The sequence below is a fragment of the Camellia sinensis genome, unplaced genomic scaffold (genome assembly GCF_055761805.1).
Source record: "Camellia sinensis isolate YWXY unplaced genomic scaffold, ASM5576180v1 Unanchor14, whole genome shotgun sequence".
Taxonomy (NCBI): Eukaryota; Viridiplantae; Streptophyta; class Magnoliopsida; order Ericales; family Theaceae; genus Camellia; species Camellia sinensis.
The window spans coordinates 4,709,562-4,768,793 of record NW_028129020.1 but is presented as its reverse complement, the minus strand read 5'-3'; the positions used below and the strand labels follow the sequence as shown (position 1 = coordinate 4,768,793).

At 35.4% G+C, this 59,232-nt stretch overlaps 1 protein-coding gene across 1 annotated transcript; it reads left to right on the top strand.

Moving 5' to 3' along the window:
• Positions 1-25,893: 25,893 nt before the first annotated feature.
• LOC114275084 (putative protein arginine N-methyltransferase 6) lies at positions 25,894-57,846 on the top strand. Its single transcript, XM_028217070.2, has 13 exons — positions 25,894-26,344; positions 26,824-26,889; positions 27,174-27,242; positions 28,527-28,562; positions 33,592-33,657; positions 40,533-40,601; positions 40,738-40,815; positions 41,705-41,783; positions 42,320-42,414; positions 51,565-51,649; positions 55,796-56,001; positions 57,076-57,194; positions 57,296-57,846. The coding sequence occupies exons 1-13, from the start codon at positions 26,087-26,089 to the stop codon at positions 57,336-57,338; spliced, it is 1,269 nt and encodes a 422-aa protein (XP_028072871.1). The 5' UTR covers positions 25,894-26,086; the 3' UTR covers positions 57,339-57,846.
• Positions 57,847-59,232: the final 1,386 nt, after the last annotated feature.

Below are 59,232 nucleotides of genomic sequence, written 5' to 3'. Positions count from 1 at the left end.
TTGCTCTCTTGGTCTCATTTGCATGCTTATTTAGGCCTTACTTTCAACTGGAAAAAGTTTTGTATTTAAGTGTTTTTTATGTTTGTTTAAGGCCTCTTGGGTGTTGAGGGTCTTCTACCTTCTTGCATGCCTTGTTTGGCCTTGTTTTGTGCCATGGTTTAGGGCCTTTGAGCTAGTCCTTGCTTGGCCTTCTAGCCACTAAAATCTAGTGGATTTTCAATGGTAGGCATGTGGTTTTGAGGCCTTAAATCAGAGGGGGGTGATCCCCCTCTCTTCTTGTTTTGTTTTCTTGCATTTTTGGCCTATCAAAGGAGCATGCATCTTCATACTTTCAAGGCTTGGTTCAAGCACTTTTTCATGAATTTTAGGGTCTGTCTTAGCTCTGTCTATGGCTGGTTTGGCCACCTTATGTTTGCTTCTTATATGTGTTGTGTATTCCTATTTGTGGCTTATTAAAGTAGCATGTCTTTCTAGCATGTATTGGCTCCATTTCAGTAGATTTTTGGCCATCATTTGACATGTCATGACTCTGTTTTTGGCTGGTTTGGTAGCCTCTTGCATGCTCCATATGCTTGTAGTGTAAATCTTGTTTACTAGCTTTGTGTGCATAATGTTTTGGCTCATTATCCTAGCCTATTTTGACTATGCTCTAGCATAATTTTGTTCTTATTTTGGGCTGTCTTAGCTCTGTTTTGAGGCTTCTTGGTCGATTGAGGCTTGTCATGCATGCTTGTAGTGTAACAGCCTTGACTAGCTTTGAATTTCGAGGCATCTTGCATACTTAATTTGATGTATTTGCATGTTTTGGCATCGTTGAGAATGATATTTCAGAGTATGTAGGGCTGTTATACTTCCATATTTTCCACTCCTTAAGTGCTCTTGAGGGTTGTGCCTTAATGTCCCGTTTGCGAGTCATTACATGAGCCTCATTTTTCGTGCCTTTCAAGCCATCATTCCAACTCATTTTTTCTACTGTTTGGGCCTACATAAGGTCTGTTTGGGGTTAGTTTGGCCATTTGAGCATTATCTTTCATGCCTCTTTTGTAATCCACTTCAATAGCTTTGACGCTTGAGCCTTTCAACATGCATTACATAGGTTGTTGGCATGATTCTAAGTCATTTTGCATGCCATTTCAGTGATGGAACATATGCCATTGTACCCCATGTTTCATCATTTCAATGCTTTTGGAGAGTTGTGTTTTGAGCCATAAACTTGGGCCGATATGCATGCATGTTTGTATAGCATTTTGAGTTTCTATCTTAGCATGTATGGCCACTGATTTGGACATGGCTGAGGCCTATCCATTTTGGTTTAAGTCCATCATGCATTGTATATGTCATGTGGTTCATTGCGTTGTGTATGCCACGTCCATTTGCATTGTGTATGTTAGTTGTTGTTCACATTGATTGCATGCATGTGTTGCCTTGCATTGAGTATGTATGCATGTCAATTGAGCATGCCATTAGCCTTGTTAGGTTGTTCATGTTGCATTGTATGTTTTCATGCTTGTCCCTTGCATCTTGTTCACAAGCTTATTTCATTGCATTGTATGTTCGCATGCTTGAACCGCATTGTGTATGCCATGACATGTTATTTGTTGCATTGTGTTTGGAATAGAAGTTAGTCCAAACATGGGAAACGAGGGGTTTTTCATACTCGAAGTGATGAAACGTGCCTCAATTCTCGATTGCTGACACTCTTAACTATACATGATAGAGTTTTAGGCTTTATGTGTTCGTGTGTGCATTCATTTCATATTGAGTTGTGCAATTTGGCTCCTCGGCCATCATGCATCGAGATGCGTGATTGGTGACCTGAGGATCGAGAACCATACTCCATTGAGCTTACGTAATGATTGGGAGGGTGGTTGTGCATACATGTGTTGCAAATACTTTGCCATGCCCCTTTCTTACTCTCTGTTGCAGCAAACTGAAGTTTGGCAGCAGAAACTGGTCGGCCGACCAGATAAAGTGGCTGGCCGACCACTTTTTCTGGTTTTCAACACAGAAAGTGGTCGGCAGGTGGTCTCCAATGCCAACAACTAGTCGACATCCCTCCGACAGATTCCCATGATGGAGTTTCAACCTTTTGGAGCTTTTTTGCAGTGTTCTGAGACCAGTTGCAAACAGAGGCAAATCGGAGCATCGCGATGGATTTTCGCACGAGGTGACCGGGCACGCATCCTTCGTCATCCAAGGCAGTTTGGAGGTAGCCTATTTCATACAGTTTACATGCTTATTCAATTGCTAACTTAGTTAATTTGTTAATTAGTTAGAGTTGTGTAATAATTAGCTGTAGCTTTTTATTCATTCTGTTGTGTAATAACTAGTTTAATTAGATTAGCTAGTTGGTTCTGTATTATTCATTCGGACCCTCCGTCGAGAGGGCACAACTGTTGTAATGAGTGTGCATGTGTGTGATACGTGTCTTTCAACCTCCATTTCTTTCTCCCATTTATTTACCAGTTTACGATGGTTAGTTTTAGGGCATGTTTCAATTAGCATCCATATGCTCGCATGTTTGCATCCATTCATCTGTCTTGCATGCACCGGGCTCGGCGCATCACACTAACTGCATTGTATTTCAATTCCTGTTTGAATGTATGTATCAAATTGCATTTCACATGACATTTTAGATTAGCCGAGCCTATCTTAGTTGCATTTTGTATGTGTTGCATTAGGCATTCTTGACATAGCTAGGATCATGAATTGATTTCTAACATAGCTTTTGTTTTGGCTCGGAGTACTCGGTGAGTGTTTATGCTTTAGCATCCTTGCATGTGTGTGAGTGACTGCCATGATAGCATGCTTACCATGAGGCTAACTGCTTATGTGATATAACTGCCTAAATGCCAGTGGGTGAAGGTTGGATTACTTGAATTGGAACAATTCATTGATTGCGAGTTTTAAGCCCACTTGAGGGTGGCAAAATCCGCATTTTAGCCTACTTGCAAGTAGCAAACCGCTTTCAAAAACAAACATGAGATTTTTTGTTCCAACTTAGGCGACCCAGTCTATACTTGTATGCTGTGCGCATCACATAGTAATTCTAGGTTAATAACCGGAATAAGAGCACATGTGTTTTCAAAAACAAGATATCATGTTAGTAAAGGCCGATCTTTGATCGGGCGAGCGGGGGTGCTCATTGCATGACCTTCCCCTCTCGTACCCAAGTTCCCGAGTCGAGGCAACTTTGGTGATGATGGACATATGGCCTTAGGCACGAGTCAGGGTTTCTAAATTTCCCAAAAATATAATATTTAAGTGGCGACTCTGTATCTGGTGAGGCAGTCCATGTTTGGCACTTCTTTTTAAAAAATCAGTTTTTCAAAACGATTTGCCGGATTTGGACTCTTTGGTGATTTATCAATCTCGCATTGCACTTTGCAAGATCAGATTAAGAACCGTGACATTGAGTCCGAACTGTAGTGAGCCCAATGAACAAAACAGGATTTTCCCGGAACGTTCGGGCGCGTCTACACGAGACAGCTAAGCTCAACGCCACGGCTGGATCTTTCAAGGCCGACGCTTCAGAGGAGATCGACATATTTTTTATCTTTGGTTGAACAACAAAAGGAGCAACCACATCCGACTCCTCTAAGCGTGGTCGTTTATCAATGGGGTTCTCCTCAGAACCGGCCTCGTTCTCGGCGATACATTTCTCTCCCCGATCTTCTGGAATTGGCCGTTCGGCTTCCTTCATCATCTCGACCACATCAATTTGAGTCGTTTCTTCTACAATAATAGGTTCGAAAGATTCAATTGAGGCAGGTTCAGAACGGATGGCCTCGGCTCTTCGCCGGGCAGCCATACGTTCGGCGTTTTTCTTTTGTGCCATTTGCGTGAGCGTTTCCCCAGCCATACCCTCAGGACAAGCGCTGGGAAGGTCTCCCAAGTTTGTAAAAATATCTTCGAAGGAGACGTCCCTCGGCCTGATATGGATGGAGGGTCAAACGAGCTGAGTCTGGCTTCCTCAAAGCCCGAGTTAAGAGCTTCGTCTACCTCTGCTGCCAACTGGTTAGAGTCCTCGACGATTGGTTCGGCCGCTTGTTCTTCTACGTGTTCCGAATCGGATGTTTCTAAACCAATCTGTCTTAAGTTTTTTAAACTGGGGAAGAGAAGGGCTGTAAGATAATTGTCGCCTCCGAAAATTTCGTGTAAGTCGGCTCGTACCGCAGGAGAATGTAGGCCGCCCTCCCTTGTTTTTGAAGGTTTGGACAGCTGACGAACTATAGTGCGATTTTAATTTCTGCAAGTACAACATCGTCGTCTGAAACCAATACTCTCTTCAAGTCGCTGCATACATAAACAAAGCGATTAGATGTATGGAGAGCCGAATACAGATATGGTAATAACATAAACAAAACGGAGCTAATCGGCCACCTAGTTCGCCTTTTCGCCTTGGCATGGGGTTTAGGCGATCTTCACCCTCGCCGAATTCCCAATTACCACAGACAACGACCATCACGTCATCAACACGCTTGCCAGAGCTGGCAAGCATAGTCACTAAGTGATGATCGGTATCCATGGCTCTAAGAAAGTAGCGTCCTAGTCGGCCAGTAGATTTGGCTAGGACATAACAATGCCGAATGGTAGGTATACCTAGATTAATCCTAAGACGCCGGTTTAGCTCTATAATCTCCATTATGATGCGAAAAAAATTCACGTTTGGCAGGGAAGGGATTAGGACCCAGTGTCGAAGAACGGTCCTCAAAAATGGGTGAAGGGGAAAGCGGACTCCGCCCTCAGTAATTGACAGGAGAGGAAAGACAATTGTGCTCTCATCAGCCCTCTCCATATCAGTGGTGCTGTCTGCCAAAAGTGACAGATGGACGTCATTGGGGATAGAAAAATGGCGTCGAAAGCCGGAGATTCGATCCGCCGAAAGGAACTCCTTCAAATGTTTTGCCATCCTGGCCAGCCTAAGGATTATGGAAAACTAAAAGCAAACAAGGAAATGGGATTGGAAGTGAAGGAGAAGAAAACTTACAAGAGGCGAAGGGGAAAACGAGAAACAAGGAGTTACAGAAGCTGCGAAATGAAGGAGTTGCACTAGAAGGCGAACCAGATATTTTTGAGTATTCAAAACATACATTCGAAGAGACAATTTTAAATCACATTAAATTGAGGCAATGTACGAAGGGGCAGGAAATCGCTATAATGACCAAAAAACGTGTGCGTGTTCTGACACGCATTGGGAAGAGGATTAACCGCCGAATTTTTGACTTTCCAAGTTCGAAACCAAACACGCCGACTAACTGATGCTAATGGGGTGTTCGGGGGGCAATTGTGGGAGCCGAATAAAAATGGGTCAATAGGGACGAATGGACGAGTCCAGTCCGGGTCATAACCTTTATTTGGCATTGATCCTAGTCCATTGAAGAGCCAAATGAAATAATCGGCATTCTAACCAGTAAAATAAAAGCCGAGTAGAAGTACATGTAATGGATCGAGGATGGGCCTGACCCTAAGGCCCAAAGAGAATAATATAAATACAGGATCATCAGTCAGAAAAATGTATGTGAGAATTAGTACACTTAACTTAAGATACAAGGAATCAAGAGAGTATATACTGACTTATCCGTCGAAGTGCTAATTCCGACACCCCCGACCAGAGTGTTTATTCCTCTTCAGGTTGTTAGCTGAGGATCTTGAGCGTCCCAGTGGATCAAAAGAGTATTTCCAAAACCACTTCCCCATAGAAATAATGTCAAATTTTCAACATTCAACTTCCGAACCAGTAAAAATAGTTCGAACAACTACATTCGAACAATAGCATTGTTTTTGACATTGTACTTTCGAATGAAGTAAAAGTTTTTTTTTTCATTTTATATTCTAAATTCGTAAATTTCATACTAAAATTGCAGTTTCAAATAGCAAATTTGTCTTTATAATGCCATTTCAAATTTGTAATATTATACAAAACTTGCAGGAATATGTCTCAACTCAAGGAAATGAGGTTTGCTCAGATAGTGTATTGGATTACACTGCTCAATTCACAACTGACCAGGTTCACTCTACGAAATTATAATGATTATGTTTTGAATTGCTCAAGAAATGTCAATGTTTGATAATATTTATTTGAGTTTGTAGGTGTTCAAAAGTAAGAATGAATTGTTCAACTGGGTACGTGAAGTTGGAAAGAGAAATGGTTTGGTTATTGTAATCAAAATATCACACTATGGTGGAGGGAAAAAAAAGACCCAGGATGTATCTTGCTTGTGAGAGGAGTGGCCAATATAGAGCAACAAAGAAGTTAAAACATGAGGGCAACAATGCGTCAAGAATAATCGGTACGAAGAAGTGTGGTTGTCCTTTTGATATGAGGGCTCACAGGTTGACCACAAATAATGAATGGACATTGACCGTAGTATACAGATTGCATAACCATCCACATATGGAGCACCTTGAGGGACATTCATATACGGGAAGGCTGTCAAAGGATGAGAAATCATTATTAATGGATACGTCAAATAACATGGTTAGGCCAAAAAAGATCCTAGTAACCTTGAAACAGAGAGATGCCCTCAATGTAAGCACACTTTAAACCATTTACAATGTACGCCATCGAAACAGGGTGGTAGAGAGAACTGGAAGATCACAAATGCAACACTTATTGGGTGAATTGGCCAAGTATAAGTACATTGAGCATCATCGATGTGAAGAGTCCATGATGACTATGACAAACTTGTTTTGGGCACATCTTGCCAGTTTGGACTTATTTCGGTCTTTCCCACGTATATTGATTGTGGATTGCATATATAAACTAACAGATATCGTCTTCCTCTTATTGAAATTGTGGGAGTGACATCAACTAAAATGAATTACTCGGTAGCTTTCGCATACTTACAATCTGAGAGGGCTGATAACTATGCATGGGTGTTAGCTACATTGCGTGATGTCATGGATGGTTTTGTTTTGCTGGCGATTATTGTCATTGACAGAGAGCTAGCCTTGATGAATGCCATACAGAAGATATTCCCGAGTGCCAAACATTTATTATGCCATTGGCATATCAGTAAGAATATATTGACCAAATACAAGAAACTGTTTGAAACAAAGTAGAAATGAGAGAAGTTCAACCATGAGTTGAACTCTTTAGTGTATTCATCTTTTGAAATTCAATACGATGAGCGTCTTTAATCATTACTTAAGGAATTTAGTAGTTATCCCGATGCAGTCAACTACATCATGGATACTTGGTTGGTTCCTTACAAGGAGAAATTGTGGTGGCATAGACAGACACGTGTATGCATTGTGGCAATGCTACAACTAACCGGTAAGATTACTTTTGTTCAATAAGGTATTAATAAGTGCCATGTACTTGATTTTGATTTCACTTACATTGAATTGAACAGGGCTGAGAGTGCACATGCAAAACTGAAAAGACAACAGGGTTCATGTCAGGTCTCATTTGAGAAAATACACAGTCTGCTTGAGTTGCAACACACTGATATCAAGGCTTCATTTGGGAAAAGTCTAACTGTTGTGCAACATCAATTTAAGCCTTCTCGATTTAGGGAGCTACGGGGTAATGTGTCTATTTTTGCATTAGAGTATTTGCTTGTAGAAAGTAAGATAGCCAATTCCATTGGTATTGATGTTGAAACGCCACACTCATAGTTTACCTTGTGCCCATGAGATTGCTGACTACATCAGACAAGATCGTTATATACCACTTGCTACCATACACTCACACTAGAGGCAACTTTATATCTCCATATGCAACAAAGAAGAGGAAATGAAGATGACTTGTCATGCAGAAGTAGAGTTGATTGTGAAAAAGTTCAATGAATATGATGGAACCATGCAGTTGGAGATTTTAAAGAAGTTAAAAAAGATTGTATGTTTGGGAAGTACTTTTCTTGTTGAGCCGGAAGTAAAGCCTAATATACGTCCTCGTGGTCATAAGAAGATCAATGTTTTTACCCGTCGTGGACCCTATGCATTTGAGTTTGTGCAATCTGGACATGATTGCTTCTCACCTAGGGACACTCAAATCACAACATTAGTTTTTACTCAAGAAACCAAGAAGAAGTGACTTGTTAAGGAAAAGGAGAAGGTGAATGCGAAGAGGAAGGTGTATATTACCAGAACAGTAAAACCTAGTGCATATGTTGATGCTTTCCTTTCTGGGTTGAAACAGTACATTAAGTTTGCCAAGGATGTAGCTGCAGATGGGAATTGTGGTCTCAGGGCTATAACTACTTCAATTGGTCATACAAAAAATGATTGGGCTTAGGTTAGGCATGATCTTTTGGGTGAGTTGCAAACCTATAAAGAGGAATACATTACACTTTATGGGTCTTACAAAAGGTTTGAAGAATTGACAAGCATATTCTCATACTTTGAAGACAGTCCTGGCTACTCACATTGGATGACTATGCCAGACATGGGGCATCTTGTTGCATCGTGCTGCAATCTTGTGTTACACCACTTGTCATTTCAACAATGTCTCACCTTTTTACCTCTGAGAACAGTGCCAGTACCTCAACTTGATAGACATGAGACTGTCATTGGATTTGTTAACAAAAATCATTTCGTGCAAGTATAAGAAAAACTTATCATTTCGTGCATGTACAGGAAGTTATAAGGTATGACCACCGACTGAAGTGAATTTTGGTGCAGGTTTTTTTGGTATCCAGGCAATCCAGTTCCTCCTATGGCCACTAATTGGCAAAAATACCGTCACTCTTGCGCTGTCAACTGAAATGATGCATATGTGCTATGCATTCAACATTTCAAGGACATCATTCATGATACTGTAGCTACTCGAGAGACATTTGACGTTGTTAATGTCGATTGGCACATGTATGCATTTAACAATGTTAGAACTATGGAAGAAATTAATGGATGCGTTTTTTGATGTTGATGTGTTCTCTGGCATGGATTGAATGTTATTGACCATTGTTACCATTACATTCTAATAAAAAAATATCATTTACAATGTTATCGACCATTGTTACCATTCCATTCTAATAAGAAAATATCTTTTATAATGTCAGTGAAAGATGTCTACAGCAATGCCAGCTTATAAAAACACCACAAAAAATTCATCAACTGTCAAATAACATGTCACGAATCATCTGTATGCCTACGACTAGGCCTACGACTGTATGTCAATGTCCGAGATGAAAAATGACCTCCAGTAGAACTAGGTCCAGTAGAAGTAGATCCAACCGAAGTAGGTCCAACTTCGTCAATGCGCTGACCTTGAAGGACATGCGTCATAGCCTCAATAGCCTGGTAAAGTCGATGAGGATGTCGAATCCTGCCCTCATAACCAGCCTGAATGATAGGATGTGCAATCCTTAGTGCATGTGCAATACACTGTATTTTAAAAGAAGACCACATTTTAGGGTACATATCAGAAAACAGAAGTACGTCACAAATGCATAAAAGAGGATAATATAATACATCAGCATGTTAGTTGAAATCCTGATGTTCATGCACACGTGGTCTATCAGTGCGCTCAACATATAGGTGCGTGATATTCTTATACCAATCCATGTGACCTGGTACGCATTCCCAAAGCTGATGAATTGGCGTGCTCCTCTGCTGCACAGATAACATGTTATCCCAAGCCTCCCAGATCCTATCCAAGTATCTATATGTGACTGTATATTGTGCAGATATGTTGCCTCAAGTACCACTAGTGGGAGCCAGCGGTGCATCTAGGATGGTTTTAACCGTGTCAAACTGCCTTATAACTCTATTTGGATAATAGGGTTTGACCACGTCTAAACTTCAAGCATCTATGGTAGAACGTAACCGGGTTACATGGATGCTGGTTTCTACAACTTTGGTATGGATCCCAAATAACCTGTAAACATAAAGTATTTTTGAATTAAAGTATATAAAGGGTAAGATAAATGGAAAGTGTTAAAATTATCTCAGGACGAGTATAAATGAAAAGTGTTAAAATTATAAATGAAAAGTATAACTAACTTTCGAAAGTTGTATGTCGAATGAATTAAATAAATTCAGAAGTTGAATGTCGAACTAAATAAAAAAATTCAGAATTCTAATGTCGAATAACATGTTAATTTTTAGACTTCTACTTCCAAACAAATATGTTATTTTCAAAGAACCAGTTCTGAATGAGGAACAGAGTGCTCAATCACGATGGGCTATGCGTTCGTATCAAAAATGGTAAAAACAAACCCTACATTACAAATGAAATAGGAATGAGGATTAATATAAGTAAACTAACCTAAGATCTCCAAATGTAAAGATTTCCTTCAATGATTCATGTCATTTTGTTCAATGCTCTTCAATGCCAATGCTTGACGTCTTTAATGGATGGATGAAGCTTTTGCGGGACGAACGGTAGAGTGTGAGAGATGGGTGTGTATGTGAGAGAGAGAGACGGGTCTGTTTGAGAGGTTTGTGTGTTCTCTAATAGGGTGTGTGTATGAGGGTAGATGTGGAATAAAAGGTGTGTGGAGTGAGCAAAATAAATTGGGATTAATTTTTTAAGTGTGTGTATTGAGAAGGATGTGCATAGAGAGAAATGGATGTGTGTAAATAGAAGCTCGCTCTTCGTTTTTATGTTGCCACACTTAAACATAAGCTAAATTACAAACACCTCCTTTGGACATCTTACAATTACATTACATTTTAACCCACCCCTCTTCTTTTTTCCTTTATTTGTTTGTAAAATGTATGCTACATTGCTAAGAAGCACGGGTATGGGTACGAGTGCGGATACAATACATGTACGTCGATGCGGTAAATTTTTTTAAAAAGTAAGGTACGAGTACGGTTAGGGTATTTATTTTTTAAAAATTCATCGCTAAATGTCCGATATACAAATTAAAATTCAATAACATAATTAAAAAAACAAAGTTTAAAAATGAGTTATATCTTGGATTCAAAGAATATGCGAGACAATAAATTGGTGTATTGCTTTTTGTCCATCTCTCCACTAGTATTTGGTGCACCACAAGGTGGGTCATTTTAGACTTGCAAGTTGCATGAAATTCCAGTGGATGTTTATAACTTGGATTCAAAGAATATGCGAGACAATGAATTGGTGTATTGTTTTTTGTCCATCTCTCCACTAGTATTTGGTGCACCACAAGGTGGGTCATTCTAGACTTGCAAGTTGCATGAAATTCCAGTGGTTGTGGGGAAAAAATGTACAAATATATATATATATATATATATCAGGGGAAAAAAATAAAGGAGAGTTCAAGAAAGAGGAAGAAGAATTGAATTAAATTAAGAGACAATCAAAGGGGAGAATCGAATCAAAAAAATGAAGGGAAAAAAGAGAGGATAGACTCGTTTGCTGCAAAGTAAGAAAAAAAAAATCTTAAAAAATGAAGAAAAGAGGAAAAAGAATCGAAGAAAAATGAACCAAAAAAACAAAGGATCAACAGTTCGTTTGTTGCGAAGAAAGGCAAAAAAAAATCTAAAAAAAAATGAAATAAAGAGGAAGAAGAATTGAAGCAGAAGATGAGGAAGAATCGAAGAGAAACTCATTGGATTGTATTCTTCGAAGGAGTTTCAGAGTCGCCGATCGTTTTCTTTCTTCTTGGAGCCGACTGTATTTCTTTGAAGGAGGAGATGATCAAATAGAACAAGTAACCCTAATTTCATTTGTTTCATGTTTTAGTTATTACAAAAGAATTCCAAATTTAAAAAATAAAATAAATTAAATGGACCAAAAAAATTGCTCCGGTACCCTTAAAATTGCAAAAAACTATGTTTTTTACCTTGGCATCCCCAAAAAACATACCCATCACATACCAAGATTATACAGACCGTATAAAATGTACCCAGTGCATTTTTACCGTACCTAGTATGCGTGCAGTTGTACTGGTATGCGTACCCACACCCGGTATTTGTACGGCAATATTTTTGGAGTACTCGTGCTTCAAAGCTACATTGTGAATTGAATTACAACCAAACTACTATACAAAATTCTCACAATTTTTTTATCATTATTATAAATTGATATGTGAATGAAATTCTAAAATTTTAAATATGTCACTTTAATGATATATCAAGTGTCACATAAGTAAATAAATTTTTATAAGACTTGTTAGTTTATATAATATTACCGTATAATTGAATTGGGTTAGTTATAGTTATGTGATATTCTAAGTCAAATTATTCAAATAATGAAATGGTATTGACTAGTCTTTTAACAATTGACATCTCTATTAAGCTTCTTCATAGCCTACTCTCACATTTTTTTTTAATTAAAAAAGAAATTTAATTCATAATATGTGGAAGGCTTTGATTTTAGCTCCCTAATTCTTATATAGTACACATTATCATCTAAATAAATTTTGTGTGCACTTTATGAAAGTTATCTAAAAAGTTCAATCTGTTGTCTAAATTTATCTTAAATATAAATTATTCGAGTTAAATTTGAACCATATTTTTTATAGTAAATTTCTGAGCAATAAGCAACGTTATGTAATAGCGTCATAGTGAGTTATGTTTACAAATCTATAATCAATTACATACTTGCTCTTACTTTTGAATACTTTATATATATATATATATATATGATCATTTTACAAGTGGAAAGTATTGTATAAACAAAAAAAATGGATTACAAACAATGGATTGTGAGTGAAAATAAGCTTTCGAAACATAGTTATGGCTTGCATCGGATATTTGCCTCACTTTATTTCATCATATGGATTCCTGCATTTAGAAGTAGACCATATGTAATGGGGGGTCTCTTAAGAGTTTTGAACAATGTGAAAGGACTACCAAATAAATTATCATGGCGATCTATAAACTTAATTGCCATATACCAGTAGTTTCAAAGTATTATATGACAATACTTATATGGTGTTCAAAGCCATAACCACCACCTACATGCATTTCAAAAATCTCTTCAAAAGGATTTTCTTTGATTATTAAAGGAAGAAACGAAAGTAGGCAAATAAATAAATTTTTAAAAATTAAAAAACCCAAAATCGATCTAGCATTGATGTAGGCAATATGCATACAAAGATGATCCTCATCAAACTATATAATGATATTAAATGCAATATTTCATCCTTGATTTCTGTTGCTTGCTGCAAAAATAAAAGTCAAAAACAGAAAAAGGCAAAAATAATTTTTTTAACGCTGATTAAATCCAATTCAAAGGATAAATGTGACGATTATCACTTTCAATCTCTTGAGGACGCTATCAAACTATGATGTATCGAATGCCCAATTGTTTTTGGGCTCATCTAATACTTGTTGTAATTTAAAAAAATTGTGTCTTAGGTACCTATTGAACTATCAAACTACTCTATATGTCATGAACACCTCTTCTTTAAGAAATGAAAAACTCATCCCATAACAAGTTTACCCTTATTAGCTCCTTGATTCAAAAGACACTTGAATTTTTTTAAAAAAATAAATAAATTATATTCTAGGAAACAAAATAGGGCATGAATGTGATGGTGTCTCTTAAGAGCTTTGAACAATGTAAAAAGACTACCAAACAAATTATCATGGCAATCTATAAGCTTTACTGTCATATATCAATGGGTAATTATTTAGTAGTTTCAAAATATTACGTGACAATACGTACATGGTGCTCTAAACTAATTAATTAGAGAAAAAATTGATGGGTAAGACATTAGTAATTAAAAGACAAATGATGATTTATTTAGCGTGCACTTAAATTTTTTCATTTGTCAAAAGTACAATGGAATGCATTATAATTTTTAGTAATACTATGAACTCAAACTTAACTATCCAAAAATTACTCATAAATATTGTAAAGTCCCAAGTTTTATTACTTCAATATTATTATTCAATCTTTGATTCTGGTGCATTTCCATAGAATAATTGCTAAAGCAAAATAATAAATCAATAAATAATAATGTTATAATTACAACAAGTGCCCTTAGGCTTACATTGAAAAATTTACAATAATACAAAATAACAGATGATTGCACACTTGGTTTCTCACCTACAATCATAAAATCTCCATGATTAACTATAAAGTAAATTTCTTGATTCTTGGACAAATCTCCTAACTTTACACCTGAAAAATGGTTTAATAACTGGAATGAACAAATATGTCCAGTAGGGATTTACGATGAATCTAAACAATAACATACAATGGATATATACGATCACGATGCTCAAGTCATAAGTACATAGGTTGTGTGCTTTTGATATATCAAAAAAAAATACATAGGTATACACTTTCTAAAAGAATACCTCTTTAACATTTAAGAAGAATGATTTCTCGTTTGTCCACCCAAGTCTAAATATTACATTTTACTTCATTTCATTGGTACTTAACATCTACACTCAAACAACCAATTCATTTATTTAACATGCAACAAACTTTGAGAATATCCATAACTACCATCGAAACTAATATCCCTTAAGTCGTATAACCAAACATAAATCCCACCAAGGCGCAATACAAGTTTAGATATGTATATTTTATCCATATTAATATCATTAAATCTATCCAATTAGGCTACTACCATAATAACATCACTTCTCCCACCTTTATCGGCTTTAGCATGAAAGGGCTATTGGGCACCTTTCAATTTACAACAAGATCAACTACAAGGAGTCATTAATTCCACAACACGATTTACCAAGTGCTAACTATAAGGAATCGTAACCTATTTTAACACACCACGCTTTATCGGTGGCTAACCGGAAGGAAAGTAGAACCTCCTTACAACCACAACAGTTCACATGCTTTACCGGGCACAAGCTAGAAGGTAAGCTTACTCTATATCCATGCATCACGCTTTACCGATTGTTATTTGGAAAGAATGCGGAACCTCCACATGATTTACTGAGCGCAAGCTGGGAAAAATCATAACCTATCTTAAGGCACCACGCTTTACTATTCATAAGCCGAAAAGAAACGAACGCTTCGCATCGTTTAATAATTTTCACAACATTTTGAATTAAGTAATTAATCAACAACACATAGTACGTATAGCCTATTCTACAACAATCAATGTCATCCTCTACCAATAACCAAGGACAAAACCTCTAAACATTTAATAATACATATCAATACAATCTCATAATATCCTTATAACTTCCAATATCATCAACTTATCCTATCCGAAACAACAGTCATAATATTATATAGTTTCAAGAACTAATTCCAATCATTAACAATTTCAACATACACAAAATTATACAAATACTTGATTTTCTTTATCTTCTCCATTTCATGTGTTCCTCTTTACGATGTTAAATATGACTCCATAATTCTTTATCATCAATGGTGTACATATTTCATAAATAAAAAGGGGTGCAGTTGGCACCTACTTAAATTCTTTGGACCTCCAATTTCTTTGAGCCCCCTATCCTAAACCCTAAATTTTAATAAGATTTTTTTGAACACCCTACCTAATACCAAATTTACCCCTATTCATAATATTATCACGCCCAAGGCACACCTATCTAATTTTACACACGATCTCTCATTCTTCTTTTAATGACTGTCCATCTCCTATTGAAAAGAACGTCGACAGTTCTTGCATCAATAAACACCATTGCCTTAATGAAGAGCATTGCATCGATGGTCCATCATTGAAATTTCTGTCGACTCTCAACTAAAAAAGGAATCGACTTGACGATGTCCAAAGAATATTATCGGAAAACTTTTCGAAAATTCTTGTCCACCATTGTAGAAAACTCATCAAAAATTGCCCTCAAGTAAATACTGACTCTCTATTTATCATAACCCAAACTCGTCCCTATAGATTTAGCATTGTAACCGGCCAGTAATCCTAGGATTATCGAAGGCCTCTAAATAGATTAAACAAAATCAAAGGGCTAATGGAAGCAAACATCAGAATATAATGTCTATAAAGTTGTGTAGACTTATATGGAATAGAAAATTTAAAACCTAATTTACATCATTATGACGTCATTTCATATACAGATAAACCAAAATGGGTCTTAGCCCAATAAACCGACAGAACAGAAGTTTGTTCAGACAAAACAAAATAAGCAAAAGTCTTAAACTTGATTCATAAAAACTTGATCACTTCTCAAAACGAGAACCCCCTCCGGAGACACAAGGGTTGGCTGACAAAACAAACCTCCAGGCAATCATCATTGAGCCTGGTCACACGTTTGATTACCTACATATATAAAATAATACAGTGAGCTAGAACCCAGTGAATAATAATGGAGTAAAGGTTTTAATGAATGATGTCCGTAGCAAATCCCCTGTTTTCTCAATGTCTTCTGTTTTAACTTTCAATTGGTGGTATCCAGATCTAAGGTCTATTTTTTAAAACACTTGGGCTCCTTAAAGTTTGTCAAATAAATCATCTATTCGAGGTAGTGGATATTTATTCTTCACGGTGACTTTGTTCAATTCCTGATAGTCAATACATAGCCTCAAGGACCTATCTTTCTTTTTAACAAACAGGACTAGAGCTCCCCAAGGTGAAGTATTCGAGTGAATGAACTTTTTATCTAACAATTCTTGCAATTGGATTTTCAATTCTTTCAATTCAGAGGTTGACATTCGGTATAGGGTTTTAGAAATGGGTTGTGTCTCATGTACTATATCAATAGTAAACTTAATTTCCCTATCAATTAGATCCCTGAGTAGTTTATTTGGGAAAACATCAAGAAATTCATTCACTATAAGAATATTTTCTTTGTTCACACTATCGATAGACATAGCCAATATGCAACACAAATAACCCCCGGCAACCCTTTCTCAATAGTTTATTAGTCTTCATGGAAGAGATCAAATATAGGGGAGGAACTACACTACATCCACAAAACACAAACTCAGGTGACCTAGGTGGCCGAAACACAACAGATTTATTCACATAATCAATAGTGGCATAATACTTGGTTAACCAATCCATTCCCAATATACAGTCAAAATGATCAATAGCCACATGCATCAAGTCAATATATAATAGTACATCACCAATCATAATATCACACGCAAGATATACGTATGCACACATCATTGAACCCCCAGAAAGTGTAGACACAGATAACAAATAATTCATAGATTCTAGAGGTCTACTCAATTTCAGTGAAAAAGCATGCGACACAAACGAGTGCGTAGATCCAAAATCTATAAAAACATATGTATTTTGGGCATAAATAGGGAGTATACCTAACACCATGGATTCGGTGTTCTGCACAACACCAAGCACAAGTATAAATACTCGACCTTGCCTTAAAGCTTCTTTCCCACTATTGGTTCTCATATTTGATCTCGGTGCAAGAGTGGATCTGACCGAACTTGCCATAGGACAGTTGGCGTTTTCCGATATGAATTGATAATCTTTCACCATGTGGCCAAGTCTACCACACCGAAAACAAGCACCCGATACACGATGGCATACACCCCTATGTTTTCTTCCACATTCAGCACAAATAGGTGCAGACCCACTCCTTTGACTTGAACTGCTAGTAGATCCCGTACTTTGTTTCTTAGTCATAGAAAATGAACGGCCTTTTTTGAAATTGAATCTGGATCTTTTGCCTTTCCATTCAATTGTTGGAGCTTTCTGTCATTAAAGCTCGGTCAAGTATATCCACATATTTGGGCAGTTTTAACACACCAATCCGATCAAATACATCTAGGTTAAGGCCTTCTTCAAACTTTTTGGCCTTCTTATAGTTCATATCCACTATATGTGGAGCAAAACGAGCTAATTATGTGAACTTGGTCTTATACTTGGCCATTGACATGCCACCATGTTTTAATTGTTCAAATTTCGACACCTTGCGATCTCTGAAACATTGGAGAAAGTATTTCTCGTGGAAAATTTCCTTAAATTGATTCCATATCATGGTCCCATTGTCATTTTGGATCAACATCCACCAACGACGGGCTTCCTCTTTTAGAGTATAGATTGCTAGCAAAATCTTTTGAGTTTCGGAACATGGAAACACTTTAAATTACTTTTCAATTTCTAACATCCACGTCTCGACCCTCAATGGCTCAATACCCTCCAGAAAAGTTGGTGGCTTCATCTTGTTAAATGTTTGAGTCAGATTGATAATGTCATTGTTTACCGGCTTTACTTAGACCAGAGGGGGTGAAGGAGGCAGAGGTTGTTGTCTTTGTTGTTGCATCATTAACTCTGTTAGGCTTCAAGCATTCGCTTCATTTGGTTCATTCGGGACTCAGAGGATTTAGTTGCACCATCACTTCTTGTATTTTCTATTTGCTATAGGTAAACAAAACGATAATAAACATAGGCAAATAATTCTTTTCACGGTTTCATTTCATTTCCGGTTAGATATGTTCAAATATTTCACACACACTTACATATGCAGATGTAATGTCCCTAATTCCTTTCTAGGACATCCTATAGCTTGTACAGACTCATGTGTGCGGTATAACACATGCTTTGATACCACTCTGTCATGATCCAAACCCGCCCCTATAGGTTTAGCATCGTAACCAGCTAGTAATCCTCGGATTACCAAAGGCCTCTGAACAAATTAAACAAAATTAAGGGGCTAACGGAAGCAAACATCAAAATATAATATCCATAAAACATAATTTACATCATTATGACGTCATTTTATATACGGATAAACCAAAATGGGTCTTAATCCAATACATTGACAGAACAGGAGCTTGTTCAGACAAAACAAAAAAAAAACAAAAGTCTTAAACTTGATTCATAAAAACTTGATCACTTCTTAAAACAGGAAATCCCTCGGGAGGCACAAGGGTTGACTGACAGAACAAACCTCCAGGCAATCATCATTTGATCACCTACATACATAAAATAATACAGTGAACTGGAGCCTAGTAAATAATAATAGAGTAAAGGTTTTAATGAATGATGTCCATAGTAGATTCAGAAATCAGAGTTTAGAGTCAAACATATTCTTATACATATTCATATTCAGAGTTCACAGAAAATCATACGTAATACATCCATTAGCGCTAACAGAACAGTTGGCCCATTTATATGGGACATAAACAATTGATTCATGTGCACAGAGACGTTCATAAGGATCTATAACAGTTGACCCATGATCATATGAGACGTACAGTTGACTCGTGATTACATGACACGCTCAGTTGACTTGTGATTACATGAGACGTTCAGTTGACTCATGATTACATTAGACATATACCGAGCAGATAATAGAAATCACATGATATTAAGGATGTCATGAATACATTTAAGAAAGTTGGACAATCATTGATTTAATCATAAGATAAGATTTCAGAAAACAGATATCAGGTCATATCATATCATTCAGAAAATACTTAAAGTTGAACATAACTTTGTAGAGTTATTACTCACAGATAGTTCTAGTAGTAGAACAATCAGAACAAACGGATCAGACAGTCTATAACGCGTGACCTATGCAAACACATAGTGGATACACATTGAAACACACATTCAGAAAACTCTTAACTCATTTCTTTTCTATCTTGGTGTGTTTCTAATCCTTACCCTCATTATTATATCTTAATTAAGGCTTAGTAATGCCTAAGATATAATGAAGATGCAAAAATGTACTTTGGAACACTTAGTTAAATTTTCAAAAATATGGCAATTCGCTCGAGCACAACTTTAGTTGCTCGAGCAGTTTGCAAAACTCTGCAAAAGTACTAGTTGCTTGATTTTTACGCTCGAAGGTCGCTCCAGTCAAGGACTGAGTAAAAGTGGGTTTGCTCGAGCGCACACTTTGTCGCTCAAGCCACCGTGTAATTGTCTGCAAAACTACTGGGAGTTTGCATTTTACGATCAAGTGCAACTTCTAGTCGCTTGAGCCAAGGTGCAAAACAAAAGGTGGTTGCTTGAGCGTAGTTTTGATCGCTCCAACGATGATGCAAAATTCTAGAATTTTCAAATTGTTGTTCAAGATGCAAAACTCAAATTCAAAAGCCTTAAAACACATCATTTTAGGCCCAAAGCTTGAGAAAATATGTCTAAACTTATTAAACAACATGAATTAAAAATCATTTCACAAAATCAAGGCCCAAAAACATGCCAATTGTTCAAAATCAAACTTGAAATTATGAAAATATAACATGCATGCAATGATATGAACTCCAACCTTCCAAAACAAGATCAATTGAGATGTTAAGCACAAAAACATATTGAATTCTTAAAACCAAACTAGAATTACCACATGCAGGGAAGAATTCTTTTGAAAACATCTCCAACATTATGAAATGTACATACATGCATGGAATACCCTCAAATTCATTTTTCTGAGCTCAATTCTCATGTTTTTAACATATAAATCTCTTGATTTCATACATTGATGTCTTAAGTAAAAGGTTTATGAGTTAAAATCTTACCCACACTTCTCAATTGGACTCTAAGAAACAAGTTCCTGAATTCCTAAGCCAATTCCTCAATTTTCCCCTTCAAGTTTCTCCTTTCTCTTTGAATTGCATTCTCTCCCTCTTTTCTCCTTCTTTTACTCGTTTGAGCTCAAAATGGATGAGGAAAAGGAAGTCTTGGGCTTGGTAGTGGCCTTATATAGGCTAATTAGTGGAGCTTAATTAGGCTTGACTTAAGACTAATCAATTGGCTTTATTTTATTCTAATTATTTGACTCCAAATCGAATTTCAATTAAACCTACCATAAATTTCTAAAAATTCCAAATTACATGTTAACCTAGCCAATTTCACGTTCAGGCGCTGACAAGGCCTTCAATTCACATACCAAAACAAAAACACAGGCAAATATTCCTACCATGGACAGATATAAACATAATTAACACATAGCATAGGCAATTAACTCAAAATTTTGTCTTAATCACTGATTAAGCATTCTTAAGTAAGGTTTATTAGTTAATCATAGGTCGGGGTTGTTACACTATCTTATCAACAGTATTGCCTCTTTTTTTCCTACTACATTTTTATTTTTTGGTTTATTTCGGCATAAAAGGGGGTTTTAGAGGGAAAAACCCTCACGAAAAACACAATATGGTATCGAAGGTACAAAAATCAAACCGTTCGGCACACTAGTATTGACTATTGGCATTACTATTCGAAACCCATATATTGAACTAAATGTTTATGATCAATACTGTGTTACCGAACATAATCTTAACAGTTGGCAAACTTATACTGAATAGCTTGAACAAAACAGTAACGATTGAAAACGATGTAGAATGTTGATGCAAGACAGATAAACTTACCAATAGAATGCCACCCTCATTAGGACTGTTGTCATCGTCTTCCATTGCTCTATAAAATGAAATAACTGATGAAGAGTAATTCGTTAAACTTGCAAAGAACTTTCTAGTTCAAGGTTTTTAGTTCAAGAGGGTTTATGATGGTGATGGAGCGGATACATTCAGAGTCTAAGATGGTTATGAAAAGTAATAGGTTTAGGGTTTAGAAAGATGGAATACGTATAGTTAGAGGTAGAGGTAGGAGTAGGGGTGAGGGTGGGTATACAATATTGTATAGTATTAGTTCTTATTTGGTAGGTGGATGTTCCATTAAATGATATCTTTTAATATAATTTTACTTCAGAGTATAATTGTAATAAAAGAAAAATTAAAAATTGAGGGTCCAAAGAATTTTTTTAATTAATTGATTCCACTAGTTCAAAACATAATTATATATGACATATGGCAATTTCACAACAATCATTTCCCTCTTTTTCATGAACAAAACTTTTATTCACAATATTTAACATAACCCCAACAATCATGAACTCATCAACTTATTTTGCTTTTCAGCATTTTTAAACAAAAATATTTTATATAAATTTGTTATCTCCATTATCATAATCATATTCTATTGACGCCAATTTCTCATAATCAATACTAAAATATAAGACTTACTATTTTGATTCAAACCATAACCACCATCAACATACATTTCGAAAATCTCTTCTCAAAATCATATTTTTCATGCAATATAAAATACCACGTATCTATCTATGAGAGTATATTGAAGAGAGTTAAGGAAATTCGTACCTTACGGAAAAGGAAATAGATGAGAAAAAACCCAAGGAGTGACGTTAAGGATCCAATTGGTTTAAAATGACGATCTCACCATACTCTATGTTTTTGCCTCAAGAACTAGAGGTCATTTTTAGTGAAAATATATGAAATCTAAGTTAGAAAGCTTAGAGGGTCGGAAGTGGAGTGAAATGAATCTGACCTGCAAAAGGAATTTAAATGCGTTAATTTCAAAGAAACCAGTAGAACAGTAGTTATGGCGCTCTAGCAGTGAACGAATGATTGTAACATCTCACATTGCATAAGGGACAAATTGCTCAAGCGGACAAATATGCGCTTAAGCGAAAAATTCAAACTCACATAATTTCATATTGCAAACCAAAGTACTAGATGGTTTAAAAGACTGCTTGAGCGAATAAATATGCGCTCAAGTGAAAAATTCAAACTCTCATAATTTCATATTGCAAACTAAAGTACTAGATGGTTCAAAAGACTGCTCGAGTACTCACTCTTACACTCGAATGAACTGAAATTTTCAAAATATTACAAATATCATCTTGTGATTTAAATTTATTTTACATATAAATTTTTTATTATACAAATTTAATTTTCACTATATAACTATGTGGTAAGGGATCTAAGGATGCTGCTGTGACTAAATCACATCAGCAATCTGCTGTGAGCCCGTAGAGGTTTTTTTGAGTCTTTTTTGATGATTTGAACCATTCATATTGTAGGATTTGTTCAATAGATCATCCATGCAAAAAATCAAATTGATAAGAAATCTATAACTTCATAACAAGAGCGCATTTGTTTTTTAAAAAATAAACGATTGATATTATCTTGATGATTTTTGTAAAATAATTTGAATTTGATCATGAGATTAGGAACCTATGTTTAACTTAAATTTTTATATAAATAACATACTCCCAACAGATCGCTGCTGTGACTTAGTCGGAGCAACACCTCTTCTGTGGTAAACCTGAGAGGGTGGACTATTTTAATAATTTTTCATACAAGAGGGGTGGATTTGTAATTTGAAGGCCCTCCATCTCTTTTCTCACGGGAGCTTTTATATACACACACCTAATCCCCTCAATACACACACTTAATGATATTTAGTTTTATTACAATTTTATCCCTAAGTGAAATTATTATTTTAGACACCATTGTTAATTAAAAACACATCTCAATGCACACTTCAGAGTTCACATCTGTTGCATCGTGTGTGTAGCTTGTTCCACTGGTTTGGCATGCTTATTTGAAAATGGAAGGAGAACCAGTGAACCAGTGAACCATTGAGGATTGAGAACCAGTGAACCAGTGTCATTCATAGCTTTTTCCAAGTTCATTGAGCTAGAAGTGAAACCAAAGGGCTTTGGCATTTCCGTAGGGAAAACATCATTGTTATGGAGAATTTGCCTTCTGAAAATCAGCAAATAAGTGTTCATGTGAAGCAGAGCAAAGGAAATGTGAGTTTTTTTTTTTTCCCAGCGTCGTTCAGATAACCAGCGTCGAATTGTGTTATTTGATTCGGAAATCTACTACCGAAATAATTATGTATTTTCGGAAGTTGATGTCCGAACAAAGTAATAAATTTCGGAAGTTGTTGTCCGAACAATGTATTTAAATTCGGAAGTTGTTGTCCGAACAAAGTTAACTTTTACAACATTCAACTTCCGAATTTTGAAAAAAAATTCGGACAACTACTTCCGAATGAAGTAAATTTTTTTTTTCCATTTTATATTCCAAATTTGCAAACTGCATACCAAATTTATAGTTTCAAATTGCAAATTAATCTTTATAATGCCATTAAAAATTTGTAATGTTATACAAAACATGCAGGAATATGTGTCAACTCAAGGAAGTCAGGTTTGCGCAGATTTTGTGTTAGATTAAACCACTCAATTCACAACTGAACAGGTTCAGTCTACGAAATTATAACGATTATGTTTCGAATTGCTCACCAAATGATATGAGGTTGTCCTTTTGATATGAGGGCTCACAAGTTTACCACACACGATGAATGGACATTGATCGTAGTATGCAGATTGCATAATCATCCACCTGCGGAGCACCTCGAGGGACATTCATATGCGGGGAGGCTATCAAATGATGAGAAAGCATTGTTAATAAATATGTCAAAGAGCATGGTTCGGCCAAAAGAAATCCTAGTAACCTTGAAACAGCAAGATGCCCTCAATGTAAGCACACTTAAAACCATTTACAATGTACGCCATCGAAACAGGGTGGTACAGAGAGCTGGAAGATCAGAGATACAATGTACGCCATCAACGACCATTGTTACCATTTCATTCTAATAATAAAATGTCATTACAATACCATTATTGCCATTCCATTCTAATAAGAAAATATTAACCACTGTTACCATTACAACAATGTCATCTTACAAAAAACACCAAAAAACATGTGTATGCCTACGCCTAGGCCTACGACTGTATGTCACGAATCAGCTGTATGCCTACGCCTAGGCCTACGACTATATGTCAATGTCGAAGATGGAAAGCGACCTTCAGCAGAACTAGGTCCAGCTTCGTCAATGTGCTGACCTTCAAGAACATGTGTCATACTCTCGATAGCCTGGTAAAGTCGATAAGGATGGCGAATCCCCTCCTGATAACCAGCGTCAATAATAGAATGGGAATCTGCAGTGCATGTGCAATACGCTGCATTTGAAAAGAATATCACATTTTCGGGAACATATCAGAAAAAAAAGTAAGTTACATATGCATAAGAGAGGATAATAGATTACATCCGCATGTTCGCTGAAATCCTGATGGTCATGGACACGTGGTTCATCAGTGTGCTCGACATACAGGTGTGTGATATTCTTATACCAATCCATCTGCTTAACCCCAGACCGGCTAGCAAACCCCAACTGTCTAAAGTGCCAACATCATCCAGTGTCAAGGTCATCTCACCAACTGTCATGTGAAATGTGTTCGTCTCAGGTTGCCATCTCTCAACAAAACTGGAGATTAGAAGCCTGTTGACGAACCGATAAGTGCAACGAGCTAACTGTGACAGTTCAGACTGCTCAATAATGGCTTTGAATCTGGTGTTGTTCTCTACTAACCACTATGACCATGCAAGGATCTTTGAAGAGTGATTATGACACGTTGTTGATATTCAGAATCCATATTATCTGCAAAAAATACTAAGTGTGTGTAATGAGTGTGTGTGTAAATAAACAGAGTGTGTGTAAAATTAATGAGAGTGTTTTAAATTATAAGTGTGTGTGTAATGAGTGTGTGTGTAAAATTAATGAGAGTGTGTGTAAATAATAAGTGTTTTAAATTATAATGAGAGAGTGTGTAAAATTAATGAGAGTGTGTGTAATGAGTGTGTGCGTAAATAAGAAGTGTTTTAAATTATTATAAGTGTTCTAATTAAGTGTTTTAATTAAGAAGGGAAAAAAAAAAAACCTGTTCGAAAGTTCACAACCGAAAATACCTATTCTGTTCGGAAGTTGTTGTCCGAAATTAAAGCTACTATTCGGAAGTTGAAAATCGAAAAAAAAAATTATTTTCGGCACTTGAAAGCTGAACCAAGTAAATATTTTCAGAACTATAGTGCCGAATAGAAGCAGAAAATTCGGAACTCTAATGCCGAATATTATTTTTGTTTTCGAAACTAGATTGCCGAACAAAAACAAAAAATTCGAATAACCAGTTCCGAATGAGGAAACACGACAATCACTTACAATGGTTGACGGAAAATGGTAAAAATTAACCTTACATTACAAATAAAATAGGAATGAGAAGATTCTAATCTGTGTAAACTAACCTAAAATGTGAAGATTTCAATGCCCTTCAATGCCAATACTTCAACGACACAGATGGATGGATGAAGCTTTTGGGAAGGAACGGTAGAGAGTGTGAGAGATGCGTGTGTGTGTGTGAGGGGTGACAGACGGGTGTGTGTGTGAGAGAGGGTGTGTGTGTATGATTTACATTTGGGGGTATACGTGAAATGATAGATGTGTGTAGTGAGTCAAATATATTAGGATTTATTTTTTTTTGTATTGAGAAGGATCTGTATAGAGAGGAAAGGGTGTGTGTACATAGAAGCGCCCTTTTCTCACCCTTCTCCATCTCTCTCTCTCTCTCGGACTGACGGGGTGTGGTGTGGTGTTTTGTTGGTGTTGGTGTTGGTGTTGGTGGAGAGAGAAGCAAAATGTTGCGACCAGCGAGCAAGGGTTACAGCAATGGATACCACTACCACCACCAAAACGGTAGTGGTGGTTCACTGAGCCGGAGGGGCAATAGGGTTCGCAGGTCTCGTGACTACGGAGGAGATGGCTCTGCAACAACTAGGGTTTCTGCCTCCGACAGAGACATGCCTCCCCCTTCTCCTCCTCCTCCTCCTACCGACTTCGACATGGCCTACTTCCACTCTTATGCTCACGTTGGTATTCACGAAGAGATGATCAAGGTTTTATTCATCCTACTCCGCACTCCCACACCCCCCGTGTTTGTTTTTTGAGTTGTGAACTAATTTCTTGTCTCGTAGATGATCGATCAGTACATAGATTTGTGTTTTTGGATTTGGATTTGGATTTGATTGCGCTTTCGCATTCGAGCTCTCTGGGTATTTATTTGGGTCTGCACTGCATTTGCTCGATTTAAGTTAAAAAACCATATCTGGGTTCTCTTGGGTTAGTTCTCAAACACGATGAGTAATGAGGATTTCGATCAATGCTCATATACGATTGTTTGTTTTAAAGTTAAAAACCTTACTGGGTTCTAGGGGTTTGTAATTTTTGCATTTCCATTTTTCGAGGATAGTTGGGGGGTGAGGGGAGTAATGAGGATTTCAATGTTCATTTTCATTCAGGGATTCTACTGCACTTTGCCGCTGATTGTTCGCTTCTTATAACATTCACTCGCTAATGTTCCTCTTGGACTATACAGGATCGCGTGCGAACTGAAACTTATAGAGCCGCAGTTATGCAGCATCAGAATTATATAGCAGGAAAAGTAAGATTGTATTGCTATTCTGTTATGATATAATCTCTCTATGTTTCTTGCTAACATAATCTTTCGATGAGATATATGCTGTAATGCACCTAATACCTCCTTGACATTCATAGCAATATAGCATAATGTTTAGATGTGAGAGACAATATATATATATATATATATATTAAGTTTCATGTGGATGCCACAGTTGATCTATGTGGCTGGAAGACTGCAAATTTTATTTATGTCTCTCTTTTTTATTTATTTATACATTTATTTTGTATTGTCTTCTCATGCTTCAGGTTGTAGTGGATGTTGGATGTGGCACGGGCATTCTTTCTATTTTTTGTGCTCAAGCAGGTGCCAAACGGGTAAGCTATCTTTTAGTTAATTCTTGCTGCACCTACTTGAATGATTTCAGTTGGTGGGTTGCATAATTAATTCTACTTTGTACAACAATTTTCCATGATATGATGAATGCATATTTTTTTACAGCTATTGTTAGACTTTTCTGGAATGAATGTTTACTGTAACTACTGCTGGTTATAGAGATGCCTAGGAAATACAAAGAGCAAACAATGCAACAAAAGAAATGATGAATGCCTATGATGTGAATAACATCTTTGCTTTTCCAGATGAAAAAAGTGAGTGATTTTGATCAAGCATTCTCCTTGAAACCTAGTAATCATTGTGCTGAACGTTGGAGCGGAGGTTCACTATTTGAGCTAACAAGGAATTATTGGTTGATGGTTGAGATAAGCTTCATGTTGGTGGAAGCTAGTAGCAAATTGGAACCCAGAGGCCCAACAACTCTAGGACCTTTTTTTCCCGCAAGAAGTATTTCTAACAGTTTGTATAAAAATCCGTAACATAACTTATTTGTTGCATTGTGTCAGTCTTTTTTAATTGTAAATTTTCTTTTCCAAAAAGTTGTACAAACCATTCTATTGAAAATTGTAGCATCCATGATTAAATACACAATTTTCTTGTAAATTAGACACACTGTTAGCTGCTCTAGTCATATAGGTAAAAATTGGGTTGTATGTACCTTTGTGGCTATATGATTCAGTTTTCACTAAATGGTTAATTTCTCAAAATTTTCATGTGTTTTATTTCAAAAACTCTGAGATCTCCCCCATTCTCCTGCCTTTATTGTACCAAAAAAAGAAACTGAGATTTTTTTTGTATTTTTAGATTTATTAATTATATTACTTGGTTTATCTTTCTTATCACATTTACTTACCCATCTCGACTCCCCTAGGAAATCCTAAAAATTTGGTCTGTCTTGATGTTTTGTCTTTTGTTTTGCCTTAGGGAGAAATATCCTTGCTTTTCATGTTCACCACATTGTAATTTTGAGTAAATCTTGAAAATTGCTTGTGACATTTATGTTGGTTGCATCACCTTGGTACCTCAAATGATGCAGTTGTGATCACTTAAAAGATTGTAATCTTAACTGAATAGGTCACAATAGATAGCAGTTATTATAAGCTCTTATCCTCTTCATAGGGTGCTTTCTGTATGAATAAGAGACTTTAGTATGTCTAGGTGTATTCTTTTAGTGAAATATGTTTTTGTTTGTTCCATAATTCATTCATTTCAATGTATATCATTTTTTATGCAGTCTCATTTCCGTAACAATTTTGTCTTACCAGGTCTATGCAGTGGATGCTAGTGACATTGCAGTGCAGGTATTTTTATTGCATTGATAAATATTGTGGGACAACACATAGGACTAAATGAGCTGGATTTCTTTTAAACTAGTTATACAATTAAGTATTGTTACAGTTTAGGCTAGCATGTATTTAGTTTTTTTTTTTTGTGTGTGTGGATAAATTAGCATGCATTTAGTTTTCCTTTTTTGATAGGAAAAGTTGATTTACTAAAGGTGCCAAAAGGGGCACAACGTTTGTACACACCTATGAAGCACGGGTGCGGGTGCGATACTGGTACACCGATACGACAAATTCTTAAAAAAACTAGGGTATGGGTACGATTTTTTAAAAAATAAATTCATAGCGAAACATCCAACATACAAATAAGAGTTTCAATATTAAAACTAAAAAGAGAACAACTTGTTTAAAAAGTTATATGATTCTTTTTTTTTCTTTTTTGATTGTCTAAAACAGGGTGTAAAAGAGAGCAAAAGTATAACTCATGGATAAAGGGTGCTGGAAATAAATTACTTGATATTTTCAAAATTGAAATAAGAATAAAGGTTGCAACAAATTCTAGCAGTTGCACCCAAAAAAAAAAAAAAAAAAAAAAACCTCGCTATACTGGTGCTGTGTACCCACGATGTACCGGTGCCGTACCCAAATGTATTTGCTGTACCCGGCATGTATTTGGCGTACCCAGTGTGTGTACTGCCGTACTGATACACGTACTCGCACCCGGTAAGTACCTGATACTCGTACGACATTATTTTTGGAGTACCCGTGCTTCATAGGTACACACAATATGCAGTATACACACAGTGATCACAAAGCCACAACTCAGCCTACCTATGAAATCAACTAAACCAAATATATCAATTTCTTTTTAAGACAAAATTGAAGCATCTTTAGCTTATGTATGTTTATGAATTTCCTTGTTAGTGATAAAATGGTAATTTAAAAATTCTTATCCTTAGGTAGCCTACTTTGGAGGTGGCTGTTTGCAAGTAGCTCGTCACTTGTTCAGTTGCCATAAAGGTGGTTGCTTGTAGCAGTTCATCACTCACTTGTTATTGAGTTGGTTGCTTGCAAGCTGCTTGTCAAAACCTGTCGGGTTTTTTTTTCCCCTTCCTATTTCTATGGTGGCGTTTGGAAACGTTTACGTTCTTGGTTTATGTTTATAAAAAAATTGTAAACTAGTTTTTGTTTATTTTTAGAAAATCAAAAACTGCAAACACATTTAGTTTGAACAAACTGTTTGAAAATTTTTAAAAACAAAAATCCAAAAACATGTTTGTTAATTTTAATGCATAAAATGTTTATTTTATTTTTTAATTATTTATAACAATGAAAATCATTTAAATCATAAAATTATAATATGTTATTACTAAGGTCCCATTCACTGTCCACTGTTAAAATCATAAAATTATAATTTTATAATATGTTATTACTAATAATATACACAAATACAAACCATGGTCCCATTCAATCTCCACTCTTAAAAGAACGAAGATGAAGAGAGAGAGAAAAGACAAAGAGGAAGAAAAGAAGACAAAGGTTTACTGTTATGTTAAATCAATTAGAGAAGAATTATTTGAGAATTTTTTTAAAGAATCACCATGAATCAATGCAAGAATCATCAACAATCACCAAAAATTTTAAAGAATCACCAAAAATCTGTTCAAGTTTCTTCAAGAATGGCTTTGTTGGCACCGAGTATGCTTCGTCGGCAGCAGGTTCTCTTCTTCTCTTCTTCTTCGATGCAGAATCCAAGGATCTCCATCAAGCACCGATAGAGAGGAGAAAGAGACCTGGAGGTTGGAAGTTTGTTGATGATGTAGAGCAGCTCGATGATGGAGGGTTCGTTGATGAGGAGAGAGAAGCGAAAGAGAGCTAGTCTTTTTTTACCATTGATGGTTCAGAACAGAGAAGATAATATTACCTTTAATTTGCTTTAACATTGTGTCTCCCAAGTTTTGAACACCAAACCTCACAAGCGCAGTCAAACTTTTTTTTTTTCCTGCTGTGTTTTTTGCTTGCGTTTTTGGTTTTTAAAAAACGAGAAACAAATTTTTCTTGTTTTTGTTTTTCACCCTTATTTATAAACTAAGACTAACTATTTATAAACTAAAAAAAATTATCAAACAAGTTTTTATGCTAGTTTTTAAAATTTTTGTAAATATAAACGAAAAACTGAAAACAAAATGGTTACCAAACAAACCCTATGTATTTCACTATAAAATTACTTCTGTAGTTAGCCTAGCCTACTTTGGAGCTGGCTGTTTGGAAGTAGCTTGTCACTTGTTTTGTTGTCATAATAGTGTTTGCTTGTAGCAGTTCATCACTCACTTCTTATTGAGTTGGTTGGTTGCTTGCAGGCTACTTGTCACCACCTTTCGTTCCTCCCCCCCTCCCCTTCTATGTTTCTATGTATTTCACCATAAAATTACTTATGTAGTTAGCCTACTTTGGGGCTGGTTGTTTGGAAGTAGCTTGTTACTTGTTTAGTTGTCATAAAGTTGGCTGCTTGTAGCAGTCCATCACCTATGAAGCACGGGTACTCCAAAAATGGTGCCATATGAGTATCGAATACTTATCGGGTGCGGGTATGCGTACCGGTACGGTAGTATGTGTACCGGGTATGTCGAATTTATGTCGGGTACAACAAATACATTTGGGTACGTCATGGGTATGACACCTGTACGACGAGGTGATTTTATTTATTTATTTATTTTTGCAGCTGCTAGAATTTGTTGCAGCCTTTATTATTATTCTTTCAATTTTAAAAATATCAAGTAATTTACTTCGAACACCCTTGACCCATAAGTCATGGTTTTGTTCTCTTTTGCATCATGTTTTAGAGAATAAAAAAGAAAAAAAAAGAAAGAATTATTCAACTTTTTAGACAACTTGTTCTCTTTTTAGTTTTGATATTGAAATTTTGATTTGTATGTTAGACGTTTAGTTATAAATTTAAAAAAAAAAAAATGAAAAAATTGACGTACCCTAATTGTACACGTACCATACTTTTTTAAGAATTTGCTGTATTGGTGTACCCGTATCGTACCTATACCCATATCAATATCCGTACCCGCACCCCCGCACCTGTGCTTCATAGTCCATCAGTTGGTTGCTTGCAAGTACTTATCACCACCTGTCGTTCTTTTTCTATTTCTATGTATTTCACCATAAAATTGCTCAGTAGTTAGCCTACTTTGGAGTTGGCTGTTTAGAAGTAGCTTGTCACTTGTTCAGTTGTCATAAATGTGGTTCCTTGTAGTTCATCACTCACTTGTTATGGAGTTGGTTGCTTGCAAGCTACTTGTCACCACTTGTCATTTTTTTCTATTTCTATATATTTCACCGTAAAATTACTTCCGTAGTTAGTCTATATCAATCTCTCTTTTAAGAGGACATCTTGGATGGTAAAATTTTAGATTTGTGTATTTTCCTTTATCTATTCCATACTGCTTAGGGTTTAGTTCATTTTTTTTTTTTTAATGCTGCAATCAAGTAACAAACTGATTAGATATTGTATGTGTATGAGATACTAAAAAGCGCACACACTTTTAAGAAGATGTTGTGTTCTCTTTGGACACTTACCGACAAGTGCCAAGACACCTGTCCAAGCACGTTCTATTATTATTATTATTATTATTATTATTATTATTATTATTTTATTATTATTATTATTTTTTTTAGACCAGGATACTCTTCTATGGCCTGGGAGACACACATCTCTGTCGTTAGATAAACACAAAACACATTATAAGCTTCAATAAAACAACTTAGGATAGAATGAAAAGAAAAAAATATAGATTCATGCCTATTAATTCTTTCTTCTTTAAACTTTAGTGTTATGCTGCATTTTTAAATATTATTTTTTAATGAAAAATATATAAATGGCATATAACAAATATATAAAACATAGGGGTGGGAATTGTGCCGTGTCGTGTCATATCGGGTTCTTGTTCAAAACAATCCAACACTAACATGGCCCATTTAATTAAACGTGTTAATTATCTTGATACTGATATAGCCTACTTATAATTAGGTTAAACCCTAACATGGCATGCTTAATACAATTAGCAAAAGTTCATATTTTAGATTATAAGCAAATTGTTTTAAAAAAAAAAATTATTTCACATCACATGCATAAGAATAACTTATTGAAATATTGACACACAATGATAATATATATGCCAGTATCTGTGAAAATAATTAAAAATATTCGTCACTAATCCATTACACATCCAATCTAAACTATTGTCACTCTTTAATATTTAAATATCCAATAAATTTTTAAAAGAAAAACAAGTTTTCATCCAATACCAGACTAATAATAATAATGTTGCAGTTATGCCACATCCAAAGTAACATTGTTGTGATTCTTTTACATTGACTTCTGCCACAAAAACACTGCTGCCACACATTCAAAAACTATCATGTTTACCAATCTTGACTTTTGCCGATTTATCATTAATTTAGGGTTGTACTTCTTTAGGTATATATTATATAGAAATTTAAGTTTAAATCTAACAGATGAGAATGAATTACTCAAGATCTTTTGGTTACTATATTCAGGTTCTATTCGGGGTTACATGTGTGTCAATAGTGGGTTCGTGTAGACATGAATATTTACGTAGGTCAAACATGTCCATTTTGAGTTTCGCGTGTTCATGTTCAACCCAAACATGACCCATTTAATATTCGTGTTTTCATGTCGTCTCATATTTGGGTTCCAATAAAAAAATGATTAACCCTAACTCTCTAATTATGTGTACGATTTGAGTCGTGTTAACGGGGTACGTGCCAAATTCCCACCCCTAATAAAACTATATGTTTTTTTTTGTATTTATCTCATGTGTCATGTCTTTCATTTTTTAAAAATTGTTGTGTTGGCAAGTCCATGTCGTGTTGCGTGTTTGTGCTTCTTAGATGAGAAATGTATTGACTATCGATAATTTGTATAATTTACATCATAACTTGTGCAGAATTGAGGTTGAAATATAAGGTTGAAATATAAGGTTTGAACTGATTACATTCTTTTGAAAAATTTAATTAGGCGAATGAAGTTGTGAAGGCAAATAACCTATCCGACACAGTCATTGTTTTGCATGGACGTATAGAGGTATGCTTTTCTAAACAATTCAACATATTCTTTGTGCTTAGCAGGGATGTTTTATGTTTTGCTTGTTTGTGATTGGGTTGTTTGACACTCTTTGTAGTTGCTTCATTTTGATTATTTAATAACAGTAGGCGTCTCTTCCTTTGGTGAAAGGAACCAGCTTTTAAAATTAATACGAGATGTCTCAAGATTTATTGTGAAAATGTAGAATCAAACTATAAATTTTGCATGTGTTTGTAAAACAAGAACATGTTATGGCAATTTTTTCTTGTTTTAGGCATTGACAACCATGTACTATTAAATGTTGTCATCATTGCAGCTGCTATTGATTTGAAGATACATTATGCTTAAATTTGGCTTTGAATTTGAAAATACTGCGTTGGAAGTTGTTGGAGTGCCCTGAAATATTTAGCAGTGCATGTTTGTGTTTGAATGCTCATGAGTCATGATTACCCAAGCATGGCCTAACTATTGAAAATAGCTGAACCAAAAGAGACTAGTTTGTTTGGGCCCACAATTGGATTAGTTTTCAATGATTATTTGAGCATTGGTGATTGTTGAAGTGTGCATGAGGTGAAGGCAACAAGTTATAGTTGCATGACTATCAAAGGAGAAAGCTTGCATTTGTAATGTACTGGCTAAGCTTGTGTGCATGCTTGGTAATCATGCGCAATAGATTGGGTTGATGTTGTTGGGTCGCTAACATTGAGTAGATGGTTTCGTACGAACATGCCATGATGTTAGGTCAAGTTAGGTCCTTCCATGATAAAAATATGTAATATTTAGGCAATTGTCACAATTTCGTATTTTAATAGATTTTGTTACTTTGTAAAGTTATTCCTTCAGGGAAATTGTTGTTGGGGTTTTCTTATGGGAAAAGAAATTACTAAATTCTCTAATTTCTTGCTGAACATGGTCTTTTTGCTTTATTTTTTATTTTAATATTATAAATTGATGGCTAGGTTGTTGGAACCCTTATTTTAACCAACTAAGCAAGGACCCTTGAACTGTCACGGACAATTTGTTTTGTGAAAGACTAGGGTGTGGAACCATAGAAGCACAATGCCCTTGTCTGCTCTAGTTGGTGAGCAGGGGCTACATATCCATATACCCTTCCTTTTGTTCATGATGGGATGAATAGGGATGGTTTTAAACTGTGGATAAGATGGAAGGATCATGGTCCATCACTGGAGATATACTTTAGCATAAGTTGTTCTAGTAGTACCATGTATTTGTCTTTGGGAAACTTCAAAGGAATTCCGTAAGTTCCAAATGCTACCTAGAAGGCCAATGGAAGGCACAAAGAAAGGTAGATGAATGAGGATAGCTGTGGCATGGTTTGCATGCATTCAAGTATTTTGTACGATAAAGAAATGTGGTCTATATTGGTCCTATGACCAGCCGCCCTGTAGTATTTAGTCTGTACTGAACTTCATTGTCATGTGTAAATGCTTGGCGCTCTTGACTAACATCAATGACAATACTTGGACAATACTCAGGACGCAGAAAATGTGAGGTACCAGCTATAATGGTTGTATCATAAACTCATTTTTGTCTAGTTTGGTTATGCGATTTCAAGATCGTAATAGAAAAGGTTGAGGAATAATTTCTTCGATGGGGTTTGCTGGTGGAGGTAGGTCGTTGAGAAGATTCTGATGTGGTGAAGGTTTGATGGGCATGGAAAGGGTGAAGCAGTGGAAATTGAGGATTAAGTGGAAGAGTGCTCCACTATGAAGTGTGGGTATGGATATCGATACGGGTACGTTGATATGCAAAAATCTAAAAAAAGTAAGGTACATATACGGTTGGGATGTGTCAATATTTATTTATTTAAAAATTTATAGCTAAACATCCAACATACAAATCAAAGTTCAATACCATAACTAAAAAGAAATTATAAAACCAAAAAATAAATCATTGTTTAACAATACCAATACTAAAGTAAAGTTAATGAGCTATTTTAATGTCATTACATAAGAGAAATTAGAAAAAGTGAGTTTCATACCAACAAGAAGCTAAACAAAAATAAAGGAGGACAAAGTTACTCAATAACAAATTGGGTGATTCTGCATTACCTAATTTTTTTTAAAGATGGTTAAAGAGGAATAAGGCTGTAGACTAGCATCAAATTTTAGTTGCCATGGGGGAAAATAAAAACAAAAAAAAATGTGGGGGAAAAAAAAAATCTAGATTAGAAAAAGAAGAATCGAAGAAGAAGAGAGTCAAAGAAGAGGAGATTGGCTGCAAGAGGACATAAGAAAACTCACAAGAACTCGCAAGAAAATGGTAAACTTAGATGGTGGGAGACGTCGGATGGTCGTTAGCTCTGTGAGTGGTGGCTACGGAAAAGAATCGAAGAAAGGAAGAATCGAAGAAGTGGAACTAAGAAAAACTCATCGCAACATTGAGCTTCGTCATCAACCATTGCTGTCGTCTTCGAAGGAGAGTTGAATCGCCGATGCTGTTCTTCGAATGAGATTCGAGAACGACCATCGACAAAGAAGAGGAATGAGAGTTATATTTTTAAACCTTATTTGTTTATGTTTTTTTTTATTACAAAATACCCTAAATTCATTTATTTTTTCAAAATGTGCAAAAAAGAATTGCTTCGGTGCCCTTAAAAATTCTAAAAATTTTGTTTTTTGCCCCGGCTTGCCCAACCCCATATTCATGGAGTACCCACTACATACCCATCGTGTACCCAACTTTTCCAGACGGTATATGGTGTAATTGGTACGCGTGCAACCGTATCGGTATGCATACCCATACGCGGTACTTGTACAACAACATTTTTGGAATACCTGTGCTTCATTTGTGCTCCATGAGCGACGGTAGAAGAGATAGACCAAGAGATGGAAGCTCGAGAGAACAAAGAAGATGGTGATGGATTGAAAGGGAAATTTCTCTGATACCTTTGAATAGTCACCCCCTAAACCACTGCTATCTATGTTATATAACAATAGTTACCACCAAAATATATTTATGAGCATGCAAGGCTAAGAAATCTTGAACTATAACATTTTGCACATATTCACTTATTAGAAGATTTAGTTGGAATATTATAAAAAATTCTTTATTATACTATTGGGGCTTCTTAATACAATTTCCTATGAAATTTTACATGCCAACATAGTACAAAATATTTCTAGGAGTAGACCCTGAGGTGAAACATTCCATCTCCTGAGTATTCTGCTCGGTACTATTCTTTTGGATTTGAAATATAAAGGGGTGAGTAAGCTCAACCGCTCTATAATCAACTTTCTACTATTTCTAGTATTTTTGGAATCAAATTTCGTTTTAGAAATACTTAACTTTTTATTGCCATGGTTTTATGGAATATATGAGCAAGTATGAAAATTGGATGTAGTTCTGAACTAATCTTTTATTTTGTGCTACCAAAATGCCAATTATGCTAATTAAAATTGTTTTTAAGTTCAAGAAATTAAGAAAATTGGATTGAATGCGCAAGTTTGTATAAATCAAAGTTTTAAAGGCGAAAGTGTAATGTGAGGCATTTTACTCTTGATGAGGTGAGGCATATGCCTTTTAAATTTTTTATTTTTTATTTTTAATAAAATATAAAATTAAATAAATATAGCATAAAAAGAGTATAAAAAAGAAATAGCAAATAAAACTCATATAAACCATTTTATGCCTAAAAATAAAATGAATTAATAAATCAGCCAATAAGCAAAACAATAACATCAACAGAAAAAAAGAAAAGAAAAGAAAAAGAGAGACGTATTATGCAATAAATACAAGTAGTGCAACCAAAGGTCATTTAGCCAAAAAAAGGAAAGAAGAGAATGGAAGAGGCCTATCATGCAATAAATAAAAAGAGTCCAACCAAAGGTCATTTAGCCAAAATAGAGAGCCCTAAATTGTTAGTTGTTTGGACTCTGAAGAAGGTTGATCATTTGAGATTCTGCATCTATGTCAATGATATGTATATTTTCTTCTTATTCGAGGTTGCACGTCTCACTCGTTGATGTGTGGAAAGTGCAAAAAACGTTCCTGATGGGAACGCCTCTTAGGTTGAGGCTTACGCATAGCTGGTGCTTCGCCTAAAAATCAACTCATAGGTGCGTTTTTGTCACGCCTCTCCTCAATGCACACCCTAAGAACGCCTTTGAAAACTTTAGTATAAATATAGGTTATTTTCATGAGAAGTGAAATGATAGGAATTGTTTAATGGAGTCATCAATGTGGGAGAGTGCACTTTGAAGTTGTTGACACATGGGGTATCATCTAAAAATGAAAATGAGACAAGATGATAATGATATTGTTAAAATAACTCAATGTTTTATAAATATGCATGAGCATTTACAATATCTTGAAATTGCATGATGAAACTATGCAAAAACAAGTTTTTGATACAACCATTTCGTTTGGTACCTCACATTTTTTTTAGTCTTGACAGTAGTCTAAGCCTCATCATTGAGACTACTTGTCTATGAAGCACAGGTGTGGATGCGGGTGCGGGTGCGAATATGTATATGGGTAGGTTGATATAGCAAATTCTTAAAAAAGTAGGGTTAGGGTACGGGTACAGCTGAGATATGCCAATTTTTTTTTTAGTTTTTTTTTTGTTTTTTTAATTTATAGTTAAACATTCAACAAACAAATCAAAGTTTCAATATCAAAACTAAAAAGAGAACAATTTGTCTAAAAAGTTATATGATTCTTTCTTTTTCTTTTTTGATTGTCTAAAACACGATGCAAAAGAGAGCAAAACCATGACTCATGGGTAAAGAGTGTTGGAAATAAATTACTTGATATTTTCAAAATTAAAAGAAGAATAATAAAGGATACAACAAATTCTAGCAGTTGCAAAGCCGTACCGCTGCCGTGCCCATGCCGTATCCACGACATACCCATGCCATACCCAAATGTATTTGCCGTACCTGGTACGTGAACCCGCACCCGCTAAGTACCCGATACTTGTACGGCACCATTTTTGGAGTATCCGTGCTTCATAGCTACTTGTTTGGCGAATGTAGTGACTGACCAACCCGCCTTGAACCTACAATGGAGTGAGGAGACCATGTGATGCCACTGAACTTTGAATGACCCTCAGCCAGTTCTGCAAACCCATCCCCAATCAATCAAAAAATGAGAATTCTAGTGTGGAGCTATAGAAGGGCCGGTCATATAAGGAGCTCCTAATTGTGGCAAGGAATTTGTTGGATTGATTTAGGCAACATTTTTTTATGTTACTGGACACTAGAATGTATATATGCGGACCAAGCTACAACTATCGTCTACCTTTCAATTCCTTGGTGGTTGTGTTTTCTATTGGTCCACAGTTTACAACCATTCCTTATTCATCCCGTCAACTAAATTGCCAGGGATTTTTGGTACATTTCGGTTATAGAGATGCTAATGGTGCTGCAGATACTTTTGTTGTGACTCATATAAACACTACTTATGTTTTTGATTGAAGCCCTCTCTGTAAGAAATATACCCATAATTACCATCAGTAGGAACCTGAGCTTCCATAATATACTAACCGACAATGTGGGGATTTATCATTGAATATTCTTTCCTTCTGCATCTCAATCACAAGCATAAGTATACATGACACATCATCCCTCATCACTGCATGGTTATTACGATACTAAAATGCTATTAAAAGTTAAAATATACCACAAGAACAAATTTAATTATGCCACCGACATAATACGTGTCTTCTTTCTCATTTTTTTAATAATCAAATTGCTACAGATAATTTAGGTCTTGATGCCTACCAGAATTACCACATCCAAATAAATGGAGTCCCTCCACTTTTCACTTGAAGAATTAATGATTTTAAACTTGAAGTTCTGCTCCAAAATTATTTGCCTTCATTCATGAAAATGTGAATCTAACTAGATGGATTAGTGTCCGAATATGTAGTGTTGCCATACTACAATCACGGACCTACTCCAAAATCAATATCCTATGGATGCTACGATTATTATTATTTTTTTAAATTATCTTATTAATTATTGAGAAATTTAGTGGTCTATATATGAAAAAGTTTACTGAAATTAGTTAATGTGCTAGACATCAACAATGTTGGATTCTGGGCAAACTGTCCTTGACCATATCCATGGTTACCTTTCCATTTGTTGCTGAATTGCTTAGTGGCAACCAGTGTTTCCCTGGAAGAAAACTTTCTAATCAAACAATTTCGAATTAATGTATCAACTTGGACAGAATACCCACAACTTTGTATGCGTTGGAATCACCACCGGAGGTTTTATGGTGAGTTGCACCCAATCAGGCTACTTTGTGCTCATCCCCTGCTTACCTGAGATTACAATTTTTATGCTTTTTAATGAGATTGAGGGGAGCTTGAGCTCTGTGATGTTCAACTGAGCCAAGCTGGAGCAGGTCTACACTCAGCTCAGCTTGGCTTGTTTGTTCCCTCACATCTTTGTGTTCTCCATGATACTTAGTAGTGTATTATTTTCTTCCCAAACTTTTATGGGGCAGGTTGCTTTGATTTATTTTCTGTTTGCGCTGCTATTTACAGCTTGTTCTTGTTTAATTTTCTGTAATTATGAGTTTTTCTGCTTTCAAGAATAATACAAACAAAAGAAAGAAGTGGCTCCTGATATGACTAACATGCTATAATACCATGATACTTGTTAAATTTTTGTGGGACAAATAATGATGCATATTAGCTATTTAGCTGCATTGTGGACCAATAGTAAGACATGTGGGCCTTTCCCAGCTTTATAAGTTAATATTCAAAATCATTTTATTGTATTGAATATTTTCATTTTCCTTCTCCAACTTATTCTTCTTTCTAAGCCAGCTAATAAGGTAGTGCCTTTTCTTTTTGATTTTTTCCTTACATTAATCATACTGACTTTGATCAGTGATCACTACAGGATGTTGAAATTGATGAAGAGGTTGATGTTATAATTTCAGAGTGGATGGGCTACATGCTTCTGTATGAGGTGATTACCGACATGTTTGTGCTTGATTGCATGCTGAGTTTTGTCATTTTGTACAATCTTAATGTGTACTAAATAGTTTGACAATTCATTATTTGTTCGTATTGTTTTGGTGGAACTTGGTTCTACTACTTTGCAGAGCATGCTAGGGAGCATTATTACTGCCAGGGACCGTTGGCTAAAACCTGGAGGTCTTATTCTTCCTTCGAATGCAACGGTATCAATTTTGCTTATTTTGTAAATATTGACTACTGCAACACTATATATTAGACACATTGTTTTATATGAACAAGCTTTTATAACTTGTATTGGAATTGACAATTAAGAAGATTTTCATAATAATTCAAACTTCAATGGCAAGGTATTGGGAAGTCCTGGTGGGAGTTGAATTTGTTGATGGAGGAGGGGCCTATTATCTTTCTTCCCCCCCCCTATTTGTGAGATGAGGCAGTTTTTTGAGCTATAGGGGACCTCTAAGATGCATGGATACAGACAGACTAGAATGGACAGACATGGGAATGGACCCTGGGCATGGGTAGAGTTAACTAATGCTTCAAAATGAATAAATAATGCAACAAATTAAGCTTAGGAGAGTTGAACAATGCATATTAATTTTAGAGGAGTTACTTATAATTTCAAAAAATTCACAACCGCGACATCCGATTCCTGGTACATATCATTCAGTATCATTCTATACTCCTAATACCAATACGTTGTGATTGATACAGCGACATGTCTTGATACCGACTATGATTACATCTGGTTGGTGCCCTCTTTAATGGTGTCCTTGTCAAATATTTTATTTTATTTTTTACATTTTTATACTACTAGCTTAACACAATTTGAATTAAGATTCATTTCTTATAGCCGGTCTAGCACAATGGAAAGTACTATCCACTCACAGCCTTGTGGCATGGGTTTGAGCCATTGGAATCAGCCTCTCCACAAAAAGTGGGGGTAAGGCTGTGTACCTATTGCCTCTCCTAGACCGTGCTGTAACGGAACCTCAAGAGTTGGGTAGGACTCTGTTGAGTTGGGTTTTAGAATCTGATAGTTGTTAGAATTGAACTAGTTATTTTAGTACTGATTTAGTCTTTACTGTGCAGTTGTACATGGTTCCCATCACACATCCTGACAGATACACTGAAAGCATTGATTTCTGGCGCAACGTCTATGGGATTGATAGTGAGTATCTATAATGCCAAGATAACAACCATCTAGAGTCATAACAGTGAGATGTTATCTCTCTTATGAAATTTAAGGTTCATTTTTCCTGGATTTTTCAGAAATCAACACTCAATTTGAATTTTATAATATATATAGACATGGTTTTGACCTTGATTTTGAGTGTCATTTGGGTTACCTTCAATTGTAGTTGATTAGGCCTTCATGCTCATAGTCCTTGGTTTGTTTAATCCATTTCCTTTTTCCTTTTCCCTCTTTGGACGTTCTCCTACCCTTTCGGTTTGAATTGTTATGTGTTTGTGTTAATTACTATTCTAACCTTTTAAGTTATCATATACTTTAAAGATAACCTTTGGAATTCTTGTACAGTTTGCGGTTATAGAGTTATATGTTGGAATTCTTTCTCATTTAATTTCAGGTTTTAGTACTTGAGTAGTTGATGGGTTCATTTTTCCTTTTAACTGTCCCTTAAGTGAGCATTCTATTTCGTGGGCTTACTTTTCATTTAACAGTTGCCATTTTGTTATTGACTGCAGTGTCTGCTATGTTACCGTTAGCAAAGCAGTGTGCATTTGAAGAGCCATCTGTTGAAACAATATCCGGTGAAAATGTTTTGACATGGCCACATGTGGTGAGCTCCCTTGTTTTCGGTTTTTCAATGAATTAACTTCTTTGCAGTTTTTAAAAGTTTTCTTGCATTTCAAGTTAAATATAGTCTTATTATTGTTGGTGGGTCTACAAAACATGAAAACTACCTATAAGAAAAAGTAAAATGGAAAATATGGATGAATACAGAAACAACGGACAAAAATAAGACCAGTATTCGTTATTGGCTTCTGATAAAGGAAAAAAATGGTCCAGATGTTAAAACCACTTAGTTCCTTTTGTAGCACCATTTACGTGATCTTAGACGGCAGATTTGAACCATAAAGCTTCACTTTTTCAAGAGGACTATTGTTCTACTGGAGAGCTGTCTCTAGGCTCCATCTGAGCTAGATCTATTGAGTATATCACACACGGTCACGGGATATTTATATTTGAATGGACATAAGCTCACATGATTTGGGTAGAGCTTAGTTAGATGATAAAAGATGGTAACCGAGTTTGTTGGGACATTGCTTTTGAGAGAGATATATGAATGATTTGGAGGTGGAGGAGTTGATGGAGCTTTTTAGTTTTCGTTATGTCCTTCCACTCTTTGGATAAAGAGATGATGTTTTGCTGTGGTTGAGATTGAATTCAGATAGATTTGACATAAAGTTCTATTATGAAGTTTTGGTGGGTCATAGAGCATCTCTTTTCCCATGGAGGGGTTTGACCTTTGATGATTTGATTATGAGGCAAATTCATGTGAGTTTGTAATATGGGTGGAGAGGACAGGGAATCAGTCAGTCATCTTCTTATCTGTTGTAGGATGGCTAGAGATCTTTTGTCTGTCAATCATGTTCTTATCCTTCTTTGTTGTGTTGTTGGTTTGGGGAGAATTCTACAAGAGGTCCTTTGATGCGGTGGAAGAACCTCTTTTCAAATTGACGAGCTAAATTTTTGGTTTTTGGGTGGAGTTGATCCATCCTTGAACCAATTTTTAGAATTTTTGGAATCTATTATGTAGAGCTTGTTTGATTAGTTGCTTTCACCGTTGAGTATTCAAAGTTCAAACTTCACCATCCTTTCGACAAAAAATGGAAAAAGTAGTCCTTTGCTGTTAAGATACAAGGGCAATATCATCCAAGATAAATGTTGAGGAGAAGGAAATCTTGTTGGTTACTGTTCAATGGAACGTTAATGATGCAGTGGAATACATGGGGGATTAGATATCGTTCTAGTAGACGAAAAGGGCTCTCAAATCCTTGAGAAAATAAAACCTTGAATCCACAAGAAAGAGGAAATTCTTAAGAAACTGAATTATATTGCATCAAAGTTGTCTTTGCCATAAGGCTTACATAGTTATTTATCATGAACTAAGCCTCGGAGACCAAGTAAACTTGGACACCAATATATTTAAAATTAGGAAACAATAAACTAATCTTATTCTTGGAAAACAAGAAACTTAAGAAATTAGGAAAAACAAAATCAAAACAAATTAAGAAACCTAATAATTCTAAAATATTTATATTAAATTACAAGAATTCTAATCAAATAATATATTAAAATTAAAAATATAAAAATTCCTAAAATCTCGTCTTACATCTGACTCCTCTTCTTTAAAAGAACTTGTCCTCGAGTTCCATCTACCATCTTCCATGCCAAATAAAGAGATATTTTGAATACCTCATTTTCTTCAGTTGTAATCCCCAAGAAGTCCCCATGAATTGTTTGTGCAAAATTTTCTTCAAGCAAATCTTCAATTGATTGACAAGATCAATCAAATGTATGTTGAAAATCACATCAAAATTTTTGACACCAATAAAATCAATTCTTCCTTCCTTAACATCCATCTGTGAATGAACTGAATTGTGTAATTTTATTGGATCTTGGATCTTTAAAATCGTCTCCTTCGATGAATTTTCACTTTTTATGGAAAAATTCTCAACTTGAGCAGTTTCCTCCTTTGAAGTAATTTACAATTCGAAGGCGTAAGTTTCAATCCTTTCAACAATCTCTGATTTGTCTTGACTTTCTTCATGATATACAGCTGAAATTTCATTTCAATGTTGTCAAGATCTCCTTGTAGAACTTCCTCTGGAGTATTTAAATCTTCTTCATTAGTCTTAAAATTACACCACAAACAATATTAGGATGTGAAATATTTTCTCTTGCAACTACAATTTCATTACAAACTTTTATGAACTCCTTTGAAGTGTCTGGATTCGTGTATGACAATATATCTTTATGATCATTAATGGAAAATTTTCTTGCTAATAACTTTTTCATTATTAACCATGAATTAATTTTGTCCTTACCTTCCCAAACTTGATAATCTTGTCGTCCACTCTTAATTTTGGCTTTAACAGTTTCCTTATGTCATTTAATCCGTGAGTAGAAGTGGATGTATGAAAGGAAATGTGATGTTAGAAGTGTTTTCTCTTCGTTAAGGAATGAAATGCTTCAGTGAGATGCTTCTTATTTTCTCATTTTGGCTGGGAAATTATGTGAAGCATCTTTCTTGTTGGTTGTGCGACCTTGGAGTCTTGGATCCCAAACCTGAACCACTTGACTAACTCAGCTGGGTTTTGATTATATTCTTGCAGGTTCTATCTTTTGTTACATATTGACCTGATAAAAGTTAAAACCTTCCAGATCTGATGATTGTATGGCAGTCTGGTCTCCTTTGAAGGGTAGGAGGAACCAGTGTTTTTAAAGGCTCAAAGCGCACTAAGGCGCCGAAGGTCTCTTGGAGCCTAGGCGCAAGGCGAGGCGCGGGCTTTATTGAAGTAAGGCGCACAGTATTCATAAAAAATAGAAAAATTAATATAGACTAATCATTCATAGTACTAAGACAATTTTTTAAAAAATAAAAAGTAATCAAGATTCAAGACAAAATATAGAATAATTCTCAAAGCCATGAAAGTGCATATTACATAACATTTCAATTTTCAAAGATCAAATAATCCACATTCAATAAAATAAAAACATAAACACTAAACATCTAAAACATAAATATCCAACAAATAATAATATATGTCTTAACACTTAAAAACATCAATATCAAAAGAAAGGGTAGGTTAGGTCGGTGTCAGTCAATCATCATCCTCAACATCAATGGCAAGCAAACTATCATCTTCTTCTCCATTAGTTGATTTGTATCCCTCAACATCTTCCTTCTCTGTGTCATCTGAGCCCGCTTCCTCTTCATCTATTAATTGAAGTGGAGTCAATGTTGATGATTTAGATATCCTCGGTTGTGCCTTTGAGCGTGAACTTGTTGCTCTACTTGCATGGCTACTTTCTTCTACTCCAGAAGCTCTAGCAACAGTGGCCCACGTCAAGCCATCATCATCATCAAACACAGGCTCATTATCTTCATCTGATTCTCCATCCATCCTCCCAAGCAACCACTTATTGCTTTCATCAATATTTTGCAAAGATATGGGATCAAGAGTGTTGCGCATGTCATACCTAAATCTCAATGTTCTATTGTGTTTGACATACACTAAATCATTGAGACTTTGTTGTTCCAATCTATTTCTTTTCTTGCTATGAAGCTGCAATTATTAAAAAGATATTAAATTCTATATAATTAGAATAAAAAATATTTGAATTGAACAAAAAATTAGTTAGAATGTTAAATACTCACATATTCGAATACACTCCAATTTCGTTCACAACCCGATGAACTACATGTTAGGCTAAGGACTTTTATGGCAAAAGTTTGCAAGTTTGGAGTATAAGAACCATATGATGCCCACCAATCAGCTGCGATAATCCACTAGTTAGAAATAATTGTTACCAAGTATTAAGTTTTACTAAAAGTATTACTAAAAATAAACTCTATGAGTCTATAATATATTACCTGGTGCTCTTGTATTTCTTTGCCTAATCGCAACAGACTTGCCAAAAAAACTCTCAGCCTTCATATAAATACTCATCTCATTAGTGATCAAATCTTGAACAGTGACATCTGGGACCAACCTTTGCATGCATTCATAAAACCCATTCATCACTTCATGATCTCTTTGCACCTCTAACGCTTTTGGGTAAAAGAATTATGGGTTAAGAAAATGTGCAGCTGCATGTAAAGGTCGATTGCAATTGAACATCCCATCTTTTGTCAATGATTTCGAAAATTTCATTATACTTCTCTTCTTTATGATCAAATGAACTTGCAATGCATTCTTTTGCTCTATCCATTGCCTCATAAATGTATCTCATGGGAGGTTTCTTCTCGGTATCAACCAATCTAAGCACTTTGACAAGAGGACCCGAGACCTTAAGGGCAAACACAACAGTATTCCAAAATGAAGGCATCAACAAAGTTTGTGTCATTCTTTTACCTTGTGGCTCCTTTGCCCATTTGCTTGAGGTCCAGTCTTCGGAGGTGACCATCTTTCTCAAATTGTTTTTTTGTTGATGCATCCTAGACAAAGTCAAAAAGGCGGTTGCAAATCTAGTTTTTGCAGGCTTGATCAAATTCTTCAAATTTGTAAAGCGCCTCATCATGTTTAGCAATGTAAGCCGATTGTAAATGTAGCCATGTACTGCAATACCCCTTTCAAATGTCTTTTTCAGTCTAGGTATCTTGAAAATGTCTTCTAACATCAAGTCCAAACAATGAGCAGCACATGGTGTCCAATACAAGTGTTCATACTTAGCTTCCAAAAACCTCCCTATAATGTAACAATAATGAAGAATTATTATTTTCAAGTTTTTAAATTTTAAATACAAAATAAACTATGAGTAAACAATTTTGATGTAAGGAATGAGGAAATATTCTTACCCGCCAATACATTAGCTGCAGCACTATCAGTGATAACTTGCACCACATTCTCTTTTCCAACTTTCTCCACAAACTTGTCTAGTAATTCAAATAGCTTTTGCCTATCCTTTGAATAGCTAGAAGCATCAACTGACTCAACAAACATGGTTCCTCTTGGACAATTAACTAAAAAGTTAATCAATGTCCTTCCTCTCTTATCAGTCCAACCATCTGCCATTATGGAACACCCGTATTTTGCACAATCCTCTTTATGATACTTCATCAAATCTTCAGTATGTTTCACTTCTTTTTTGAGTTGGGTAAACCGCACTTCATGGTATGTCGGTGGCTTCATACCAGGACCATATTGGCCAATGGCTTCAATCATTGGACCAAAACTCTCATAATTTACTGCATTAAAAGGGATGCTAGCATCATACATCCACCTTGCAAATCTTTGTAGTGCCCGAGCTCTCATTTTTTTTTTGTAAGGTTCATTTGCATCAATTTTGGTTTGTTTCCCTTTTGCTTGGTCTTTTCGATTTTTCACCACTGATTCAGGATTGGGTGTGAAGTAAACATCCATAGGCCCTTTTCTCTTTGGCGTTTTTGATTTGGATTTGGATTTGGATGAACCTTGGCTACTACTTGTCAACTTGCGGTGTTGATTGACATTGATCTCAACGACATCTTCATCTTCATCTTCCATGTCCATGTCATCGAAATCAGGCAACATGTTCATTTCTTCTTTTTGTGTCTTTTTTTTGGACATGAACTCTCTAATCTCTTCTCTTACATGAGAAGGACACTTCGGGCAAGCAGTGACATTCCTATAACCTCCCGCAAGGTGTTGTTTCACCCGATAAACACTTCCATTTGATACTTTACCACAAAAATTACACTCAAACTTGTTTAAATTATTCTTCTCCACCAAATGGGCATATTGCCACGCCGGATCTTTTCTATTACTTTCCGATGTCATTTTCTACTTAGTACTTACTACACAACACAAAAAATAAATAACAAAAAAATAATTTCAGTATAATGAATGTAATGCATGTTATGTGATGAATTAATTAATGAATGTAATGTATGAATGAATTTTCTATTTTTTTAATTAATGATGAATTAATTAATTAATGTACATTCCATTACATTTATTCCTATGTTACATTCAATTTTCTATTAATGTATAATGTATGTAATTTAATGTATGTAATGTATGAATTAATTAATGTTATGAATCAATTTTCAATTTTTTTAATTAATGGTGAATTAATTAATTTCAGTATAATGATGAATCAATTTCAGTATAATATAATCATAGTAAATGTAATATATCTATTTTTTTATTTATGTATGTATGTATGAATTAATTAATTAATTTATTTGTTTATGTAATAATCAGGGTTATGAAAGTCAAATAATTGAAAAAAAAAATTTATTTATTTATTTATCATAATCAATTTATTTATTTATTTATTTATGAATTAATTAATTTATCATAATCAATTAATCAAGTTATTTATGAATTTATTTATCAATTAATTAAGTTATTTATGAATTTATTTATTTATTTATTTATTTATCATAATCAAAAGAAAAGAAAAAAAATAAAAAATAAAAACAGATCACCTTCGACGAAGGTAAAAGAAAAAAAAAAAAAAAAAAAACAGAGAACCTGCGAAGCCGATCGAAGAAGAAGGAGAAGGGGAGAGAGTCGATCTGCGAAGCCGATCGAGGTCGAACTCGAGCCTGCGAAGTCGATCGAAGTCGAGTCGCAGAGGAAGAGGAAGAGACGACTTCTTTTTTTTAACACAGGTTCGTAATCGATCGATTAGGGTTATCTGAGTCCTATTTGTCTCATATGGTACATGGGTCGTAATCCTCTATGATTACGAGCCATTCGAAAGGTTATCTAAGTCGTTAGATCAGATCTACAACCTGAACACTGAGTCGCGCCTAGGTGATCGCCTTGCGCCTCTCTCGCCTTGATCAAGTCGCGTCTAAGACGAGCGCCTGGTTCAATTCACCTCGCCTGGTACCTGTACAGGCGCAGATGCTGAGCCTCGACTCGCCTTGCGCCTAGGCGTGCGCCTAGGCGCGCCTTTGACAACACTGGGAGGAACCTCTCCTGAAATTAAATAGCAAAATATTTTTGCTTCTATTTTTTTTGGGTGGATCAACTCAGTCCTTGGAGATCACCTTACCCAAATCTGAATTATCAGTGTATAAAGTAAGAACAGTTTCCATGAGTTCACAATACTATGATTCAAAGTTTTGATTTTGCTGGAGGAATGTTCATCAAAGGGGCACTGATGTGCCAACCAAACACTTATTGGTCCATGGATGTGCTCCAAACTTGTAAATAGATTGTTGACACCTTCAGTTCCTTAGGCTGCATCTTCTGTTTGGAAGTTGACTTCTTTTCAAGATAGGAGATCTGATGTTTGAGCACTTTGGTTCTGTTGCTCTCCTAGAATAGTCTTCCTGTCCCTCAATGCACACCTCCTCCCCAACGATACCTTCATTTTGTTCTCTCTTCCTCTCTCTCGGGGGGATTGGGGGTGGACATCATTATACTTTTGTAATGGCTGCTCTTCAATTTTGTTAGTTGCATTTCATCTCACATTTCTTGTAGATGGCTCTTGTTTTCTCTGACCCTTTGAACCTTTCTTTTAGGTGTAAGTTCCATCTTTCCTTTGCCTACTTTGTGTCTGTTAAAAGATTATGAAAAGGGGGACAAGACTAGGCATGATTTGTACTCTCATAGTCAAGAAAGTCTTTCTGTTGCTTTTTTAATTTTATTTTACCTTTTTCAATGTTTTTTACTTTATTTGACTGGAAAGAGGACAAGAGGTTTTATTTGACATTATTCTTTTAAATTTTTTAGTTTCTTATTGTTGTTCTTCGATGTCTTTTTGAGTCTAGTGTGAAATACATATATATAGGGATTGTAGGCTTATTTTTGGATTGGCAAAAGAAAATTTTATTGATGTGATCAAATGAGTACATTTTAAGCAACTCACTAATACATCAATAACACTCAAAATAAACATTCTTAATGCTGGAAAAGCGTTCCCAACTACGATGACACAAACTCCCAACAAAACAAGAAAAAGCAGCGCCCAAGGTTAATAAAACTGAAAGAAATAAGGTTGGCTAGATATCAACTAAGCAAAACACCATAGCTCAAACAGAGCATTACAATACAACATACATTTCAGAACACCAGCAAAAATGATAAATCTTCAATCCCAAAGTTACCAAGCTTAATCATAAATGATTTTCCAGTAAGCCAAAAGCTGGTAATGAGTCCTCAAACCACATACCAATCATCACCGAAAACTGCAGTGAGGCACTGCCACTATGGCCCTTCTTCACCTGATCCTTTTCCTCTTAAAGAGACATGGTTTGCAGCAAATCCCTGCACATCTTCTGAATATAAACTAGTTGAATGAACGCTGCACATTATATAATTACCTCTGGCAAGCAGCTGCTCCTCTCACACACAATCCTTTGAATTTTCAATAATCAAACGCCTCATAAGTTCCTCTAAACACCCAATCTCTGATAGCTAAATTCTATAAGTTTCTGGGGAGATGGAAGTGGTTGGTGGCTGGTGGCTGGTGGTGTGGAAGAGGATGGTGGTGGGACTTGGTGGAGAGAGGAGAGAGATGAGGTTGTGTGTGATCGTAGGAGGCTGGTGGCCAGTGGTTGGTTGGTAGCCGGTGGCTGGAGGAAGAGGATGGTGGTGGGTTAAGGTGAGAAGGGGAGGGGAGAGAAGTGGTGGTGAGTGGATGGTGGTTGACGGCTGGTGGTCGGTTGTGAGCCAGTGGTCGGTGGCAAGTGGCTGGTGGCTGGGAAATTATAATCGATGCAGTGCCGATTTATTTCATGCTTCACATGTTTCGAGATGGATGCTATGTTTGCTTCTTTCACACGTACTCTGAATTTTCAATGATCAAATGCCTCAAGTTCCTGTGTATCTTCTCATCCCCGTCCTCCCATTGAAAACTACACTGGAATTTTTCCAATACGTCAACAACCCACTTTATAAGTATTGTAAACTTGTCTTAAGCAGTTATCAAAGCAAGGGAAATATTGGTTCTTAACTTTACATTACAGGTCTTCGATTCTCAGTTTCTATGATGCATATTTTTTGTTTACGTAAGTTGATCGTCATGTTATGATGCATGTGCCTTACGAGTGGCATGCACTTTGGGGGTATTGTATTGGTGTGAGTGGTAGTTTCGAAATTGTTCAGCTATGCCTGAAGTTGTTTTCTTTAGGTCATATTGCCTAGAGGTTGTGTCTTGTGTGATTCCCAGAAGACTAATTTATGGCGTGCTTACATGTATATAAATATTTTGTGGCAATATCCTGATGTTAAGCTTTGTAAATTGATTGTTAACTTGGTAACAGGTAAAGCACGTGGACTGCTATACAATTACAAGTCGTGAGCTAGAATCAGTTACAACAAGTTTTAAATTTAAGTCAATGATGCGGGGTAGAATCTCACTCTCTCTCTCTCTCTCTCTCTCTCTCTCTCTCTCTCTCTCTCTCTCTCTCTCTCAGAATCCCCTCTTCTCAAAACAATCTTGAAGGCCTTTTGATTTGTTGTAGAACTAAATGTATGTCATAGTATCTTTTGATTTCAAGATGTATCTATAGCTCGAAATACAGCATCCTACTTTTCATCTCAAATGACTATTTTTTCCTTTATATGTTTTCCTTTAAATGTTCTTTCTAACCTGTTTCATAATGTTGCAAATGGGAAAAAGGAAATTAGAAATTTATAAGAAGGCTTGAGCTTGGTTTTCAGAGGACTGTGAAAGAGAGGGCCAAATCATTAATGAGTTTTTTTATTTTTACTAAGGTTGTATTCTTTGGGTTTGATAAATTGACCAGGGATGGAAGGTTGGATTGGTTTCCAATTGGTTTGGGTTCATTTGTAGATGGCTTCTTGTCCTCTTTTTATATTCATTTAAATTCTAATTAATGAAATCTCTTTCTGTTGTTGATCAAAAAGAAAAAGACAAAGACAAAGACAAAGAAAAAGAAAAAGAAAAACCTAGTTGGTTGGAAAGACCCTTCGGTGAAATGGAAATAAGAGACAATTTTTTATTGTGAGGGAGAAACATTTCTGCAGACTGATATTTTTAGTATGACCGTTTTTCAAGATTGCTTTGTTGTTGTTAAGCTTGATTAGATCAAGGCCTTTGTTGAAATTTTTGTATGTGTCTAAGAGTTAGATTCATCTAATTCTCATGTGAAGGGCAGTATGACAAGGCTAGATTTCATATTTCTTAAATAGTTATTTTATTTTTATAGGTAATGTGAAGGGCAGTATGACAAGACTAGATTTTGTATTTCTTAAATACTTATTTTATTTTTATAGGTAAATAGAAGTCTTATGCATAATTTGGTTACTTATACATACTTATTAGCATTTCAAACTAGGCATGTTGAATACATATCTTGTATCCTTATACAAGTGTAATGGGTTTTACACGAGTATTTTAGAAATTTAGAAGAGTCCATGTAGCATAGGTTGTGAGTAGTTATGGGTGATACCATTTCTCTTTCTCAGGGTCCTTTTTTTGAGGTGCTAGATTTTAGATATAACTTTAATAGTAAATGAGGCAGTGGTGTATAGATCTCAAGACAATGAAGGTGTTATTTTCAAGGCTTATCTTGAAAAAAGCCTATGACCACATGAAGTGGGGATTCTTGGATTTTGTTATGGAAAGAAAGAATTTGGAGTAATATGGAGGAAATGGATGTAGGGTTATCTATTTTCAGCAAAATTGGGTGATAGTTTTAAACCCACTAGGAGTCTTAGAGAGGGTGATCTCTTTTTTCTCCCTTTTTGTTTAACATTAATGGTTGGTGTTCTGGGTGGGTTGTTTGACAGGGCGAAGGAGGTGGATTTAGTGGATGGTTTTTTGATATGTAGAAATGGTGTTTCAGTGTGTCGTCTTCAGTTTGCTTGTGATTCTATTTTATCTCTTCTATTGAGGAGGCTAAAATGGTCAATGTGTTCTATATTCAGAGTTTTTAAAATGGTTTCTAGGGCTTAAGGAGAATATGAATAAAAGCACCATAATTGGGCTTAATCTTCCAAAAGGTCGATTACAAACATTAGTTGGGTTATTGGAATGCCCCATTGAATCTTTGCCATTGAAATATTTAGTGATTTGGAATGCCCCATTGAATCTCTGATACTGAAGATTTCTGGAATCTAGTGATTTAGAAGATTGGTTAGAGGTTGGATGGGTAGAAGAGAACCTTGTTATCTAAATGGGGAGGTATACTTTGGTCCAGTATGTGTTGTCTAAGTGTACTTATCATTTATCTTTGTGTAGATTTCAGTGAGTGACAAATAAAATTGGAAAAAAAATGATGAGAGATTTCTTGTGGGAAGGTAGTGGTGAAGGTAGGTAAGTCCACTTGATTAGTCGGGGATTTTTTTTCTTCCTAAGAATAAAGGTGGCTCGCTTTGAGACAACATTACAGAAAAGAATATAGACTTGTTTGGAAAATGGTTATGGGCATTTCTTTGTGAGTGCAATTGTTTACGGCATGCAGTCATTAAGAGTGTATCGGATTTAGTGCAATTCTTTATCACTTACAGTCATTAAGAGTAAGGGATTTAGGGCAATAGTTGGGATTCTCATGTTGTTAACTAGAGAATTCTGGATAATTATAGAAATTTATTTCTCAAGGTCTATATTGATTCTCTTGGTCCATTTGTTTTATTATTAGAAATGGGCAGGTCTGCTTTTGGGAGGATGTACGGAGGTTGAGGTTTCATTTGCTCATTTATTTCCTTTATTGTATTGTTTATCTCGTTTGTATAATGCTTCTAAGGTGTCTTCTTATTCTATCCATATTTCTTGGAACTTCAATTTCACCCCCAAAAATCTTAATAATCGCTAGGAAGCATGGAATCCTCTCCCATATCAATGTATCAGCGTTAGACGCATCTGGGACACGCATACACGCGTATAATAAGTGCATGAATTTTTTTTTGAATTACTGACACTTGGAGACATGTTGAGAACATGCTATGGGACACACTTTGGACATGATAATGACACTTTCAGGGCACAAATCTGATTTTATTTTTTTGAAAAAAAACTAAATAAATACTCAAAAAGAAAGGAAGATAGGGAGAATAAGCTAAATAAGCTATTGCATTGTATCCACTACATTTAAAAATAAGTAAACTCACGTCCTTGATGTTGTGTAGTTGTTGACTAATTTTTGGATAGACAATCTTTTGGTTTGTGTCAAATGTGAAATTATGAAATTTTTGAATGCCGATAAAAAAATTATAGAATTTTGAATAATGATTAAATGAAAAAATATATTAATGCTTATTTCTTGAATTTCATTTAGTGATTAGTCTTTTTGATAACTGGATAATATTTTTGTTATTTGTGTGTTTGTTATTCTTTATTTAATTTAAATAATGTTTTATACTGATTTATAATATATACATATATATATATATATATATATATATATATATATATATATTTATTTATTGAAAGTATCCTTGGCACGACTGTGTCTTAATTTTTAGAGAAATGCTGCGTCTGCATATTCTTATTGTGTTGTGTCCATGTCCTATGTCAGTATCCATACTTTTTAGAGTAGTGCCTATGGGAGCATTTATATATAATCTAAATATAATTATATTAATATATTGTAAGAGATTTTTTTTCCCTCAGTTATAATATATATGTTAACATATATTGGAGATTAGTGTCAATTACAGTTTTTATTTTTTTTTATTCCTTGTGTGTGTAAATATATGTTAATATTATGTAATTATTCAACACTAGAATAAATTGAAGTTTTTTTTTCCTATAATCTAATGGCTATTATAGATTTTTTCTTACTTTGTAGCTTCTTCTTCTTCTTCTTCTTTTTGTTTTCTTTGGGATTCATATGTTGAAAAGGTCCCATCTCAGTTAGGAATGTGGTTTTAACTAGATTCTTGCTCTAACAAAGAATCGTTGTTTTGAAGTAGATTCATCACCCCCAAGAGGAGGTTCCTGCAACTAAAGTAGAGATTGCTCTAATTGGTAGACGTGGATTGCTATCATTTCCCTCTCGTGCTCAGATGCTGTTGATTGATTAGTGGGGGTTTGGCCTTAATAGGAAAGCCCAAATTCTTCAGAAGTGTAGTTTGTGCAGTGTTTTGGAAAATTTGATTGGACAGAAATGCAAGAATGTCTTAGGCAGATATAGGGGGTTTATGGGATAAATTTTGTTATTTGACTATTTTTTTTTGGCCTGAGGGTCACCTGCTTTCAATGGAGTCACTTTGTTTTTGATTAGTAGAGATTGAAGAGTTGCGTGCGATATGTAATCTTGTTATCTTTACTCTTTTCTTGGTGTACTTTTCCTTCTTTATAGTCTAGTTTTCTTTCTCTCTGTTTATTTTATAAAGTTTCTTTTTTACTTCTAAAAAAGTTATTTTTTATCTCAAAGAATTAAAAGGCTGGCAAACATTTTTGGTTTAAATTTGACATTGGCTCTTCTGTTAAGTCACAATCCTTTTCAGGGTTTTACAAATGGTTTTTTGTTACTTTTGTGATGTAATATTCTAATACTTCAATTTTTTAATTTTATTTTCATCCAGCTCCGTTTCACGGGTTTGCTTTCTGGTTCGATGTTGAATTCAGCAGCCCTGCAATATTCCCCACTGACAATAATGCACCATCTTCAGTTATCGAGTCTCCGACTGATCATCCTATCGATGGTAGTCAAAGGAAGAAGCGTGCAAATCCCAATGAAGCACTTGTGCTGTCTACTGCACCTGAGGATCCTCCAACACATTGGCAACAGGTAATCATTGCCAGATGGTTGCTTTTTTGTTTGTTTGTTTGTTTGTCTGCAGTAGGTTTGTGCTGGAACATGTACTTAAGATACATATAAATGTGTGAACTCCTAGGTAGTTGCATCGCCCATTTGACATGTGTGAACATAGAAAGAAGATAAAGCCATTTTTTTGGCTCATTTCGGGGTTGTGTGGAAGTAGTAACTTTTGAACATCTCAAGAATGGGTGGACACGAGGGTGTGAAGGAATATTATTCATTATGTTTCTTTTATTTGGATTTAAGTCAACCAAAATTTATTGACTAGATTCATGTAAAAGTAAGGAGTAGAGTGAACTTGCCAGATGCTTTTTGGGAGTTACTATTAGAGGTTGGCAATCTTTGCATCCAATAGTTGTTCTTTGTGATTTCTGAATTTATAAATTGAAAAAAAAAAAAAAAAAAACAACTGTTGGCTTCTGGTTTCAATTGACTGAAATGAGGTGTTGGCGAAGCAAATCTTGTAACATACCTGTTCAGTGCATGAAGTGGATTCTAATTCCAATACTTGTCAGGTATCAAAATTAATGGAGAAATTTGGTGTCCTCATGTTGTTAAGTTGCTTATAATGAGTTATTAGTACCAGTATCATTCTCTTTAAGCTGAAGATGCCTGCCTTTAGAAGCTGTCAAAACTTTTCCCGTGATCTTTTCATTGGGTACTTTTCATTTTGTATAACATATTAACAACAGAACTAGTAGGAGTTCTATGATGCAACTGCAATCTTGGGAGAGGTCAGCGGTATTTGTAGAAACCCTACAAGATGTGCTTTTTTGGAAGAAATGTAAAGAAAGTTCCTAAATATTACCATAGACACTTCTGTCTGGATTAAAAAGGTTTCTTGATGATTGTGTGACCCATAGCCTTCACTTTAAGCTTCCAAAGCCTATTATACTTGCTTAGTCATTCAATACATTGTTGGATACTCCTTTTGTTTCTTGATTTTCTTTGGTGATTAGCTATATTTCTTCGAAAATGGTGTCAAGTGATGCATTTTCTATCTTTCTTCCGTGTGCCAATTTGGTTAACAAATCATTTGTGCAGACATTGATCTACTTTTACGATCCAATAGAGGTAGAACAAGATCAAGTTATTAGTGGATCTGTAACATTATCACAAAGCAAAGAAAACCCTCGATTCATGAATATTCATCTTGAATACGCGTAAGTTACAGTCATAATATATGTTTCAGAGCCTTTCAATGTCAACTCCGTTTTATAAGTGTGCTAGCAATATCCTCAGATCGAACTTTTTGCTTCTGCAGGTCAGGTGGGCGTGCGTATGTCAAAGAGTCAGTAATGCGATGATCCTCTCCATAATTATACGTGTTTGCAGTGGTTCATTGAAGTTAAAGCTCAAATGACCTTTCCCTGGGCTACACACCCTGCAGAATTTACCTGTTGAATCTAATTGAAATGTAACAGTTTTCAGAGGGTGAATTGATGGCTTTTATCTATTTTTAAACTAAACTAACGACAAACATGGTTGTAGGTGTATCGGTTTTTAGGTAGATTTTATGGTGAACCCTGCTGGTGGTGTTCTGAGAATGCATTAATGGTGTTTTTTTTTTTTTTTTGTGGGGGGGGGGGGGGGGGGGGGGCGCTAAGTTGTATTTTATTCAAAATAGATTGAAGGATTGTCGAGGGAATGTTTAATTGTTCGAGTTTATTGTTTGTTAATCACTTCACTTTCTTTTCTTTTCCTGTTCTTTTTTTTTTTTAAATGCCATTTTGGGGCAAAAAATTTAATGCTGTAAACATCAGAACACATTGTTGGATGTACAGAAAAGGCGACTTTTATTGATCTTCATTATAATTGCTTGTTCCTTTGCAATTTCAAATTAATTTCAAGGTTGAGTCATTCAGTCTGTGGAAGCTTATGATTTTTTTTATAGTCCAATGAAGGGATATGAGGAGATTCTGAGATTATAATTAACATAGTGATGGAGAAGGAGATCTGATTTGGGTATATCTAGAAGTCCCTAATGTCTACTAGTTAAGCTGTGTTTGGATCATGTATTGGAGCATGGATTTGGATAGGAAAATGTTTCAATTCTTTTTTTAAGTTTTGTTTTTTCGTATTTTTTGTATATATTTTTTATTTTTTTATTTTTTGAGATTAAAGTTGTGTTTGATTTATAGATTTGGATAGAGATTTGGTGGGGGTGTAAAATCATCTCAGGCCTGCTGTCAACTCAAAACCCACCCGTTGTCCGGAGCAGCCAGGTTCGAGCCAGAGCCCATCTCTTAGGCTTGGGCCTAGATTGTGTGTTTTTGGGGACCGGTCTGGCTTGTGAACTCGATTCAATTGGCTTGGCCCATTTCAAGGCTCAGCCTGCCCGAGGTTTAATGACATTTTAAATCTATTTTGGTGAATAAAAATAAAATAAAAAATAAAAAAAAGTAGTTAGGCTTGATCTAATCCTGAGTACACCTCGGGCTTGGGCCAAGATTTTGTGAGTGGCCCAGTTCGGTTTGATTTTTGGCGGGAGACTTCTAGGCTTGAAGTTGGGCCAGCTTGAGCCTGGGTGAGCTGGGCTGGGTCATTTTTACACCCTTGGAAAGAAAAAAAAATTATGGGTGAAATTTGAATGAAATATAATTAGATTTCACAGACTTTTTACATTTTTCATTTATCTTTTTTTATTTAAATTTTTAGTTAAATTTATAATCTAAATACAGCTTAAATGATAGTTTGTATTCTATAATGTGATAGCCATAGCTTGGAAGCCCTTTTGGATCTCTGATTTTAGAAATTCATATCGTAGTATTTGATGCAGGTTATCTTTACAGTTTGAGAAGAAATGGTTTAATTAAAAAATTGGAGTAGGAATATTGGGAAATTCTAATGAGGCTGTATCATATGCGCTCAAGGATGGAATTAGAAAATTAAGTTAGAGGGAGGCCTATTAATTATAATTTTTTATTTGAAAAAAATTGTGATCAACAGTAAGATAAAAATATTTTTATGAGCTAAATTTAAGCCAAAAAAAATAAAATAAATATTCATTATTAATAGAAACAAATCAAAATTTTATAATAGTGTCGAATAACTAAGTGTGGGATGGTGATGTAAGTTGTAATTTTAGCATAAAAAATCATGGATCAAAATCCCTAATTTTAGAAAATAAAAACATATCGTTTATAACACAAATTATTATGAAATCTATTTAATTTTTATTTGACAAAAAAATATTAAAGA

Coding starts and splice junctions, on each gene's coding strand:
- LOC114275084 (XM_028217070.2), top strand. CDS start 26,087: ATGTTGCGACCAGCGAGCAAGGGTTACAGCAATGGATACCACTACCAC. Junction 41,784..42,319: donor CAACGTCTATGGGATTGATA/GTGAGTATCTAT, acceptor TATTGACTGCAG/TGTCTGCTATGTTACCGTTA. Junction 51,650..55,795: donor ATTTAAGTCAATGATGCGGG/GTAGAATCTCAC, acceptor ATTTTCATCCAG/CTCCGTTTCACGGGTTTGCT.